The sequence below is a fragment of the Nuphar pumila genome, chromosome 5 (assembly GCF_984573655.1).
Source record: "Nuphar pumila chromosome 5, dmNupPumi1.hap1.1, whole genome shotgun sequence".
NCBI classification, from domain to species: Eukaryota; Viridiplantae; Streptophyta; class Magnoliopsida; order Nymphaeales; family Nymphaeaceae; genus Nuphar; species Nuphar pumila.
The window spans coordinates 22,305,363-22,377,451 of record NC_143253.1 but is presented as its reverse complement, the minus strand read 5'-3'; the positions used below and the strand labels follow the sequence as shown (position 1 = coordinate 22,377,451).

The following is a 72,089-nucleotide window of genomic DNA, read 5'->3' as shown; positions in this document are numbered from 1 at the left end:
AATTTCAGTTTTGTTCATAGTTTAGTCGATTTGTAGGGCTTTGTTAGAAGTCATTTTCTGTTTTGATTTAAGTTTCAGCATGTTAAGTAGATTAGTTATAGTTATTCATAGTTATAAAAATTCCAGTTTAGTCGTGTATTAGGTAGTGTAAATATACTTTATTATTGATGTTTCATTAGTTTACATTTTCGTTTTAGTCTTGTATGTAAGTGTAGTCGTCTTCTCCGAATGTAGGGTGTCATCCATTAGAGGTCCAGCAAGGTTTAGTTTTAATAGTTTGTTAATTTAGGATAATTTAGATTTCGATTATAGTTATTTGTTTCATATATTTTAGTTGATGTGTTAGTGTAGATTTAAGGTAATGTGTGTTTCATTTCATGTAGTTAAAGTTATGTAGGAAATAGTATATTAGTTAATGTTTGGTGTTTTGATAATATATTTAATCATAGGTTAATTAGCATTTTTATTTCCTTGAATTTCATTTTGGTTAAATTAGTCTTAACTTAATATTTTTAATTTTTGTATAGAGGTAAAATAGATAGTTATGCATTTTCGTGCTTCATTAGTCTTTATTACCCTTTGAATTATGTTGATATATCCTAACTTAGCTAGGTTAATATTCGAATAGATTAGGTACTTTTATTTTAGTCAAAGGGCATTGAGGTCATTGAATTGGAATGCGTTTTTGGTAGAAGATCAATCCCTCTAAAATCTTGAATTGCAATTAAGAGCAAAGCTTCATTTCCCAATCCAGCTATAAATGAGTTACCTTTTCAAGGTTGAAAACCCTTTGGAATTCCAAAGGCCCTTTAAAGAGAGTTACACGATTTTATGGAAACCCTTTGGAATTCCAAAGGCCCTTTCAAAAGCATTTACACGAATTTTGGGAAGTTTTGAACTTATAAAGACTCATTTAAAGCCAACCCCAAAAATCGTGTGGGATGCTTTGGGAATGTTTTCAAAAAGAAGATTTAATCCTTGGAATTTCAAAAGGTTTTCTAAAATAGTTCACACGAATTGGGAAGGTTAATTAAGAATGCTATTTATTGTATTCAACCCCAAAAATTCATGGAATGTGATTTTGGAAAGGATTTCAAAATAAATGACTTGCTTTTAATGCCAATATGGAAAAACGTGTGAAGCAATAGGCTGGACGGTTTTTGAAGATTATCCTTTTTCAAAGAGTAATTAAGGCAAGAAGAGGAGGAGTTGGTTTCATACCAAATTCGTGGTTTCCTATTTAAAGCCCTATTTAGTATTGCTTAGATTGACTTAGTCTTAATTAGGTGTTACTTAAAGTAGTAATATAGCATTAGCATTAGATTTTAGGAAATCGTGTGTATTTAATTAGGGTAAGTTATTGAATTAAATTAGGTTTGTAAATTCGTGTAGGTCTAATTAGGTAGATTCTAATTATAGTGTATATTTAATGTAGTAATTAATTTAGATTAACCCTACCTTAGTTGGATTAGTTAATGACTCTAGGTTGGTGTGTAGTCAATGCCTTATTCAAAACCGCCACCTAGACTAACCCTAGTTAAGTAAACCTAACCGACCCTAGTCTAACCGACCTTATCTAACCCTAGTTAGTTAATAACCATAGTTAGATATTTAACCCTAACCTTAGTTTAGTTAACTAGTTCGCCCTAGTTTAACCAATGTAACTAACCTAGTTAGTTAGTTGAGCCGAGCCCTAGTCAACCCTAGTTAACCTCATTTGACATTAGTTAACCCTACCTAATCCCAATAGCCGACCCCTAGTTACACTCTCTTAACCCTAACCGACCTACTTATCTCAATCGACCCCCTATTCTAAACCTTAACCGACCCCTACTTTATCCCATCCGACCCTAGCAACCTTAGTTAATAAACCCTAATCATTAGATAATTAGGTAACCCTAGGAGACTAATCTTAGTTAACCTCTAACCCTAGTTAGATTAAACCTTAGTTAGTTAGACTAATTAACCCTAGTCGACCTTAGCTAACCATAGGTATTAACCCTACCCTATCCATAACTGATCCCTAGTTAGACTAACCTTAGATTTAGTTAACCTTAGTTAGTAAAATAATCCTAGTTATTAGGTTAACAATAGTTAGTGCTTAACCGTAGTTAATTAATTAACCCTAGATAGTTAGTTAACATAGTTAGTGTGTAATTTAGTTAGTTCCTAACCCTAGGTAGTTAGTTAACATAACCGTAGGTGAGTAGTTGTTTTAGTAAGTTAGAATTAATATTAGAATAGATAGTTAATTTAGTTAGTGATATTAGATGGTATATATTAGGTTTAATTAGAGTTTAGATTAATTTAGATATCTTATTTAGAGTATTAGTGAGTTTAGGTTAGGTTAGTTCTTAAACTTTATAATGTAATGTAATTGTTATTGTTTTCTGTATTTTAACAGTAGGATAGGTTCAGTTAGGACTGTTTTTGTACGTAATTCAATGTCCAAATGTCAATTATGGATTCAAAGGGATGAATAGTACACTGAACCAAAACCCTAATTTTTACCTGATCGTGCACTAGTTATTTCATATGGATTTTTCGTGAATTTCCTGAAAATTATTTTTCTATTCTTTATATTGGTGTGTTAACAGTCTGTATACCAAATTTCAGCTCGATCCGAGTTGATGTGGTCTGCTTTTTAAGCGTATTATGAAAACAGCTTTTTCTGATTTTGAAATTTCGGGTCCAGCGATTTCCCAAATTATCCTGATTTTGAAACGCTTCGTTCTGGAGATCCAGAACGTATTTTTCACTTCTGTAAAATGTGTCAGTTCCTTGGATCTGTCTTTTATAGAATAGAAGTTATTTGACGAATTTTGGAATTCGTTTGACCCCTCAAACAGTCGTTTTGCGAAAAGCTGTCAGAATCCATTTTTGCCTTCTTTAGGGACAAAACAGTCTTTTAACTATTTGTCTGATTTCGTGTAGTTTTACTGTTTTCTAGCAGTATAGTTAGTGTATTAACAGTATTTAGAGTAATTAGAGTTATTTAGTTTAGTTAGTTTACTTAGTTAGTATAATTTTAGTTTTAGATATTTAAATTAACTGTAGTTTAATTTAGAAATAGTATAGAATTAGTGGTAGATGTAATGTAGATTAATTCTTGATTTAGTTACTGATTTTGTGTTTTTATTGTGTAGGTTGTTAAGTTAGAACAGGTTCACAGGTGTAATCCAATTATACTGTGCGACTGCACTTGATGTGAAAAGACAGAAATGCCCCTGGAGACCTGCAGAAGACTTAGCCTCCGATTTTATTTTATTTTCATAGTTTAGAATGTTATTTAATGTAACTTTTAATCATTGACATAGTTGTAAACTTTGTTTTTATTAATAAAGTTTTATTTTGGAATTAATTCAGAAATATCCCGTTCCCTGTGGATTCGACCCGTACTCGCCACTTCGGTGGAAAGTCGGTTTTTATATCTTTGGTTGACGATTTTCCCAAAGCTTTATTGAAAATAATTGTTTTAAAAAGAGCATTCCAAAATATCAACCAAATTTTGGCGCCGTTGCCGGGGAACGGCGATTTATTCTGAATATTTCTGAGATATCATTTTATTAATATATGTGTTTAGTTTAGTTTAGTTTGTTTTAATTGTTTTAGTTAGTATAGCATTAACATAATTAGAAAAATATAGGGTTCATTTGCTGTTTTTGATAAGATTCACTGAATTCCATGCTTCAATGATATATTAAACAGTTGAGTCTTAGATAAAATAGTTGTGAATTCCTGTATTTGCTGATTTTCTGATTTAGAATAACTTATCTCTTATTTCATAGAGTAATTAACTTAGTTTAACATTGTTAACATAGATTGCATAGATTAATTAAATAATTTTAACATAGTTTAACATAGTTTAGTGGTTTAACTCTCTGATTTAGAGTAGATGCTTTTATTTCATAGATTAATTAGTTTAGTTTAACATAGTTTAAAATAGCATAGTTGCTAATTTACTGATTTAGACCTAGATTTAGGTTTACTAATTGCATTGATATATTATTCTGACATAGTCTAGTCGTTTTATGTATTAGTGTTCTTATGTTAGTAACTATAGTGTATGATGTATCATATGTACATTATAATAAAGTAGTTAGTATTCATGTATTTTATTCTGAATTTTATTTTGATTTCATCTGAATTTCATTGTTTACATGTATGAACACTTGATCCATCAATGTATGAGTCCAAGTAATCGGATATAAAGAAGCCTTCAAGAGTAGAACATTGACCAAATGAGCAGAAAACTATGCATTTATACATGCATAGTGGTAGTGCGGAGTCCAGTCAATCGACAACTCCAGAGGATCGAGCATACCAGGTTGTATCAATCCTTTCTCCTTATTCATTTTATTGTTCTATAGTGTGCATCTGTATTACATGTTTACATTATTCTGTATGCCACTAAGGACAGTGTCATTCAAGCATGGGGGGATGGTTTAGATGCACAAATTTTAAAATTTTTCTTCATGTCTGATAGCTTAAAACTCATAAAAGTAGGTCTTTTGAGAATAATTTGTAGCATTTATGATTGTATTTCTCCATGATCTGACAATTTAGAAATGTATAAGCCCCATGTAAATTTTTTTTTCTTATCTGATTTAAATAGAGTAGTTGTTTATGAAATAGTAAAGAAAAGATAGTATTTGATATGTTATAAAGTTTTGAATCACTTAAGTATAAGTATGCACAATGTGTTTTATGTTTGTGAAAAATGAGCTTAATAGTATAGAGCTACGTTTAGTTGTTGATTTCTTCGTGAATCCAAGTAGTAGAACTCAGACACGAGTTGAAATGTTTGAGTCTCTTACGAAATGGATAACGAAGGAGATCATTCTCTTATCCAGTCGATATCTGTGGCCTTTGTAGTTCGAGTAAGTAGAATCTGAAGGGTGTTTTACACCTGGTGCCCTAAAGCCAGCTGGTTTAGGAGTCATCGATTTGAAAACTTGTTACATGGACTGCATAGAAAGCCTAAGAGATAGAGACATTGCACGTGATGAGAGGAAAACTATACGTAACTATTAGAATTGAAGGTTTAGTGACTCGAGCAATTAAGTTCGAGGGATACTTTGTATCTAGTGCCCTAAGACCGGCCAGCTTGGGAGTCACTGACCTAAAGCTCGCTACACGGGTTACGAGACTGGATATTCGAAATAGTGCTCAATTTAGAAGAATGAAAAAGAGTGAAAAATAGAATATCAAAAAGAAAAAGAATAAGCTTAAAGAGAGAAATTCAATGCTTATGAATAATTAATGAATTACTGTGCAGAAAATATACAGGTGAGGATAAATGAGTAAAACATGATAATACTTGAGTTTCTGAGAAAATTCATAAATAATTACAAGTTTAGAAAAGTGAAAGAAAAATGATATTTACTGTGGTGGCATAGAAATTTCTGAATTTGTTTTGAAAATGTAGATTACATAAAATATTTGTTTACAATAAGTTCTTAATTGCCTATTATTTCTGAAAAATTATTCATGCATGATTTTGATGTTTGTGGGTAGCATCTCTGCAAACCCTCACGAGACCTTACTCGTCCACTGGGGTAACCCAGGGGTTTAAAGGGCTTATTGCATAAGCTAAATGCAACCGTGATTCCTACGAAAGTGAGTTAGTTTTTATTTCTTTAGTATTTTTTTTAATTTTATTTTCAATAAGAGCTTTCATGTTATTGGGTAGTCCATATTTTTATTGCATGTTAGAGTGTATTGCTAGGGACTAGCAATTATTCTAGCATGGGGGTATTTGATGATGCATAAATATCATGTTTTATTAATACATTTTCACTGCATAAATGCATCATCTATAGGTTTAAAGCATACACTTAGGTGCATAATGATGTTAGGGAGCTCTGGTTCGAAATTCATTGAAATCGGACTTAAAACGAAGGAATTATGGCATTTACAGTGTAACGGGTCAAGTACCGGATCCGATTTGAGAGATTTGGATCCAGACGCCCATTTGGACTTTGGATCTGGACCAAATTACATGGATTTAACCCAGCTCCAGCCCACTTAAGTTTTGTAAAAATATTTTCTAAAAACCCCCTGCAGAAAGAGGCGCCTAGGAATTATTTTTATTTTAATCCTGTTTTTGTAAAATAACCCAAACAAGCCAAATCGTCAAAAGAGGGGGAGACGCCCAGCCAGTCTTGGTCTTTGCCTTGGTTTTCGTGCCCTAGGGGCACGATTCTAGCTCCAGCCCCTTCTCAACCCTCACCTCTTTCCATCTCCATTGAAGACATGGCGAAAAGCTTGAGATCCAAGCCTTCTACCTTGTCTCCCTTTCAAATCTTTTCATTTCTTTAGCTTCCATGTTGGTTAATATCCATTGTTGCTGTGTTTTGCAGGTGCAGCAGAGGTGGGAAACACTTTTCTCGGGTGGAAGTGCGAAACACTCCAACGAGAAGGGCCGACTCTACCTCCATCCGGTCTTCTACGCCCCCCGATCGAGAATCGGTTCACATTTCATCTTCGGTGGATTTCCAACGTGTTGCAGCTGTAGGACATGGTACCATGGCGTATTTCCAGCATCAACGAGGTCCCGAACGGTGCGAAGCCAAGCAAAGTCCGCTCTTCTCTTCATCCTCCCATTCTTCGGATCGGCCAAAAGGTAGATCTTCTTACCCATTGCTTCTAGTTAAAACCTATCATGTGCGTGTGTAATGTGCTGCATTTTTCTGTATTTTTGTCAGCCTTAGTATAGCTTTTGTTCGTGCAAAAGCCAGCACGTAGGATGTTTAGGTGTTTGGGTCATTTACTTTTAGGTTTTTCAATCCAACGTTGGGAGTTCTTATGTCTTTTTGGGTATGTGTGTGTGATTGAAAGGAGGTTTCTGCATGTCTGTGTTTTTCAGTTGTTCTAAGTCTAATGATTCTTGTTTTGATCTAGTTTAGTACCTTAGGACAAGTTTCTAGATGATTTCATGTTTCGTGTATTTTTAGATTTTGCTAAAATTGTCTAGTCGAGTGTAGTTTTTCCGGTTTTTAGGTAGGACGTCCAACAGTTTGTCATTTGTTTTTGCTTGCTATTTTAATTTTAGTTTGTCAATCATTGTTAGGTTTTTATTAGATTTTTAATCATGTAGAAGTTTAGTTTATGAATTTCAGTTTTGTTCATAGTTTAGTCGATTTGTAGGGCTTTGTTAGAAGTCATTTTCTGTTTTGATTTAAGTTTCAGCATGTTAAGTAGATTAGTTATAGTTATTCATAGTTATAAAAATTCCAGTTTAGTCGTGTATTAGGTAGTGTAAATATACTTTATTATTGATGTTTCATTAGTTTACATTTTCGTTTTAGTCTTGTATGTAAGTGTAGTCGTCTTCTCCGAATGTAGGGTGTCAGCCATTAGAGGTCCAGCAAGGTTTAGTTTTAATAGTTTGTTAATTTAGGGTAATTTAGATTTCGATTATAGTTATTTGTTTCATATATTTTAGTTGATGTGTTAGTGTAGATTTAAGGTAATGTGTGTTTCATTTCATGTAGTTAAAGTTATGTAGGAAATAGTATATTAGTTAATGTTTGGTGTTTTGATAATATATTTAATCATAGGTTAATTAGCATTTTTATTTCCTTGAATTTCATTTTGGTTAAATTAGTCTTAACTTAATATTTTTAATTTTTGTATAGAGGTAAAATAGATAGTTATGCATTTTCGTGCTTCATTAGTCTTTATTACCCTTTGAATTATGTTGATATATCCTAACTTAGCTAGGTTAATATTCGAATAGATTAGGTACTTTTATTTTAGTCAAAGGGCATTGAGGTCATTGAATTGGAATGCGTTTTTGGTAGAAGATCAATCCCTCTAAAATCTTGAATTGCAATTAAGAGCAAAGCTTCATTTCCCAATCCAGCTATAAATGAGTTACCTTTTCAAGGTTGAAAACCCTTTGGAATTCCAAAGGCCCTTTAAAGAGAGTTACACGATTTTATGGAAACCCTTTGGAATTCCAAAGGCCCTTTCAAAAGCATTTACACGAATTTTGGGAAGTTTTGAACTTATAAAGACTCATTTAAAGCCAACCCCAAAAATCGTGTGGGATGCTTTGGGAATGTTTTCAAAAAGAAGATTTAATCCTTGGAATTTCAAAAGGTTTTCTAAAATAGTTCACACGAATTGGGAAGGTTAATTAAGAATGCTATTTATTGTATTCAACCCCAAAAATTCATGGAATGTGATTTTGGAAAGGATTTCAAAATAAATGACTTGCTTTTAATGCCAATATGGAAAAACGTGTGAAGCAATAGGCTGGACGGTTTTTGAAGATTATCCTTTTTCAAAGAGTAATTAAGGCAAGAAGAGGAGGAGTTGGTTTCATACCAAATTCGTGGTTTCCTATTTAAAGCCCTATTTAGTATTGCTTAGATTGACTTAGTCTTAATTAGGTGTTACTTAAAGTAGTAATATAGCATTAGCATTAGATTTTAGGAAATCGTGTGTATTTAATTAGGGTAAGTTATTGAATTAAATTAGGTTTGTAAATTCGTGTAGGTCTAATTAGGTAGATTCTAATTATAGTGTATATTTAATGTAGTAATTAATTTAGATTAACCCTACCTTAGTTGGATTAGTTAATGACTCTAGGTTGGTGTGTAGTCAATGCCTTATTCAAAACCGCCACCTAGACTAACCCTAGTTAAGTAAACCTAACCGACCCTAGTCTAACCGACCTTATCTAACCCTAGTTAGTTAATAACCATAGTTAGATATTTAACCCTAACCTTAGTTTAGTTAACTAGTTCGCCCTAGTTTAACCAATGTAACTAACCTAGTTAGTTAGTTGAGCCGAGCCCTAGTCAACCCTAGTTAACCTCATTTGACATTAGTTAACCCTACCTAATCCCAATAGCCGACCCCTAGTTACACTCTCTTAACCCTAACCGACCTACTTATCTCAATCGACCCCCTATTCTAAACCTTAACCGACCCCTACTTTATCCCATCCGACCCTAGCAACCTTAGTTAATAAACCCTAATCATTAGATAATTAGGTAACCCTAGGAGACTAATCTTAGTTAACCTCTAACCCTAGTTAGATTAAACCTTAGTTAGTTAGACTAATTAACCCTAGTCGACCTTAGCTAACCATAGGTATTAACCCTACCCTATCCATAACTGATCCCTAGTTAGACTAACCTTAGATTTAGTTAACCTTAGTTAGTAAAATAATCCTAGTTATTAGGTTAACAATAGTTAGTGCTTAACCGTAGTTAATTAATTAACCCTAGATAGTTAGTTAACATAGTTAGTGTGTAATTTAGTTAGTTCCTAACCCTAGGTAGTTAGTTAACATAACCGTAGGTGAGTAGTTGTTTTAGTAAGTTAGAATTAATATTAGAATAGATAGTTAATTTAGTTAGTGATATTAGATGGTATATATTAGGTTTAATTAGAGTTTAGATTAATTTAGATATCTTATTTAGAGTATTAGTGAGTTTAGGTTAGGTTAGTTCTTAAACTTTATAATGTAATGTAATTGTTATTGTTTTCTGTATTTTAACAGTAGGATAGGTTCAGTTAGGACTGTTTTTGTACGTAATTCAATGTCCAAATGTCAATTATGGATTCAAAGGGATGAATAGTACACTGAACCAAAACCCTAATTTTTACCTGATCGTGCACTAGTTATTTCATATGGATTTTTCGTGAATTTCCTGAAAATTATTTTTCTATTCTTTATATTGGTGTGTTAACAGTCTGTATACCAAATTTCAGCTCGATCCGAGTTGATGTGGTCTGCTTTTTAAGCGTATTATGAAAACAGCTTTTTCTGATTTTGAAATTTCGGGTCCAGCGATTTCCCAAATTATCCTGATTTTGAAACGCTTCGTTCTGGAGATCCAGAACGTATTTTTCACTTCTGTAAAATGTGTCAGTTCCTTGGATCTGTCTTTTATAGAATAGAAGTTATTTGACGAATTTTGGAATTCGTTTGACCCCTCAAACAGTCGTTTTGCGAAAAGCTGTCAGAATCCATTTTTGCCTTCTTTAGGGACAAAACAGTCTTTTAACTATTTGTCTGATTTCGTGTAGTTTTACTGTTTTCTAGCAGTATAGTTAGTGTATTAACAGTATTTAGAGTAATTAGAGTTATTTAGTTTACTTAGTTTACTTAGTTAGTATAATTTTAGTTTTAGATATTTAAATTAACTGTAGTTTAATTTAGAAATAGTATAGAATTAGTGGTAGATGTAATGTAGATTAATTCTTGATTTAGTTACTGATTTTGTGTTTTTATTGTGTAGGTTGTTAAGTTAGAACAGGTTCACAGGTGTAATCCAATTATACTGTGCGACTGCACTTGATGTGAAAAGACAGAAATGCCCCTGGAGACCTGCAGAAGACTTAGCCTCCGATTTTATTTTATTTCATAGTTTAGAATGTTATTTAATGTAACTTTTAATCATTGACATAGTTGTAAACTTTGTTTTTATTAATAAAGTTTTATTTTGGAATTAATTCAGAAATATCCCGTTCCCTGTGGATTCGACCCGTACTCGCCACTTCGGTGGAAAGTCGGTTTTTATATCTTTGGTTGACAATTTTCCCAAAGCTTTATTGAAAATAATTGTTTTAAAAAGAGCATTCCAAAATATCAACCAAAATCCTTTGAGAGAACTGGGTCCATCCAGAAAGAGAAGTGCTAACGACAATCCATGTGTCGTTAAAAAATTGTATATTTTGTTTATATCTTATGCATGTAAGGTAGTCAAGAGTATATTTTGTGGGACATTATTTTCGTGGATGACAATGATTTAGCAAGAAGTTGAAAACTTTTGCATTTGGATTCTTTGTTACTTCTGAAAAAAAAATAAAAGGGGCAGAGAAAGAAAATTTAGGAGTTCAAGTTCAAGAACAAAACCATGTTTTACATGACACCCAAACATAGAAACAGAAATATTGGTATCCACAAGCTTGGCATATGTCTCATGTGAATGGTAAAGGTACACATAATAAAAATTCCCATTTTCTGGGTTTCTTAGCAAGAAAATTTACTTTTTTAGTAGTAATATCTTTAAATCATGAGGAAATATATTAATTGGTTCAATGGTAAGGTCCTTGAACTGTGTATATGAAATTTTGCAGAAATAAAGTGCTTATATTGATTCAATAAAATTCTCCCACTTATTTACCTTTTAGGATGTCGAAGGAACACTACACTTCCAATTTGGACCATTCTTATTCAATGAAGAGGTAAAGTCAGGTAAAGTTGGTCTTTCTAGCTTTGGTATAGATTGGATGATGTTTTACACATAAAACTTAGTTTGTGGGCAAAACTGGGTTTTCAACCTAGTTTTTCGGGTGTTGTTCTCCAACCCTTTCTATCCTTTTTCTCTCAACCCCTCTCCCATCTTCATTTATGTTTGACCATTGGATGAAAATATGCAGAATTTGTTTTTGTTTTTTTCAATTTTCTTGTTTTCATGGCTGGTCGGCTAGTTTCTTGCCAGCCACCAGCCAGAAAATAACTGACCATCCAATTCCCGATAGTGGCTGGCTAAAAAATGGTTGGCCATGGTTTTTTTCTTAGCTTTTTTTGTTTTAAGTTTTTGGGCTAGTCGAGCATTTTCGGGCCAGCCATCAGCCAAAAAAATGACCCAACTGGTGTCGCCCTTACTGGATGTATTATTTTTTATCATAAGAAGCTTGAAAACCAAGTTTTTGTCACCCAAACTTTCTTTAGAAAGCTATTTTTTGACAAATCAGGTTTTTCCTATATCATCCAAATAGGGCCTCAGGATTTTTCTAAAAGATGATCTGGATGATGAACTCTAAAGTTCCCAAAAGGAAGACTTCTGAGATTCTCCAAGATCCTGAGCATGACTTCCATTAAATAGCTTATCAAAATAATCTTTTCATCTCTCCTTAATATCCTTATTTTTGACTAAAACCCTTCGTGTTTCATCTTTGATACATCTAACCATACCCAGATCCCTCGATTTCCTATCTCTCATCTTTGCAAGCCTATAAATATCCTTCTCGCCCTCTTTGGTATCCAACTTGTCATAAACCTCCTTATATACCTTATCCCTCGCGTTTCAAACTACTTTTTTAGCTTCCTTCTTTGTTATCATATACTTCTCCAAATTCTCATTATCACGACTTTTACTTAGATTTCTATAACACTCTCTTTTAACCTTAATAGCTAATTTGACATCCTCTTTCTACCATAATGTATCCTTACCTAGCAGTGCACTGCCTTTAGACTCACCCAATACCTCCTTAGCCACCTTTCTCATGCCACTCGCCATCTTATTCCACATTGATTGTAAATCCTCCTCGAGACACCAATCAGCTTCCTTAACTACCTGCTCTACAAACACTCCTTGTTTAGCTCATTTTGGTGCCCACCACTTAATTCTAGGATCTATCCTATGTCTATCCCTTTTGCAACATTGTCTAATTTTAAGATCTAAAATTAAAACTCTATATTGTGTAGCTACACTTTCTCTCGGTATAACCTTACAATCGATGCAACAACCCATATCTCTCTTTCTAAGTAGGAAAAAATCTATTTGACTTGTATTAAGCCCACTTTTAAATATTACTAGGTGAGACTCCCTTTTCCTAAACCAAGTGTTTGCTAAGATTATAACATAGGACAACCCAAAATCTAAAATCCTTTCTTCAGTTTCGTTTCTTTCTCCTATACCATAGCCTCCATGGATACTCTGAAATTCATCCCTACTAATGCATACATGTCCATTAAGGTTACCGCCGATGAAAAGCTTTTCTCCATAAGATATCCCTTGTACTACTCCATCTAAATCTTCCCAAAATTGACGCTTAATGGAATCATCTAAACCTACTTGAGGTGTATAAACACTAATAATATTAATAATATTCGTACCTAATACTAATTTAATAAGTAAAATTCTATCACCCTTCCTATGGACCTCAACTACATTATCTATAAACTCACGACTCATAACAATCCCTATTCCATTCCTATTTCTATTTATTCCCGTATACCAAATCTTATATCCCTAAGGTTCTATCACTTTTGCCTTCTCACCTACCCATTTGGTCTCTTGTAGACATAAAATATCAATCTTTCTCCTACACATAAGATCTACTAACTCTACCAACTTACCAATTAAGGACCTTATGTTCCAAGTAGCTAACCTAATTTTATTTTATCTTGAAAAAAAAATCAGGGGCGCTGGCCCCGAACCCCCGACTATCACACCATTTTTTTTGCAAATAGTGTGTAGCAAAAAAAAAAAATTTGGTGTGATAGTCAGGAATTTTTTTTTAAGATAAAATAAAAAATGGCTACAATTATTAATAAAAATCTATTTCATATGGACAAATCAAACTATTTGTTGCAGTCAGGACTGGGTTGGGCTAGGACTGGGCTAAAAAAATGGATAAAAATCTATTTCATATGGAATCAGGGTTGGGCTAGGACTGGGCTTTTAAAAAAAAATAATTGTTTCGGGAGGCTGGACTGGGCTACAACCCAGTCCTTCCCCCCCCCCCCCCCCCCAGCTCCGCCTCCTGGACGTGTCCCTGTGACATATAGGACATAAGTCTATACGGCAAATAGAGTTTGCCATCCAATATCTGACTTGAGTCTGAATGGCAAACTGAGTGCTTCATTCGACTTGTGGTCCAATTGGTAAACTGGGCTTGCCATCAGTATGGACTGTTTTCAGAAACCCCATGCAGTCATAATCTTTTTTATTTTATTTTATCTTGGCTTCCAAATTCAATGACTTATTGTTTATAGGAAAGCTAAGAATTTGACCTTTAAATTTTCAAAATAATGCTACTAGTACTAAAATCATAACTATTCAAACTAGATTTTGACTTGGATCCATCTGACCAGGTAACTTGCAAAAATAAAATAGATTTTGTACCCAATTCTGAATATTTTGGAATATTCAAAATTGGGGTATCATGCACAAGTAATACATTGCAATAAACATTTTTTGTAGGCAAGCTGGGGTTAGGCAGACCCCTACCAGTTATACAATCATTTCATTGGGATTAGAACTTGCAACGTCCCAACATAAGGTGACATTCACTCACTGCTCCTACCAGACAAGCCAACCATTGCTCAACCCAAACCTAACATAGAAGTGGGCTCATTAAGTGACTCGGTTCTCGACGAAGGTTCCTTGGTGATAAAAAAAATGAGGGCAATCATGTGAATGAGCCACCAACATTGTACGCATTCAATTCATGTAGTGGTTGCCATTTTTTTAGGTCAACATGGACAAATGCTATATTGGAATGGAAAAGGGGAGAATAGATAAGCAAACTAAATATAGAATATTATCATGGTAGCCTTGTGTTCGAGGTCGATACGAAGTAGTAGTAGTCACAAATTTGTATTTTTTTTAATGATATTAAGTATGGATCAGTTATATGGTCAATTCTTTGATAAGTGAGATTTTAAATAAGTGTTTACAAAATCTTCTTCTACCCAAAGAAGTGATTCATCGAAATAATGAATCACCCATTCCGTTGAAATAGACATATTTGAGATCACCAAATGCTCGGGTGTTCCTCTATTCAATCTTTTTCCTTCTTGTTGCTGGGTTTCTAGTTCCTAGGCATCTTCTCTTTATTTGTCGACTCTCTATTGAGTTACCAATAGAATTAGAAAAGATCAAATCTTTGATGGTTGGTAAATCAAGAAAAAGGCACACCTAAATGGTAGCCTTGTGTTATAGGTCGAATGAGAAGGCTGGGTGGTCACGTGGCACTATTATAATTGAGGGATCTTGGCTTCAAATCCCATGATAGTTATCCCCTAGCTTGCTTATAAAAAAAAAGGTGATAGAAATGCACTAAATATATTGAGCAAACAAAGTTTTGCCTACTTAACTTTAGATGGATATTTTCTCATTTTCCTCATGAAAACGACTTTCACTTTATTGTTAATAAGCACGGAGCAAACTATTTTCAATTTCTTCCTTTCTTCCCCGCTTTCAACCCAACACTTGATTTTTTGTGTTTGATTGATTCATAGGAAAAAAAATTCATACTTGTAGTTTCTATCACAGTTATAACTTTCGATATTCAAGGCAACATGCAGCTGTAAGAAATTAAATTAGGGTGCTCCTTAATTATATGTTTGAATATCATGCTTAACATAGTTAAGACATAGTTTATGTGCCATTATGGGCACGTTTGCTTGCATTTTCTTGTGCATGAATGATACAATTATGCAAATAAGTCATTTACGCATCTTAAAATGAGAATGTGATTCCAATTCACATGGTTCCCCCAAATGAATCACACCAGATATCTTTAAATGAATCAAATCAGATTCATTTACACACAAAAACTATTCCAAAGTGTAGTAAACCAATCTGAAATTGAATCATTTACTCGAAATTTCACATGTTTGCAAAATAATGTGAAAATGACCAAGCAAACATGCCTTATGAAGGCTTCTGTGTCAAGCCGAAGGCCAAGGATCCCACGTGGTAAGCGGAGTCCTGTGTCAAGTTGAAGGCCCAGGATCGAATCCCTCTGTCACATGGGGCGACTGTTGTTCTGGTAGGAGTTAACCTAACCCCAACTCGCCTTTTAAAAAAAATGACTTATGAAGGATTCTTGTAAAGCCGAAAAGATAGTGAGGGCAAAAAAAGAAAAGCAAAGCTTTGAAGTTTAAGAGCAAGATTATGTTTCACATGACACACAAACATAGAAACAAAATTGTTGGGGTTGACAAACTTGGTTCATGTTTCATGTGATTGCAAAGATACACATATATAGTCAACAATCTCATTCCATTTTTTTTGCTTGGAAAATATTGAGAATTTCTAGAAAAATATAGAAATAATTCTAAGACATGCAATAATTAAAAGGTTTAAGAAAATAATAAAAAACATGTAAACCATATTACAAACCACGGAAAAAACACAATAATATATTAAAAATATACAAGATTTTGACAATCTTGTGATTGCAAGATCTTTGAAATGACAATCCTAGTAAACAACCATGTCTGTGGGGTATATGATCTAAACTGATTCATTTACATCTCTAGTGAAAATTCAGGCCGTATTATCTTTGAAACATGAAAAGGTTTATTGTTTGGTTCAATAGTAAAGCGATCAGGCCATCAATAAGAAAAATTAGGTTCAAGTATTGAAATATATATATATATGTTAGTGCAAACAAGTGACAAAAAAAGATTTAAGGAAATGGAGAGCTCAAGCCTAGAGGCATGTTCTTAAGATCGCTATCTTTAGAACTTCAATCGGCCCACTCCGAGAATTTCGAAGATGCGAAAAAGGGGTATGTTGCGACTGAGTTCCCAGGATACAACTAGGCTTGAACCTCAGAGAGTCACTGCTTCGCAAGAACAGATGACCTCTCCCCACACTTGAACTTTGCAAGCCAAATCAGGAAGAAAGAAAAGAGAAAACTGGAGAGTCAGAAATTTGTATCTCAAAAGTTGAGAAAACGAAGAGATTTATAGACTTCTAGTAATGAAAAAATGTTTTGCGATAAATGAAATTAAATGCCATAAATCTGACGATTTGAAAAGGTCTCTGAATGGTCACCCACCTTTAACTATAGATTAAAGGTCTTCAAAACTGTCCAACAATCACAATGCACAATAAACTCAATATAAATGGAATTAAAACCTTTCAAACTGTCAGACATCTCAAAACCGAAAAGACAAAATGGACATTTGCGTCTCATATGCACCTCGCACCGCTGCGAGCGTGCAAAGTGCATAGTGTGCCATCAAAATGCCACATTGCGCCTCAAGCACCCTTGCGCACACACGCACACGCGCGTGTGCGCGAACAACGCGTTCGTTGTTGCACAATGCACAACAACGTCCGCAAGCCACCTAAAGACTCAAGGCTTACCAAAGTAAAGAATAGATAACAAACCCTCTATTTAAACCACTTGAAAAACTTTTCTCTCTTAGATATGGGACTAAACATTTTTAAAGCACTTTTGGTGGGAAACAAAACTTAAAAGGATTTTATATTTTAAAACTTTTCTAACAATCCCCCACTAGTTTTAAAATGTACTTGGCTTGCATAGAAACTTATGCATAAGTGAGAGTGTCTGTAAGACTTGAACCCCCACTTATTGAAAGAAAACCTAAATTAACTAAGGTGCTAAGTGGACTTACCTTGAACTTAGCTCCTTATATTGTTAACGAGTTTTCAATCATACATAGGTTTTCAAAAAGTTCAATTATGTGAATTTCATGTTGGCACATTTTGATCCTTGCGCTTCCTTAGATTCATGAGTGCTCTAGAGAATTGCCAAATCTCATAAGAAGCGACTCACACTTCTACACTCACATAGGTGAGTTTGTCTAGGTGTACTGTAACACACACCCTAGCCTTAAGGCCTACAAACTCATTAAGAGCTATTGACTCAACCCTCACATTAGTTACAGCTCATGAGCAAACATCAGTAATGGGTTCACATAAATATGCTCAATATCTGTCATTCACCAATTTGTTTCCTATTGAACCTAGGCATGTGGGTTCTCCAATGCTCTAGGTTGGGTATCCTTAGGTGATGACTTAATTGACTTAATTCTCATTCCTCTAGATGTTTTATTGATGACATTTCTCGAAAGGCCTTTCGTAAATGGGTCTGCCAAATTTTGACATGACTTCACATATTTTAATGATATAATATTGGCAGCAATCATTTGTCGTATAAAACTGTGTCTTGGACTAATATGTCTAGACTTCCCATTATATTTCGTATTACCTGCTTTACATATAGCTGATTGGCTATCATAAAACATTGAAATAGCATGTATAGGCTTCTCACCTAGTGGAATATCCACTAGCATATTCTTAAGCCATTCAGCTTCTCTACAAGCAGATGCCAAAGCAATAAACTCAGATTCCATTGTAGAATGAGTTATAAGGTTTGTTTCTTAGACTCCCATGCAAGTGCTCCTTCACCAAGGGTAAAAACTCAACCACTCGTAGACTTGGAATCTTCAAAGTCGGTATTCCAACTTGCATCACTATACCCTTTAATAATAACAGAAAACTCGGTATAGTGGATTCTGTAGTCTAAAGTATGGTTAAGATATCTAAGAATCCTGTTCACTGCATTCCAATGTTGATGACCAGAATTATTAGTATATCTATACACTTTACTCATTGCATAGGCAATATCAGGCCTTGTGCAATTCATTGCATACATAAGACAACCCACAACACTGACATATTTTAATTGTTGAACACTTGCACCAACATTTGATGTCAATTTCATATTTGGATCATATGGTGTGCATGCCGGTGAACTATTAATATATCCATATTTTGTAAGAATTTTTTCAATATAATGTGATTGACATAATGCAAAGCCATTATCATTTCTTATAATTTTGATTCCTAAAATAACATCTGCAACACCCAAATCTTTCATACAAAATATGAAAGATAAAAATCTTTTTGTTTGATTTATGCATTCACTATCAGAACCCAAATTAAGCATATCATCAACATATAAACAAATAATAATAATTGAGTTACAATCTACTTTACTGCAGACACACTTATCAGCATCATGTATTTTAAAACCATTATGTACTAGAGAACTATCAAATTTTTTATGCCATTGCTTAGGGGCTTGCTTTAATCCATATAAGGATTTCTCAAGTTTACAAACTTTGCGCTCTTGCCCTAGCACTACAAAACCTTCAGGTTGCTCCATATATATCTCTTTATCTAATTCTTCATTCAAAAAGGTTGTTTTCATGTCCATTTGATGGATTTGAAGCTTATATATGACAGTCATTGCAATTAAAATTTTAATAGTAGATATTATAGTTACAGGAGCAAAAGTATCAAAATAATCAATACCTTCTTTTTGTTTAAAACCTTTTGCAACCAAACGAGCTTTAAATTTATCGATTGTACCATCAACTTTTAATTTCTTTTTGAAAATTCATTTGCAGCCAATAGTTTTGCAACCAACAGGTAAATCGACTAATTTCCAAACATTATTAGACATAATTGATTCAATTTCATCATTTACAACTTCTCTCCAAAAGGCAGCATCTTGAGAAGACATTGCCTCTCGAAATGACACAAGATCATTCTCAATTAGAAATGTATAAAAGTCAGAACCAAAATTAGTTGGTTTTCTAATTCATTTACTGTGTCTAACTTCAGTTTTTGGTTCAGCAGTACAATTATCAGAATATTCAATCATGTCATTAACAGGATGTTCATCTACTATAATATGACTGCCATCAAGAAGAGAATTAAATGCATTTTTATGTTCTATGAAAGATGCATCTCTAGATTCTACAATAACATCATTAACAATGTCCAAAAATTTATATGCTTTACTATGTTCAACATACCCAACAAATGCACATTTAAATGCTTTAGATCCAACCTTCTTTCTTTTATTTTCTGAAATTTTAACATATGCTAAACAATCTCAAACACGAAAATAACTAAGATTAGGTTTCTTACCAAAACACAATTCATAAGGTGATTTTTTAGATTTGGAATAAGGAACTCGGTTAAGAATATAATAAGCAGAAAGTATAGCCTCTCCCCCATAAGTTGGAATGCAAACCTGTATTAAGAAACATAACATTCATCATTTTTACAAGTGTTCTGTTTTTCCTTTCTATTACTCCATTCTGTTCAGGAGTTCTAGGAGATGATGTTTGATGGATAATACAATTATCTCCACAGAATTTATCAAATTCTCCACCTAAGTATTCACCTCCCCTATCTGTTCTTAAATGTACAATCTTTGTTTTAAATCTATTTTGTACTTCAGCAAAATAAAAGAGAAATTTTGAAAATGCTTCAAATTTATGTTTCATCAAAGAATTTTGAATAGTCATCTATAAAGGTAATAAAGTACCTATTGTCGCTACGACTCAAAATATTATCCATCGTACACACATCAGAATGCACTAATTCAAGTAATTTATATTTCTTTTCTACACTAGAAAATGAGAGTCTAGTTAGCTTGGTTTGAATGCATGTCTCACACTTATGATTATGTTCTATTCTAACATGACAATGAAGAAGACCAAAGTTATTCATATTATGAATGCAACGAGAATTTATATGTCCTAATCGTGAATGCCAAAGAAAATAGGAGTCAATCATATAAACAGAAGTAATAGCTTCATTATGCTCATCTTGAACATAACACCAATGGAAAACCCTTTTCCTACAAAGTTTTTTTCTTTGGTCACAGTTACATTCTCAGACTCAATAACAATCTTAAAACCATTTCGTGACAGTAGATCTGCAGAGATTAACTTTTTTTGAACTTCTGGAACATAGTGGATATTCTCAAGTGTTAGGATTTTCCCAAAGGTGAAATTAATTTTCATACTCCCTTTTCTTTTTCATAAAGAGATTACATCCCTCCCCCACTACTTCATATGACTTGAACAAGTTCTTGTCGTTTGCCACATGAACAATGCTTCCAGTATCCAGGTACCCGTCCTTATTTGTTGCCACCATGAAGGTTTCAGAGATTACAATGACAAGCCTCTCCTCTGACTCATTTGGCTTAGGACCAATCATCTTTCTTTCTCTGCACTCTCTAGCAAAATGGTCAAACTTACCACAAACATAGTAACTTATTTTCTTTTTATCAGTTGGCTTTTTCCCTTTCACGAAATTCTTTTTGATTTTCTGGGTTTTCATGATTTTGCCACCCTTGTTACTAACAAAATTCACTTTAGGACAACCCTCTTTAGGACTTGAATTCTTTTTGTCATGAAGACGAGTTTTCTCCTCAATTCGGATGTCCTTAAGAGGACCATCTAAAGTGATTTTCTCATTTTTATGTTTTAGGTGATTCCTATATTCTTTTTAGGAATCCGGTAGTTTTCCAATGATGGCAGCAACTTGAAAGTCATCATCAAGATGCATACCTTCTCCTTTGATTTTATAGACCAATATTTGCATCTCATGAGTTTGAGCAAGTATAAGCTTATCATCAACAATAGAAAAATTAACATACTGATCTACAATAAACCTTTTGTTACCAGCATCTTCTGCATTGTACTTGATCTCGAAAACATTCCACAACTCTCTAGCTGACTCCAATGGTGAATACAAGTCAAATAGAGAATCAGCTAAAGTGTTCAGGATATGCTTTTTGCATCGGTAGTTGTCAGTATGCCACTTCTCTCGCTCTTTCATCTGTTCTTCTGTCTCAATTTCTCCAGCAACAACAGTGGGACAAGCCTTTTTGAGGACATAGTCGATATGCAGCTTAGACAACAGGAAAGAAACCTTTGATTGCCATCACTTGAAGTATGACCCATCAAATCGATCGAGTTTTTCAAGGTCACGGCTAAGCAAATTGATGGAGTTGGATGCGAACCAGAGACCATATTGAAGTTCTAAAATTGTTAATACAAATAGGTGACAAAAAATGATTTAAGAAAATGGAGAGCTCAAGCCTAGATGCACGTTCTTAAGATCGCTATTTTTAGAACTTCAATCGTCTCATTCCGGGAATTCCGAAGATGCGAAAAATGGGTTTGTTGCGACTGAGTTCCCAGGATACAACTAGGCTTGAACCTCAGAGAGTCACTGCTTCGCAAGAATAGATGACCTCTCCCCACACTTGAACTCTGCAAGCCAAATCAGGAAGAAAGAAAGGAGAAAACTGAAGAGTCAAAAATTCGTATATCAAAAGATGAGAAAACGAAGAGATTTATAGACTTCTAGTAAGGCTAAAACGTTTTGCGATAAATGAGATTAAATGACATAAATCTGACGATTTGAAAAGGTCCCTGAACGGTCACCCACCTTTAACTGTAGATTAAAGGTCTTCAAAACCGTCCAACAGCCACAATGCACCATAAACTCAATATAAATGCAATTAAAACCTTTCAAACTGTCAGACATCTCAAAACCGAAAAGACAAAATGGACATTTGTGCCTCATATGCACCTCGCACCGCTGCGAGTGTGTGCCATCAAAACGCCACATTGCGCCCTTGCGCACACACACGTGTGTGCACGAACGGTGCGTCTGTTGCTGCACGATGCGCAACAACGTCCGTAAGCCACCTAAAGACTCAAGGCTTACCAAAGTAAAGAATAGATAACAAACCCTCTATTTAAACCACTTGAAAAACTTTTCTCTTAGATATGAGACTAAACATTTTTAAAGCACTTTTGGTGGGAAACAAAACTTAAAAGGATTTTATATTTTAAAACTTGATATATATATATATATATATATATATATATATATATATATATATATATATATATATATATATATATATATATATAGAGTAATGTGCTCGTTCTGCCTGGTTAGGCTCTTCAAAAAGCATAGTTTTTGGTATTTTTCTCACATCTAACACTGTTGATGTGATCTATGGGTTTTGTTTAGTGAAACCCGCTTTTGGATCATCGAAACCTGACCCTGTATATATAGAGGTTTTGCTGGTGACTAAAAAACAATGGCTATAAAGACATCAATTTTTCTTGGCTCATAAAAATACATTTTTCATAAAAAAACATGATCCAAGTGTCAATTCTCACTAAATCTAGCATGCACATCTTACAGTTCAGATCTCTTATAAAGCAATTCAAACCATGGGGCCTAATGGGACAGAACGATAAAAAAAGGCCTAATATGTTCAGTTCTCACACACACACACATATATATATATATATATATATATATATATATATATATATATATATATATATATATATATATATATATATATATATATATATATATATATATATAACCATTAACCCAGTAATGTGGAGCTTCCATGCTATCCCAAAACTTTTTAGAAAGTATAGTTGCATGTATTTTTTGCTCAGTATAAACTCACAAATGTGATCTCTGCTTTATTTTGTAGAAAAAATACATTATTTTAAACATTTTTCATGTTTAGATGTGTTTTAACTCAATAAAAAAATCAATGGTTCATATTACACCAAAAACCTCTTTAACTAAAAATAAGATTTCTTGTTAAATTGATTCGGTGTAAAAAATGGTTTTCAGTGAACAAAGTTGAGAAACTACACATTACTCACTATTAACTTATCTCACTTGGAACCCTATCCTTCAAATAACCCAGCTTCAGCTGTCATAATGTTCCATCAACTAAGATTTAGTAGATTGAGGATTTAATTAATATACTAATTCTGTGAATTCATTGAAATCGTACTCTATATGGTTTTTATATAGCAACTTGTCTGGGATTTGCTTCAGTTTTTTGTCCCACAACACCATGTGACCAACAACGACCACATATCCAATGTTGTCATTATCGGTGAGTCGGCCGATAAGTATCTTATCATTTGAAAATTGATACGATACTGACCTGAATCAGCTATTTTTTAATAAATATAAAAATGTTTAAATTTAATTTTTTAATATTATTTTAATAGTTTTAACATGTGTCACGATTGATACATTTTTTTTTTTTTTACTATTTTTCAGCAGAATGATATACTTGAGAATCGGAATCAGCCGATTCAGCTGAATCATTGGCCAAGAGATTGCCCGGTACGGATACTGACAACATTGCACCTAAATGTCATTCAACAATGCCATCTCATACTCCAAGGTGCTAACCAGGGGTAACATGAAAACAATCTTAGCTAAGCTGGGGTTAGGTTAGGTAGATCCCTACCAAATATCCAACCATACCATTTGGGGTTCGAACTTGCAACGTCCCAACGCAAGGTGCCATGTCCCTCACCATGCATGGTCGTCTAGCTGAGGTTAGGCAGACCCCTACCAGATATCTCTTAAGCTCCATGTGGCAGAGATTCAAACCTAGGCCTTCAACTTGGCACGGGACCCCGCTTACCACACCTCGGTGGTACAATCACAATCACAAACTCTAGTGTGCCTCTGCATCTGGTATACCCTCCATGTTCTATTGGGCCCCAAAGCTGACAGGCTGTATTCTAAAGATGGCTGCAGCGGCACACTCATAACCCTTATCTATGCTCTCGTGCATGCCTAACACCGACTTATTGAGATCACTCGCCAAGGACTCGGCCATTGATTTTCACATGCACCGCAATCAGGTGAGATGTGCGGTGGTGATGGCATATGAACACTAATTTGGTTATATACAACATGGCCTTTTAAGGCAGTCCATAAAATATGTGAAAAGATAAGGTGCAATATGATTGCACAAATGTGTGCATTAAGCACCCTGATCACCCTTCATCTTGGCAACAGGCCTGTTAGTTGTCGGGGAAGGCAGTCAGGTGCTTAATGCACAAATTTTGTGCCATGTGATTGCACCCGATCCTGTGCCGAGAGGATGCCCAACTGGCACAAATGGTTCGGGCCAATGTGGGTCCGTGTCGGATCCGAACACGAGGAGGAGAGTTGGGGAGAACAGCTGGCCCTGAACAAACTCCAGCGAATAGTACGACTCATGTCCGCGACGATTCCGCCAGAGCGATCAGTCGGAAAAAATTTAATGAAATAAACCACAAACGACTTTAAAAAATTACTTTTTCCATTTCAAAGCAATTAAATAATAAATTTTATTAGTTTTTTAATTTACACGTACGGGATGCTCCTCGCTATCAACACTTTCGCCTGCCCACCCTCCTTCCCCTCGCTCAGAAACCCTAATCTCCTTAATTTCTTTTTTTTTTCTTCTGAATTTCTCCTCCTCATCGTCCTTTGCCCTAGAAGCTCGATGATCTCTAGTGGCGGAAATCTGGATCTTATTTTCGTGAACTTTTTCGTCCAGTCCAAACAGGTACTATCTCTCCTTCTCTCTGTATCTCTGATGGAAAACACGAATTTTGTTTAATTTTCTCTCCGAAAACCCGTAGAGTTTTTTGTGAGATTTCGTTCTGCTTTTTGTTTTGTACATTATCTATTTCCTTTTTTGATTTTCTGACGGCTGTTCTCTTAATGCAGCTTAAATAAGGGTAACTTCTGCTTGATCTGTTATTACTTGAAATTATTGTTGGTTTTATGGAGGAAATCGTGATTTTGTTTTAATTTCAAGTGTGACTACTTACTTCTCAAAGCGGAAGTGCCATCATTTTCGGGTAGAAGATCGTTTTTAAATGTGATTAGTTTTTTTTTTTTTATAAGAGTTTCCTTCTGTATTTCGTGTGCTTGAAACGTCCCGCTGTTCCTTTCTCTGGTGTTAGTTTTCTTCGATTTCTAGTGTTTTTTTTCCTCATTAGGAATTTTTTGATAGGCAAGCTGGGGTTAGGCAGACCCCTACCAGATATCTCTTAAGCCCCATGTAAACCTGGGCCTTCAGCTTGGCACAGGACCCCGCTTACCACATAGGATCCCACCTCGATGGTCTCATTAGGATTGTTGTTAATTTATTTTTCCTGCATTTTCTCATATATTTTCTATTTTTAAATGAAGAAATCGTTGCCTTTTTTCCTTCAATCTCTCTGGCGGCGTCAAGAGTAAGCTAGATTTCGAATATTTTGTTTATTATTTTTCACCCAAATGAAAAATAAAGCTGTAATTTTATGTCAATGTCATAAATGAGAAATTTTCCTCAAAATGACGAAAAGACCCTCGTGACGTTATTGAAGTTACTGAAATAGAGATGCGGGATACTTTCGTCATTTCAGTGGGTCAGCCTAAATCCCCTGTCGTCGTGTTCGAGAGAGCTAGGCAGCCATTCAAATTTCATATCGCTTAACTACCCCTGCTATAACCAAAATTTCTGAAACATCCGCCATCTCCTGAAGTTTTTCAAGGGCATTTATGTCACTCTGCTTTACACTACCGTGTCCAGTTCAGTGATCCCGTGAATCGCGCGTCTTTTTAATCCCGTGACGCCGACCACTGTCAATTTTTGTAATCCGTGGGGCTTGTTTTTACCCCATTGTTGACAGATACCCTTCAAATAGCAAGCATGGGTATTTTGGGTATCCGAAAATAAGCTGGTTTGCCTACTTCCGTGGCTCCAAATATTGACGAATCAAAACAAACACCGGTTCTGTTTTGGCGGGTAATTTCCTGTTGGTAAATAACCAAAATGGGGAATTTTTCTTAGTTAAAATTTGGAGGGAAGCTCAACAATGATTGTGAGGTGGTTTTTCCTTAATTACCACCGGTGATTGAGATGTGTGGTGTTTCTGTAATTCAAGTAAAGGTACGGGAGTAGTTTAGTTAATTAAGGGGTTGTCTTAGCCGTTGCATCTTGGGATTTGCAGCTCTGATGCTTGGCTGCATTGATTGCACTAATGGCAGTAGTCCTGCTTTGACAAAAGCCCTCCCTCTCTCGCTCGCTCTCTCTCTCTCTCTCGGTGGACACCGTCTTCTCTAAATATGGTTTCTTTCCTTTCATAGAGCTGGTAGTTCGTCCTGTTGTATGCTTTCTAGTGCTTGTTTTTGATGTTTTAACCCAGAATTTCCACATTGCTGCAACTTAATCAAGTGGGTGTTTTTGTGCTCTCTGATTCGTTTTCTTTGTCTCAATTTACAGCCTTGAAAGGGGGAGATTGGAAAGTGTGGTTGGTTTTTAACCGTTTCTGCCAGCCATGGTGAGGATGTGGGAGATGTGTTTCTGGGCTTTGGTGGTGATGGGGTTTCTTTGTTTTGTCAATGGGGAGGTATACATTGTGATTGTTGAAGGCGACCCTGTCGTCACATACAGAGGCGGTCTCGACGGGTATGCTGCAACTGCCGTTGAGTCCAAAGAGGAGTTCGACATTACAAGGTACGTATAACATCCACCGTCATCTTCGTCTCTGTTCGCTTTGAGAAAAAAATGCCCGTAAAATCAAAAGCAATGCAAATTTCTAGCTTTCTTTTGCGAAACTGCTCAAATAAATTGAAGCGCAGAAAAAAAAGGCAAATGTTGTCTTTTTATTTATCAGGAAAGAGTGGCTTCTTGACATTGTTAATGCGAGAATAAACCGAAAATAACGTTTCTACAATTATTGAAAAATCTTTTAGAATGTTCTTTTCTCGATCAGAAGTTAAAATCTCAAATTTGAGGCAGAACGTAAGTTTAAATCACATCATTTTTGAGTTCTCGAAACATGGACCTTATTTAGTTTCCTCTCCATATAAAATGTTTTTTCATGTTTTTTTTCCGGACGCCTCAGTGGTAATTTTATGCATCTTTGTTTCATTTTTCGTTCCTAATTTTTTAAATTTCTCCTTACCTTTCCTTTTTTCTAAATTCACCTATTAAAATGAATATTTCTCGTCTTAGACATATGAAGTTTTAGATCTTGCTATAACAGGATTAAAAGCTAAATCACACGGATGCTCCATTTTTGCTCCATGAGGGTGGTCTACATTTTATAGCTTAACTGTGTAATAAATACTTATGGCACAAATTAGAAGCCGCATATTTCTGATGTTTGCTCACTATTAGTTCCGCTCTCTTGGCAGTGAACATGTAAGATCCTACGCCTTCCTCCTCGAGAAAAACCACAATGCACTTCTTGCATCGGTCTTTGAGCCTGGAACGTATAAGAAGCTATATAGCTACCACCATCTTATTAATGGGTTTGCAATTCGTATGTCCCCTGAACAGGTAAAGCTACTTCTTTTGTAAAACTGTCCTTAGTAATGAACATATTTAAACTGTGACCATAATCTCCTTTTTCTTCCTTCCTGACCAAACCATAAGAGTTTGTGTATTCCATGAGCAAGAAACATCATTTTTTTTCTCTTTTTTCCTCTTTTCATGCTCTTCTTGGTGTATCTAAATTCCATTGAATAGGCAAATCTTCTTAGAAAAGCTCCTGGAGTCCTGTATGTGGAGGAAGATTCAAAGGTCGTGAGGTTGACAACCCACACACCACAGTTCTTGGGTCTTACTACTGGAGTATGGCCAACTGGAGGAGGCACAGTGAGGGCTGGAGAAAACATTGTAATTGGATTCATCGACTCTGGAATCTATCCACAACACCCCAGTTTTGCAGTTTATCCTTCTGAGCCATATGAACCACTTCCTACCTACAGAGGAAAATGTGAAGTTGATCCAGACACCAAGAGGAGATTTTGCAATGGAAAAATTGTTGGTGCTCAACACTTTTCGTTGGCAGCTATTGCTTCAGGATCATTTAACCCAGCTGTTGATTTTGCTTCTCCTTTGGATGGTGATGGACATGGCAGGTGAGGACTTTGATGATCTGAAATTCTTGGGCATTATGAGAAAATTCCATGGGAATTTTTTAAAAATTCTGAAGTGCAAACTTATTGTTCAAAGAAATTTAAGACTTTATTATGAGTTTTTCAAATAGAATAATAGTAAGGAACTTACTGATTGATTGTAAGTTTCTCTAGCATTTCCAGAAAATAAGTATTAGTTGCATTTAACTATTTCTAATCACTAACTTATTTGTCAATCACCTAATTTGTTTTGTCTGCCATTGTTAAACCATCCTGTCATTTCTTGGTGATGTCAATATTGAATTCATGTACATAAAGATGACAAATATTTGTTAATACTGTGCCCATTTTCTCCTGCAAAATTGGCCATTGATATTCCACATCAATGCTAATAGTAAAAGAAAATTAATACCTCTACCTAAGCTTCTCATTACTCTCCAGTAATGGATTGTGGCGAATACTGATTTCTGTGGTCATTTGTGTTAGCACAGCAGCAATAAATGAAAGGATCACCCTTATAGGATCTGATGGATTGTTATAAGTATTGGATTTCATTCATCAATTCATAAATTTGCACAACCATAATGGGTAGAGAACTGGTCTTTTGTGCAATTCAAAGGATATAGAAATATTGCAAAACCTTTGACGAAGAAAACTGAGGAACATAGGGACTACCCACAAGACCATGAGACTTTGCAAATTTTCTGTGATTAATGAATCTGATATTGTGTCCTTAGTGTGCTTTGTGTCTTTGTTTGTTTATCTGCCTTTAATTTGTTTACTTTGTGGCTTGGATTGTTGATTTCAAGTCACATAACAGCAATTGCAGCTGGAAATAATGGAATACCTGTGAGAATGCATGGATATGAGTTTGGTAAAGCAAGCGGGATGGCTCCCCGTGCTAGGTATGCAATTTGATATTCAAATATGGGCTCTCTTCTAGTTATCTTTATTAGCATGGAGATTTCTTAAATTATCATTACTTAACCTTACAATCATTGTGTTGTCTATCATCCAGAATTGCTGTATACAAGGCTATATATAAGGGTTTTGGAGGATTTGTTGCTGATGTAGTGGCAGCCATTGAACAGGTACAGAAATAAAATTAAACTGGGAAATAGAATTGATTATATCATGCAGAAATCTCCTTTTCATTCTTTTACTTAGACTGGTGAAGATGGACATGCTCATTTAGAAAACAATTTGCTATCATAAATACTTAATGCATACTTTAACATGTTCTCTACTCTGGCATTCAACCCACTGCCCATGACCCTGGAATCCAGGTGTACTTGGGCCCTCTGCTCAGTTAAATATATATGTGTGTACATACATATTATGTATATATACCTTCGCAGTATATATATGTATATTTTTTATGTATTTTATTTTTCTTTCTCATGTATTTTCTTGTTTTTTATTTTCTTTATTTTTATCCCCTTTATAGGGGCATTTTTGGTCTTTGTTAGCTAGCTGTTAGGCTGGGTCTAACGGCTAGATACTTAGCCGTTAGGCTAGGCGATTGGCTAACTGGCTAGCTGTTAGACTAGGCTAACGACTAACTAGCTAGCCATTAGACTAGGCTTAGGCTAACTAACTAGCCGTTAGACTATGCTAACAACTAACTAACTAGCCTTTAGACTAGGCTAATGGCTAACTAGCTAGCCTTTGGGACCAGCTCAACGGCTAGTCCTCTTTCTCTTTGTTGTATATATATGGGGTAAAACCCCCTTGTGTTGAACATGCTTCTCTTAAGCATTTTGGGTTAATAAAATTATTTATTTATTTATGTGTTGTAGCCCTTTAGTGGCCTGTGCTTGTGTTATCTTTGGTAATATTGTATTTTACCCATAAGTGTCTTCTTGTATTTGTGCACACTTTTGAAATTGTGTAGCCCTTAGTGCCATCTATTTGTGCACTCTTATTTAATTACATGGTATCAGAGCTAATAGACTCTTGATCCTAATGGTGGACCATCATGGTGCTCGCACCTCTTCTTGGAGAATATGCCAAAGCTTCAAGTAACCATCCTTCTTCATCAACCCTCTCTTATTTGTGATGGAGAAAAAATCCATGTTCGTTATGTCCATCAAGTTGAATGGCTCCAACTACTGCACTTGGGCTTCTACTATGGAGAACAATATCTTGTCCACAGGCCTCATTAAATGCATTAGGGATGATTGTCCAAAACCTCAAGTCTCATTTACAAAAATTATGGATGGGAACAATAAGTTCCTCGATAAAGATGAAAAGATCGCCGCCACCCTTGAGTTCTAGAAAAGACACATGGAATGGTGGATGGACAATGCTAAAATCTTAGCATGGATCATGAGTAGTGTGGACGCCTCCATACTTGATAAGTCTGGACCAATTCAAAATTGCCAAGGAGGCATGAAAGTTCTTAAGAAATATGTATATTATGAAGGCCATGGCTCATTAGTGGAATCTTCACAAGAAAATGACGTCATTGAAGCAAGGTGACAAAACCATCCATGACTATTACAATGAGATGACACTCTTATGAAGAGAGCTTGCCGTCTTGGAACCTAAGCGGGAGACTCTCAGAGATCTTCGCCTTAGACAAGAACAACTAAAAGGAGGGTGAGGATGAATAATTCTTCATGTTCCTTAATGGTCTAAGGCCAGAGTTCGAGGGGGTGTAGATGATGTTACTTCATAAACCCAAAATTTCTTCTCTCCATGAGACTCTTACCGAGTTGAGTATAGAGGAAGAAAGATTGAAGGAGAATAAAAAAGACAACAAATGACAACATTCTTGCCACCTCCAAATCCGATGCCACCACCAAAATATATACACATTCACACTTTGGAAAACAAAATAATGGAGGTTCAAGGAAGATTATTTGTCATTTTTGTAATGAACCGGGGCACATCAAGCCGGCTTGCCCAAAATTGAAGACAAAGGTGGCTTCAATTGGAGACACCTCCTCCAAAACAAGCAGTAATGCTAAATACCTATCTATTGAAAATTTGGTGGAGGTTCTACAACAATTTTTGAAGACATCTACTTCTACTTTTGGTGTCACAGTCTCATCCAGAGTTACCACAAGCTTCTTAGATAGGTGGAAATCTTGCTTCTCGAAAACTCGCTTCAGAAGCGAGATACTCCTTACTTTCGAAACCTGATGAGAACCTCGATTCCCCCATGCTTCTCCTATCTTTTCCACATGCTTCATCTATTCTTCTTATATGTTCTCTTACTCAATTTTTCTTATTTTTTATGTGTTTTATCTCACTCTTCTCACTCACTTCCATGTGCTTTCTCTAAATTGGTAGTCATCATTTTTAGATTTTGGTAAAAATTTAATTCTTATACTAAAAAACATAAAATTTAATATTTGTTACTTTTATTTTAATTTTTATTTGTGTTTTATTTTGATTCCCATCTAATTATTATATTTCTTTTTTTATTCCTTGCTTCCTGCTTCCTATATATTTTAAAATGCATCACTTCTCGCTTCCGCTTCCCATATCGTTTCCCGCATCTGCTTCCTAGTCTGACAACCTTGGTCTCATCCTCTTCTCCTTCAGATGTCACCTTGGATCCTTGACTCAAGGGCCTCTTTTCACATGACTCCTAATGAGTCCCTATTAACCAATTGTCGCCCAATAAAATTTTTTCTAGTATTTCAGCCGCCAATATCACTTCTTTAAAAATCACTAGCAATGTGAACTTAGAACATGATTCTAATTTTTTTTTTGTTCCAAAAGTTAGAGTTATACCTACGTTAAACTTCAATTTACTTTTGGTTTCTCAAATATCCGATTATACGTATAAAATCTCCTTCTCATCTAAGAGTTGCATTACTAATGATCTTAGCAATGATAATGATGATGATTGCATTAATAATGATCCTAGCAATGATAATGTTAATAATGATCTCCAAATCTTTCTAGAAATGAAGACATTAAAAAACCCAATGATGCTTTAAGGTCTAGTTTTGGTGTAATAATGAGAAAATTCCATGTGCACTTGATAAGTTCATGCAAAACCAACCCATAGATGAGGCCAAACTTAGGAGATCATAACATATATCTAAAGCTCCTATTAGATTTGTGTCATGAGTTTTTTTCCCAAAATATAAAGCTTGTCTATTAGTTATTCATGCCTTTCATGAACCTTCTCTATGCAAAGGAGCCTTTCATGAACCTTCTACATACAAAGAAGCCAAAGACTATCCTCATTAAGAAAAAATAGTGAAGGTTGAGTTGGATGTAAGCGAGTATTTAAAGTTAAAACCAAGAGTGATTAAATTTTAGAAAGTTATAAGGCTAGGTTAGTAGCCAAAAGGTATGCTCAAGAATATGAGATTGATTATGAAGAAACCTTTGCACCTGTAGCTAAAATGACAAAGTGTTAGGACTCTTGTTACTGTAGCTTCTATTAAAAAATGACCTATTTACTAATTAGACATGAAGAATGCCTTCTTAATGGGGATGTTAGTGTTAAGATTACTCTATCCTTTTTGTATGTATATAATATATTATATATACGTATATATACATATATTGTGAAAATCTCTATAAAAAGAGATTTTGTGTAGCACCACAATACAAGAAAAAACAAAGAGTGCACAAAGGCACAAAGGCACAAAGGCACAAAGGAGAACACTCACAAGTGCACAAGGGCATGGATACACATGCACAAAGGCATGAAAAATTATGAGCTTCAATATATGAGATCCCAAGAGGGGCTTTACAAAAGCTTAACAAACCTAAAGGGGATTCACCCTTATTTATAAGAAAAAGGAGCTATGGGGGGGGGGGGGGGGTTTCTCTAATACACATGTTGGAGCCCCTCCAACGGTTAGAAATGTAACCGTTGGAGAGGGCTCCAATGTGTGTGTTGCCCCCCCCCCCCCCCCCCCCCATGTTACATCAAATCAAAGGTACAAAAAGCAAAAAAGCAAAAAAGAGAAAATAAGTTACAATCATATTCTCAAATGAGAATATGCGCAAGACATGAAATTACATAAATACCCTTACGGGTTTGAGATAAATATATATATTTCTATATATATAGATAGATACATATATGTATCTTTCTATATATATATATAAATATATATGTAAGATACATCATATTTTAACACCCCCCCTCAAACTTAGGGTGTCACAACCGAAAGTTTGTCAAGAAGGAAGTTAAATCTTGGAGAGCACATCGCCTTGGTGAAGAAGTCTGCCAGTTGATATTCTGATGAAACATAAGGTCGATGGTTCTTCTTAAATATATTTCACGAACATAGTGGCAGTCCATCTCGATGTGTTTCGTGCGCTCATTAAATGTGTGATTCTTAGCAATGTAGATTGCACTCTTGTTATCACAACATAATTTTGTGGGTCCTTGAACTTGAACATTCATATCCTTCAACAAGATGCGAATCTAAACTATTTCCATAGTGGTAGATGTCATGGCTCTATACTTAGCTTCGGTGGATGAAAGTGATACCTTTTGCTGCTTCTTGCATCTCCAAGAAATTAAAGACTCACCTAGAAAAATACAAAAACCAGTGGTGGAGTGACGGTTATTTGGGTCACCTCCCCCATTAGAGTCAGTATAATCAATTAAACTTAATTCAGAAGAGGAAGATAGAAATAATCCCTTGTTTACCGTTCCTTTTACATATCTGATGATGCGAAGGATGGCACTCATATGAATGGTGGTAGGTGCATGTTGAAATTGACTGGCAACATGTACGGCATGAGAAATATCATGCCTAGTAATGTTGAGATACGTAAGGGATCCAACTAATTGCCGGTAAGGTGTGGGATCTTGTAGAAGAATACCATCATCAATCTTCATCTTCGAACCTACTATTTCAGGAGTTTCACAGACCTTATCTTCTGTGATTCCTGATCTGTCAGGAATCTCACAAGCAAGTTTAGTTTGAGAGAAAAAATAACCTCTGTGAGAATAAGCAACCTCAATACCCAAAAAATATGTCAAAAAACCTAAGTCCAACATTTCAAATTTTAAAGTCAAAATTGATTTAATACTTTTGATGCCTTTAGCATCATCTCCTGTTATCAACATGTCATCAACATATAACAATAAAATAACAATTCCTGTATCAGATTTCTTAACAAATAATGCAGTATTAGTGTAACATGAAGTGAAACAATTTTCAGTCATTACATTATTAAACCTATCATGCCAAGCTTTGGAAGCTTGTTTCAAGCCATAAAGGGCTTTACGAAGACGAAGAACTTTATTTTTAGGGATTTCCATACCAGGTGGAGCATCCATCTAAACTTCTTCATTAAGGTCTTCATTTAAAAAGACATTTTTGACATCCATTTGGTAAATATTCTATTTTCTAATTGAAGCAATGGTGATAAGACATCTGACAGTAACCATACGAGCTACTGGAGCAAATGTCTCTTCATAGTCAATCCCATATTCTTAACTATGCTCTTTAGCCACAAGACGAGCCTTATACCTTTCAAGAGAACCATCACTCTTGGTCTTGACTTTAAACACCCATCGACATCCTATTAGTTTTCTTTCCACTGAGAAAAGTTTGAAATTCCCACGTGTTAGCTTTCCTAAGAGCTTTGAGTTCACTCTCCATGGCTTCTCTCCATTCAATACATCGTTTGGCTTCTCCAAAATTTTTTTGGTTAAAAATATGAGTGAATGGCATTCAAACAAACTCGATATTTAGGAGAGAAAGAATCAAAGGACACAAATCTGGAGGGACTCCTTCTAGTTCTTTCAGTTCTTTTAGGATGTGAATCATGAGTGAAAATAGACTCGCTAGGTTCACTATATTAGCTCAATAGCACTCCTAAAGGTGCTTCTATCTCTATGAGAATAGGTGATAGGTTCTCTAGATACATTTTCTTCTTGAGAGGTAGAAGGGTTAGAGTTATTGTTGATCACAACCATTTCATTGTCAGTGTTATATGTTGATTCATCATCAGTAGAGATATCATCATCCTTAGATAATAGGTCAAAAAGGAAGGAGTAATCGACATTTTTTAAATGAGATTCATTTTTTTCAAAACCACTATCATTTAAAAAAAAAGTTACATTCCTTGAGACATATAATTTATCATTCTTAGTGTCAGAACATCGAAATCCTTTTTGGGTTTCGGAATAGCCAAGGAAAGCACAAGGGATGACTTTTGGTGAGAGTTTATCATTTTTATCGGTAAGAACAAAGCACTTACAACCAAAAACTCTCAATCATTTGTAATCGGGTTCTTTTTCATATATAATATCAAAATGAGAAATTTTATCTAAATTTTTCGATGGAAGACGGTTAATAAGATAGACGGAAGCAAGAGCCACCTCAGCTCAAATTTTTTTTGGAATACTTTGGGAAATGAGAAGGGTTCTAGTGGTTTCAATGATATGCCTATGCTTTCTTTTGGTCAAACCATTTTGTTGTGGGGTCTTAGGACACAATCTTTGATGGACAATGCCACAATTTTCAAGATATTTTCTTAAACTCATTAGAGAGAGATTCACCTCGGAATTGGTTCTAAATATCTTTAAATTACTATTAAATTGATTTTTGATCATCATATGATATGTTTTAAAATATAAAAAGACTTCATACTTATGTTTGAGAAAATATATCCAACAATAATGTGAGAAATCATCCACAAAAATCACATAGTAGGCAAAACCACCTTTGGATATGACGGGTGCCGGTCCCCAAACATCCGAATAAATAATTTCAAAAGGTTTAGTACTAAACATAGTTTTTTGTTCAAAGGTATACTTCTCATTTTTCCAAGAATGCAATCATTATAAGATAAAGTATTTTTACAAAGATCTTTAACAAAATGCAAATAGGACAACTTGGTAATGTTGGGATGACCAAGTCTCTTGTGCCAAACATTTATGTCTTTATGTTGGGCCACATTACAAAAAGTGTTTTTTAGGAATTTGATGAAAGTCTACATAGTACAAGTCTCCTTTCCTAGAGCCTTCCCCAATCAATCTCCCAGACCAGTGATCCTGTATTAAACATTTATTAGATAAGAATTAAATGTCACACCCAAGGTCCGTGAGTTGAGAAACGGAAAACAAGTTTAAATTCAATTTTGGTATAAGTCTAATTTTTGGAATAAAGAAGTTTTGGGTTTCAAAATTTTCAATTCCCTTAATTTCAAGAGAAGTACCATCTGCGGTTGAAACAAAAGAAGGTGACACATTTTTAGAATACTCGGAAAGAGAGGAAATGTTTGGGGTCATATGAAATGATGCACCCGAATCTAAGAGCCTAGAAGTTTTACCTGGAGGAGAAGGAGTGGATATGGCGGTGCCGGAAATAGCTCCTTTTAGAAGTGGTTGAAGAGCCTCCACAATTTGATTGAGAGATAGAGCTCCATTTGAAGATTCCTCTTTAGATGGTTGAGATGTAGTTGCCATTGCTAGAAGTTTCTTCCATTTTGTGCAAACCGGTTTGATATGATCCGTTTTTTTGCAAAATTAGCACGAAATTTTGCTATAATCTCTTTTTCCTCCTTGATTACCTTGATTTTGGTTCTTAAAATGAGGAGGTCTATATGTCCTTAGGTTGTTACCGGGCCTAGAAACGACATTAACACCATCATACTCTTCTTGATTTGTGGGCATTGCAAGCACACTAGGATTTTGCTTGCTAATGCCCATACGAGTTTTCTCTCCACTTAATTTAGTTATAACATCTTCAATAGAGGGAGAGGTGAAAAAAGATAGGAGAGAGGATCTTATTTGCTCAAACTCGGGCCTTAGCCCATTCAAAAGTTGAAGAATCGATCTTCTTCTAATTGCTTATGACAAAGCTCTATGGCTTCTCCACTTCACTTGGGTTCAAACATGGCAAGCTCATCCCAAATGGAAGAGAGTTCCGCAAAATACTCTCTTATAGACATTTCTTCTTAAAGAAGGGTTAACACCCTCTTTTGAAGATAATACTTATGGGACAAGTCCCTAGAAGTATACATCTTCTCAAGGTATTTCCATGCTTGAGAAGCCTTTTTAAACTTTATAATGTTGGCATTGATTCTTGTCTCAACAGAAGAAAAGATCCAAGACAAGATCTTGAAGTTCTTCATTTCCCACTTCTCATGTTTCCTACTATACTCCTCAAGAGCCTTAGTTCTTTCATCTCCCTCAAGAATTTTGATTTTTTTTTAATCAAAGTAATTTTAGGCTCCGGTTCCGGAATCGAGCCTTGAATGTAACCTCAAAGCCCTTTCCCTTTGATGTGAGCTTCCATATTTCCGGCCCACACGTGATAATTTGAGCCATTTAGTTTGAAACCGAGAGAGAAATGAGAGTCTTTTTCGCCCATTAGAGGTAAGATGAGAGAAAAAAATACGTACCACAATAAGATTATAAATCTTACTTGTTGTAGTAATCTTCTAAAATATTGAATGAAGAAGTGTCACCACTCAAATCACAAAAAAGTTGAAGGCATGCTTTTTGAGACACTTGATATTATGAAGAACCACACCAATTTCTTTCTCCAAACAACCTTGCTTTGATACCATGTGAAAATCTCTATAAAAAGAGATTTTGTGTAGCACCACAATATAAGAAAAAACAAAGAGTTCACAAAGGCACAAAGGAGAACACTCACAAGTGCACAAAGGCACGGATACACATGCACAAAGGCATGAAAAATTATGAACTTCAATATATGAGATCCCAAGAGGGGCTTTACAAAAGCTTAACAAACCTAAAGGGGATTCACCCTTATTTATAAGAGAAAGGAGCCATGGAGGGGGGGGGGCTCCAATACACATGTTGGAGCCCCTCCAACGGTTAGAAATGTAACCGTTGGAGAGTGCTCCAATGTTTGTGTTGCCCCCCCCCCCATGTTGCATCAAATCAAAGGTACAAAAAGCAAAAAAGAGAAAATAAAAAAGGAAAATAAGTTACAATCATATTCTCAAAAGAGAATATGCGCAAGACATGTGAAATTACATAAATACCCTTACGGGTTTGAGATAAATATATATATTTATATATCTATAGATAGATACATGTACATATATATATATGAAATACATATATACATGTATCTTTCTATATATATAAATATATATATAAGATACATCATATTTTAACATATATATGTATATATATACATATTTATAAATATAATATTTGTATTATATATTATATATAATATATTCATTGTAAAGTCAACTTTAGTTGACTTTACACTAGTTGGAGACTTAGCCCAACAGTCTAGTTGTTGGGAACTCCGCCCAACAACTAGATTTGTGTTGGGAACTAAGCCCAACAACTAGATTTCTAGTCCAATAGCTAGCGAAGACTTTCTCTTTCCTCTTTCTCCTCTGTCTCTTATTTTCTCTCTCTATATGTGCGTGTGCCTATTGTGGGTAAGAAAGTGATAGGTAGTTTTAGGTTCTTTTGTCTGTTTTTTAGTGTATTTTAGTGAAGCCCTTATGTATTTAATTTTTTTATGTATTTTTGTTTATTATTAATGAAATCATTTATTCATACAACTTGTATCAAGTTTTGCATATTGTTAGTATTCAAACACATTTTCATTGGCATTTGGAGTACAATTTGGAATGTCTTGGGTTCCGTGCTATTTCGTGACATGGTATCCAAGCAAGGGATCTTGGTCTTGGCATCTTGTTCGTGTTTGTGCTTCAAAAGAAAGATTTGAATTGATGTACGACTTGGACTCAAGACTCTCGTATTACGGTATGCATTTTTCTTTGGATTCTTTACTTTAAACTTTTATGGTATATATTTAAAAATGTATTTGAAATATTGTGGCTATTTATTTAAAATGAATATATTTTCAAAAGAATTAAAATTAAAATTTATGGAAATTATTGTCTTTTGACATGTTTTTGCGTAAACATGTTTACTTGAAGTATATATTTCGATTATGAATATAGTTTTTGAAAAATATCATAATGAAAATTATATTTTGCAAGAATATGTGGATTCTTAAAATCTTAAATACTATGCTTATATGTTTTTTTCATGTTTACAAAAATGCTAATTTTTGTTATATGTATTGTGTTTATTGCAATTGGTGACTTTATGCACATGTCAAAGCATGTTCTTTAAACTTTATGTGGTGCTTTTATTGAGATGCGCTACTTAAGAGATTTTAAATTCTTGTATGTATGCTCTCATTAGTCATTCCATGGATGGTTTGTATGCTCTCGTGAGTTTGCTCTATCGGTATATTATCTACATATTCACGTGTCATACACACATGTCTATGCATGCTTTTATGAGTCATTAATGATTATGTGTCATTTCAAAATTGTTTGGTATTTTGTTGAAAAATTAGACGTGTTCTCAAATTAATTGAAATTAGTATTTTCTCTTAAAAATAAGGTATCGTTTTATTGGTTCTTGCATAAGCATGATAATTAAAAAAAATATTTTGGGTATGTTAGTATTTTTATGGCTATTTGTATATGTGCCTATGCATATCTTATGTGATCCTTCATAAGCTTTTGTATATGTTATGTGGCTTTAAAGTCATTAGATCATTGCATATATATGATTTTTTATCTCTTTGAGAGTATTTATGATTTGTTGTACATGTGTATGCTCTTGGTTTTTCTCTATGGTTCTTTGAAAAATCTCTATATATGTTTTGGCCCATTTAATGTTAAAAATCACTATTGTCTCATAGGTAGACTTATAATCTAGATTGAGCTACCTCTCTATATAGCATGCTTATATTGGCCATGCTAATCCTTCATTGTTATTGATGTAATCTTTTTTTATGAAAAATTATCAATTGACATCTTATTTTTTGCTAAGAGGTTCTTAGGGATAATGATATTTTTTTCACACTTGCAAAAGGGATAGACATAGGATAAATCCTAGAATTAAGTGGTGGGCACTGAAAGGAGCTAAACAAGGAATGTTTGTAGAGCAGGTAGTTAAGGAAGTTGATTGGTGTCTCGAGGAGGATTCAGAATCAATGTGGAATAAGATAGTGGGTGGTATGAGAAAAGTAGCTAAGGAGGTATTGGGTGAGTCTAAAGGCGGTGCACCACTAGGTAAGGATACATCATGGTGGAACGAGGATGTCAAATTAGCTATTAAGGTTAAAAGAGAGTGTTATAGAAATTTAAGTAAGAGTCGTGATAATGAGAATTTGGAGAAGTATATGATAGCAAAGAAGGAAGCTAAAAAAGTTGTTCGAAACGCGAGGGCTAAGGTATATAAGGAGGTTTATGACAAGTTGGATACCAAAGAAGGCGAGAAGGATATTTATAGGCTTGCAAAGATGAGAGATAGGAAATCGAAGGATTTGGGTATGGTTAGATGTATCAAAGATGAAACGCAAAGGGTTTTAGTCAAAGATGAGGAGATTAAGGAGAGATGGAAAGATTATTTTGATAAGCTATTTAATGATAGTCATGCTCAAGATCTTGGAGACTTCTCCATTCCTTTTCATGAGATAAATCGTGACTTCATGCGCAAGATTCAAAAGAAAGAAATTGCAGAGGCTTTGAAGAAAATGAAATCAAGAAGGGCAGTTGGCCCAGATGGTATACCTATCGAGGCTTGGAAATGCTTGGGAGAGAAAGGTTTAGAATGGTTGACAAATCTTTTTAACTTGATTTGGCGAACAAATAAGATGCCTAATGAGTGGAGGAAGAGTACTTTGGTGCCTTTATATAAGAATAAGGGTGATATACAAGATTGCACAAACTATCGTGGTATAAAACTCATGAGTCATACTATGAAACTTTGGGAGAGGGTGATTGAGTCTAGGTTGAGGAAGGTTGTCATGATATCGGAGAATCAATTTGGTTTTATGCCTGGAAGATCAACTATGGAAGCTATACATCTTCTTAGACAACTTATTGAAAGATATAGAGAGAGGAACAAAGATTTGCATATGGTTTTTATTGATTTAGAGAAGGCATACGATAGAGTACCTAGGGACGTTCTCTGGTGGACAATGATGAAGAAAGGTGTTTCTCTCAAGTACATTAGTATAATTAAAGATATGTATGAAGGAGTAGTAACCAATGTCCGCACTTGTGGAGGGGTGACAACCAATTTTCCGATAACGGTTGGGTTACATCAAGGATCTGCTTTAAGCCCTTTCCTATTTGCGATAGTGATGGATGAGCTTACGAGATCAATTCAAGAAAATGTACCGTGGTGTATGTTGTTTGCTGATGATATTGTTTTGATTGATGAGTCTAGAGCTGGGGTTAATGCTAAGTTAGAATTATGGAGACGGACATTGGAAGCTAGAGGTTTTAAGTTGAGTAAGAGTAAGACTGAATATATGGAATGTCGGTTTAGTAAGCAACGAAGTAATGATGGGAGTGTAGTGAAGCTTGGTGAGCAAGATATACCGGTGAATGATTATTTCAAATATTTGGGATCCATCATTCAAAAGTATGGAGAAATTGATGGAGATGTAAATCATAGGATAAAGGTTGGGTGGATGAAATGGAAAAGTGCTACTGGAGTGCTGTGCGATCGTAGAATGCCATTGCGGTTGAAGGGAAAGTTTTATAGGATGACTATTAGACCCGCTTTACTATATGGTACGGAATGTTGGGCTGCCAAGAGACATCATATTCAAAAAATGAGTGTAGCTGAGATGCGGATGCTTAGATGGATGTGTGGAAATACAATAAAAGATAAGATTCGGAACGAAGAGATACGTAAGAAGGTAGGTGTTGCACCCATTGAAAATAAGATGCGAGAGAATCGTTTACGGTGGTTTGGACATATTCGGCGAAGGCCTAATGATGCTCCAGTTAGAAGGTTGGAGAAATGGGAAAATATATTAGTTAAAAGAGGTCGGGGTAGGCCTAGGAAGACTTGGATGGAGATGATAGGAAAGGATATGAATGCTTTGAACCTCACCGAGGACATGGCGTTGGATAGAAATGATTGGAGGAAAAGGATTCATGTGGAAGACCCAAAATGAATTTCTTTTTTGGTTCATATCGCTGACCCCAATTGTTTTGGGATGAAGGCGTAGTTGTTGTTGTTGTTGTTGGAAATGTTAGCCTCTTAATGCATTTGAGTGTGCTGTAAATATCTTAACAACCAGTTTAATTTCATCGTGGTTATGGTGCTTTGAACCTTTGGTTCTTCAATCAAAATGACTCATTACAGTGTTCATATTTTCCAATGTGGAACTTGAGATTTTTACTTCATCTTGGAGAATTTCAACAGGCATCCATCACCTTTCGCATGAATTGAGCTTTTAATAATATTGCCTAGGGTGTCTTGTTTCTCTGATTTTGATTTCTTTCTGGATTAGTTGGAACCTTTGGTGCAACTGTGAGTTGCTTTCACTTGTTTTTAGTTTGTATGTGGTGCCTAATGGCAACCACTTAATCAGTAAATTCACTTGAATCATCACACTGGAACCTGACTGCTAAACTTGAGTTGTATGCCATGGTTAATAATTTATATGTATTGGGTGTCGCTTTGTAGGAATAATCAAATTGTTGCTCATTTAATTTGCATTTTCTTTAAAAATTTATTACTCTATTTGACCTCATGGATCCAGATCTTATAAATATTTTATTTAAGTTAGACTGCATCCACTGTTACCTCATTAATAAGAAATGTAACTATACCACCTGCAGCCTGGTCACTTGGCGCTTGTAGACTGATAGAATCTGGAAAGATAAGCTTCCTGATTGGTTTCCAGATTCTATATAATTGTACTAATTTGCTTCCACATCTTGTAATCTGGTTGGGTGTGCCCAATCCCTTCTTGTTAATCCCAAACGGAATCCCTGCAAACCCCTGCCATGTCTTTTGCATTTTTAGTTGAAATTTTGATATTTATCCATGTTGCTTATGCCTTGGGCTGCCTTACATGGTTACACCTCATCTCATAGTATCCAATTTCCTCATTACACCTCGCCTGTAACTTTTGAAAATCTTGCAGTACTTTCTCCACTTGTTTTTCCACTGGCAATATTACCTGTTTAGATTTGTAGACACCTCTGTACCTTTTCTGTTATTCTTTTGTACTGTAAATTTTGAGTTAGAGCAGTCCCAGGAATATCTAGGTTCACAATTTTATATAGATTTATGTAAATGGGAGAATTATGCTGTTGCTAAGTTCTCCAGGGCTACAATTTTATTCTTTCTTTCATTCTTGTACTACATCAAACTTTGTAAAACAAATTCTGGGATTAGAAGCCTTATTATTCCTTCTCGAAATTTAGTAATTTACTGAAGGATCTGATCAGGCTTCATGTCTTTTTATGAACAGGCTGTTAAAGATGGTGTGGATATTATAAATCTGTCAGTTGGCCCTAACAGTCCATCAACAGCTACCAGAACAACATTTTTGAACCCTTTTGATGCCACACTTCTTTCAGCTGTAAAAGCAGGAGTATTTGTTGCTCAGGCAGCTGGAAATGGAGGGCCATATTCTAAAACTATGGTGTCATTCAGTCCGTGGATAACATCTGTGGCTGCTGCAGTTGATGATAGGAGATATCAAAGCCATATGACTCTTGGCAATGGGAAAATCCTGCCTGCAATTGGTTTATCACGTAAGGTTTCAGCTTCAGAACTATACTTGGTATCTTGTCTTTGGTGTGAGCTTTACATGAACATCGACAATTTTTTTTTTTGTAATTGATGTATTCTACTAGTTCAAAGATTCGTTAGATATGATTAATCACTAGCAAAAAGTGGATTGACTGCACAAATGAATCCTTTTAGCATATTCTCGTGATGGCATGAGCATTTTGTCTTTCTATATTTTTGTTTTGCCCTGAAGGCTTCAGTCTTTTCTTTCTTTCATTTATTTGCTGTTGGAGCCAAAAGATGTTTTATAGAGGCAGGGAGAGCTTGGGTACTGTTACTCCCATTTGATTCATTAATGAAACTATCTTAGTTCCATTAATTCTACATAGTCACTGATATCACCAATATTTTGAAAATATTGCAATATTATCGGTTTTCAAGGTAAGTCAAAATTATCTGCAAAATATCGCCATATTGCCAAAATGTCACCAAAAAATACATGTCACGATAAATATCGTGACATTTTTGCAAGATTTTTTACATTTTTTTATATATTTTAAGCCTATTTTTTCTTTTCCTTTTGGTTTCTTTTGTACTTTAAGAATTTCTCTATCTGTTTCTTTATATTTTAGCAAGAAAAATTAATAGAAAACCTTTGTTTCTTATTTTTATTATCGTTTATACTTTTTTAGTTTTTCAAAATTCTGAGATTTTTCCCAATAAAGACCACTTTTGAGAGAAAACTCTAAGAAAAAACTGCAGTGAGATATTGCCGAGAATAATACTGCTAACTATGATATAGATGCATATAGCATAAATGTGTGTAGGCATGCCCATACATGTGTATCTGTGCAAATTGTACTTGCAGCAATAACAGTTTGTTTCATACATAAAACATATGAACTTGCTCTTACACGGGCATGGAACATAAAGGGTATCTGCTCATCCTTAAAATGGTTTTAGCAACTGCAGTATTTTAGAGAGACCAATGTTCTATGCCTTTGACATATGTACATATTAATTATCCTTTGTCTCAGAAAAGACAAAAATATTTGGGGATACTTTTGCGGTTGAAGGTCCTGCTTTTTACAGTTGGGATGCTAACAAGTTCTGTCTTTGGGTTTACATTTTAATGCAGCGGGTACACATTGGAATCAGACTATCAGCTTGGTTGCAGCAAATGATGCAATGCTGAATTCTTCTGATGCCTTATACTCTTCAGACTGTCAGAAGGCAGAAGTTCTAAACCGGAAGATGGTGGAGGGAAGGATACTTCTTTGTGGATACTCATTTAATTTCGTGATGGGTAGCTCATCCACCAGGAAAGTCTCACAAACAGCAAAAAGTCTCGGTGCAGCTGGGTTTGTTCTTGCAGTTGAGAGCTTTTCTCCAGAAGCAAGGTTTGATCCTGTACCAGTTGGTATCCCTGGAATAGTCATTACAGATGTCAGCAAATCAACGGTACTCACTGAAATATGGCTATGCATCTACTTTTCCATGGTCATACTGGGTTTTATCAAAATATGTCCTTAAATTCGAAAAGATGGGCAGTTCTTGTTTTGGATTTCAATGTATGTGACATCGATATCAATGTCATGGATCAAGCATCCTTATTGATGTTGTCATGGATAAAGCATCCTCTCTTCATGCAAAATGATAAAATGTGATATGGTTTCTTTGTTGATCATGCTTGTTTCATGTTCTGGGACCAAAAGTGAAAATTGCTTATGCATTTCTGAAGCTGCTATCGACCTTGTTGTAGAGCATCTCCTGTTTTCATATATTGTGTTTTTCTTTAATTTATTGTTGTTTTAGTTTCTTTCTGAAAAACTATGCTTTCAGAAAGATTTTTTGTCAGTCAGAATTATTCATTTTGGTGAATTTGTGTTCATGGTATTCTTTTTGTTTCCACAACTAAATTTAAACCTAAGTATCTCAAGTCATAAGCCATTATACTGCTGTATTTTATTGTGGCATTGCTTAAAAAAGTGGGTCTGTGTGCCATGCTTCATATTGTTGTCATGGTGGCTACATCTCTTTTTTCGTTTGCTTTTACCTTTTTATACTGCAGACGTCTTCCTCTCAACACTATACCTTTTTCTTATGACTTCTTTTCTTTCAGGATCTTATACAATATTACAATAGCTCAACATTAAGAGATCGAACTGGGCATGTCACAAGTTTTCAAGCAACGGCTAGCATTGCAGATAGCTTGATGCCTAGCCTCCATAAATCAGCACCTCAGGTTGCTTTGTTCTCCTCACGAGGACCTGATATAAAGGATTTTAGTTTTCAAGATGCAGATGTCCTCAAACCAGATATTCTTGCCCCTGGTTCTCTTATTTGGTCAGCATGGACACCTAATGGGACTGATGAAGCCAACTACATAGGTATTGTGATATTCTAGCTCATAGCCATTTATTTGTTATTGTTACTGCAACTTTATTAGACCTTGATCTCAGAAAGCAATTCTCATGAAATGATTCTAAAAGTAGCCCTCATGTTCTATTTTTCTTTCCATTTGCTCGTCTATGGGTACCATGATCCTTTCTTTGTGAATTTTGGTGGCAAGAAAAAAGAAAGAAGGCATTTGTTTCATTGATTGCTGATTCTGATTGTTTAAGTATCATTTTATTTGTATCCAGACTTTCAAGAAAGAACAATTTATCTTTTAAAACAACCCTGTTCTAAGAAATGATGGTTTATTTTGCAATATAATGGTATTGAGTTCGGAATATCAGCATGGTTTGTCCAGATTATCATGCTTCTGAAGAGCACCTATCTATTTCATTTTAATGATTTTGGCATCAAATGGTGTCTTTTGGAAGATCAAATGTAGTTCATGTTTGATGTTTGTGGCACTGATTTTAGTCAATGTTTGTCTTGCCAAGCAGGAGAAGGCTTCGCAATGATCTCTGGAACCAGCATGGCAGCTCCTCATATTGCTGGTATTGCAGCACTTATAAAGCAGAAACATCATGACTGGAGCCCTGCTGCTATCAAGTCAGCCTTGATGACGACAGCAATTACTGTGGACAGAGCTGGGCGCCCTCTGCAAGCCCAGCAATATTCTGGATTGGAAACTATGATTTTGGCACCAGCTACTCCATTTGACTGTGGAAGTGGGTCAGTTCATCCAAGGGCTGCTCTTGATCCTGGTCTGGTCTTTGATACAGGTAATTTTAGGCATTATGAACTATGAAAGTCTCTATCAGACCGGTGTGCAGTCACAAGGAACCACTGCATTAAGTAATTGCAAATATGAGATAGCATAACCATATTTAGCTATACACCAGAAGATAGTCAAACAATGAACAATAAAGTCTTCCTTTATATCAGTGTTTGCATTCGGACTTTCAATTTTGTTTTTTCTCTTTATTTTTGTTTTATGATTACATGTGTGCATGCATGTGTGTGCGTGTGTGTTTTCTGAGGTCCCTATTTTGGTCTCATTCTTTGGACACATCAATTTCTCATTTTAACGTTTTACTACTGACTCGTAAATTTTTACAGGGTATGAGGACTATCTCAAGTTTCTGTGCTCTGTCCCTGGCATTGATCCACATCAGATACGCAACATCACGAAGAGGACCTGTATCTCCAGCTTCGGACATCCTGCTGATCTAAACTCTCCCTCAATTGTGATTTCTAATCTCAAAGGAACCCAAACTGTACTGAGAAGGGTCAAGAACGTTGCAGAGGTAGAAACATACACAATCACAGGTAGAATATCACCGGAAATTGCCATGGAAGTCCGCCCATCTGCCATAACTTTGGAGTCTGGTGCAAATAGAACTCTTTCGGTCACCCTTACTGTTAGATCAATTACTGGTAAGTACAGCTTTGGGGAGATCTTGATGAAGGGAGACAGGGGGCATAAGGTGAGGATTCCTGTTGCAGTCATGACCGTTGGTAACTAGCTGCTGCTTCAACTGCTTATAGTAACTTGTTTTATCCAAGTTGCTGTTCTTATTCTTTGTAGCCCTGTAGAATAAAAAAGAAAATTATATGCAGAAAGATGTAGTAAGCTAGATCCAGTAAGAGCTAGTTTTTCAGGGTGTTATCTCCATAGAAGCTTTAGTTTTCTGTCCTTTCTTTTCTCACTCTCTTTCCCGTGCTTGTCTTTCCTGGGTTCGCCCAGTTTTCTGTTTAATGAAATATCATTCTGTAATTTTGTCTTGCTTTTGCATTGTGGGGGGCCGTGATTATTGCCTGAGTGAGTGTTTGCTAAGTTACCAATTTAAGGGACTGCATCTTAGGTTACAACAGTAGATCTCACCACCTCTGGTTATTCTCCACTTGGGTTGGGAGCTAGCATGAGCAAGTTAGGGGTTAATTTCTACATAGCTAATTATGAGAAAATGAACAGATTTCTGCCAAGACTCTTGCATGACAATTTCTTTGCATTTATCTTTCACTTTGTTATATATAAATACATTGGCTACTAATGAATGTACATAGGTGCAAGTTGTACTGAATCTAACCACATAGATGCGTTCAACATGGTTATGGTTTGTTTGCTAAGGATCAAGCCTTGAATCGTGCTTTTCTGATGTAAAAATGTGATCCTTTGAGTTACGAAATTTTGGCACATTGTGGGGCTGTTGATTTTTGCACCCCTTTAAAAACTTAATTACTTGTCATAATCACATGATTCAAAACAAGTTTTTCACTAAACAAACCATGTAGCCAATACTAACCCTATATATATATATATATATATATGAAAAATGAGAACCTAGCTAATAGAAAACCTCCTAAACCTACCCAATAAGAAATATTTATCAGATTTTTGGTGTGTTTTTGAAATTCTGACCTTACCGATGTGTTATTTAGTAGAAATGATACTTGGATTTTGGATGAAATTGTAGGCCGTTGATTTTTGAAACCTTATAAAAACATATCCATAAACAAGAATTTCGAAAAAACATCAAAAATCTGATAAATGTTTTTTATTGGGTAGGTTTGGGAGGTTCTCATTTCCCTGTATATATATATATATATAGAGAGAGAGAGAGAGAGAATATAATATGACAACCACCGTGTGAACTGGTCATTTCCAGCACTTTTGCAAATCCAAATATGCAGATATGTTAGGCATGGTGAATTTTTTAGGAATTGACTGTTAGATTGTGCATTTTCGAGAAAAGATGATCTTTGGATGCTTGAATATTTATGAAAGTTTTGAGTCATTGATTTTCAAGCATTAAAATGTCTTGCTTATGCATCATAATCAGATGATTCACGAGTTGGTATTTATAAAACCAAACATGTAGATCACATCTCTAAGGTTAGATTCAAGAGAACAAAATTTCCATGAAAATTTTGACTCACAGTACTTCTCATATTCTAGTGGTTATATATAAAACTTTGACTCACATGGTAGTTCTCATATTCTAGTGAAAATATGAGAACTAATGTGTGAACCACTATTTCCATGGATATTTTGTTCTTTTCTCTTAATCTAACCGTCCAAATGCAATGTATATGCTTGGTTTTATAATAACTCACTCTTGAATCTTCCTATTTTGATGTATAAACAAGAATTTTTTAAGGCTTTAAAATCAATGGCTCATAATCTTCGTAAAATATTCAAGCATTCCAAAATCACATTTTTTCATCAAAAATAGATGCTCCAATGGTTGATTCCTAGCAAATTCTCCATGCCAAGCACATCCACATGGTTAGATTTGCAAAAAAAGATGCCCATATTTTTAGTTCTCATATTCTAGTGACTATATATATATATATATATATATATATATATATATATATATATATATATATATATATACACACACAAAGTAGTAGCAGCCTATCATTTTTTTTTGCTTATCGGGAGCATATTTGGATCATTTTTCTCAAATCTGACCCTGCATATGTGTTTGGCATGGTCTACTTGCTAGGTAATGACACTTTGATCATGCTTTTTCGATAAAAAAACATGATTATTTGAGCCTTGAATATTTACAAAAATTTTAAACCATTGATTTTTAAATTTTATAAAATCTTACCAGTGTTGCAGATGATCTAAGAGTCAATTCCATATAAAATCGAGCATGCAAAACACACTTGTATAGTCAGATTTAGCAGAAACATGGAAAAACCCTTCAAAAGCTTGGTAGGTTGTTAGCAGTTGCCACTTTTCATATATATATATATATATATATATATATATATATATATATATATATATATATATATATATATATAGGGTTAAGATTTGCTACAGTCATTTGTAGCAAATGGGGTGGAACCAAAAAATGTCATTTGCTACAGTCATTTGTAACAATGCTATATATATTTAGTTTTTTTCTTACATCTAACACTAGAGATGTGATTTATAGTTTTTGTAGTGGGAACTCCCTTTTGGATATACAGGTTTTTCTGGTGATCCAAAAAATCAACTGTTACGAAGGCATTATTTTTTTTGACTCATAAAAATATGTTATTTTGTCAGAAAAAACATGATCCAAAAGGCAATTCTTACTAAATCGAGCATGCTGAACACATCTATGAATTCTGATTGTGTCAAAACAACTAGCATCATGAGACTCAAACTAGATTGCCAATATTTACCACACATATATATATATATATATATATATATATCTTAGCTAAATAAACCAAGCTAAATGAGATTTTTAAGATTTTTCATTTTATTTTTAAATTTTGACTGTACAAATGTGATCTATGTACTTGATTTTATTGAGTTTATAGGGATCAGCTCTTGAAGCTTTGTAAAATTTTGAGGCTCCAAATATCATTTTCATTGAAAACACATGATGGAGGTGTGGATTCATAGAAAATTGACCATGCATGCCAAACACATTTATGAGGCCAGAATCGTGCAAAAAACACTGAAAAAGCAAAAAAAAAAGCCATTTAGCATATTTTATTTAGCAGGATGTATATATTACCCTATATATATATACATACATGTGGATGGAGAGAGAGACCAAGCTACAGTTGTAAGAAGCATAAAGCAAACCAAAAATAGCTGTTAGACGTGACTTCTTGTATCCATATCATACTGCCACTAAAAGTTGTTCCTTGGTGGTTTTTGTACGATCCAACGCTTTGTGTTGGTCCGTACAAGTTGTTGTGTAAACAAGTTCTCACGGTCAAATTTTTCATTAAAATATCGGGACTCTCCGTAGTGACTCCATCCATCAAAACCTAGCAGCAATTCTTTTTTCTTTTTCGATAAAGCAATGCAGGGGGATAGGCCCCCTCCGTATATTACAATTACAAGAGTTTAATCAATCTAAAAAGAAGGCTTCTCCTTCCATACAATGTTTGTATCATCTTCAAAAATTTTGGAGAGGAGAAGACAAACTAACATACTAGGATTACAATTAGAAACAAAACAACATGATAGAAAAGTTTGAAGATCTGAAAACCTGGAATGCAAAGTTCTACTGTCTTTAGAAAGGTGTCGAAGCCAAGAGGTCCACAAACTATTATTAGAAATGAAAATTGCAGATGTGCTCTTATGCAAAAGCTAAGAACATAGTCAAACAACGATGTTTCTGAAAATAGGTCTGAGAAAGATGATTGAAATCCAGCCAACAGAACCCCTCAAGAGCTATGTCAAATAGGTGTAGATGTGGGTGTGGTGATGTGACACTTTAAAAAAACTTGGGGGTGGTGGTGGTGCGGGGAGGGTATATATATATACAATTTTTAACATTTTTAAGTTTAACATTGTGTGCATATATATATATATATATATATATATATATATATATATATATATATATATATATATATATATATATATATATATATATATATATATATATATATAGAGAGAGAGAGAGAGAGAGAGAGAGAGAGAGAGAGACTTGATTAGGGTTAACTAAATCTACTTTTGGATAGAAATGGACTTCGGTGTGGTTGACTTCACCTAACACAAAGGAAGCTGCGTCCAAGTGTTGCACCCGCCTGGGTGCGACGCGGGTGTAGTGCCCTGTTAGAAGAGTCCGTGTTACATAGCTCCAGAGTGATCACGTAAGGCATAGGCTAAGCGTACCTTGCTGAAACTTGTAAAAGAAGCAACCTGAAAAACAACAGCCTTTAAAATGGGTGGTGGCCATGGCCCAGGAACGCTACCAAATCTCAACCGATTTTAGATGGCCTCCTTAATAGTAGGATCCCAGTTAAGTTCAATTATATTCTTAGAGCAAGTCTGCCAAATCTCGTTTTTAAGCCTTGGATCCGGGGGCAGGGCGGCACGACGACAGTAGGTATGGCAGGCTGAGCTAGCGCGACCAGGTCTTTGTGCCTGGTGCGGTTTCTTAGGGTTATAAATAAAACAAAAAAACATTTGAACTGAAATAGTGGCTCTGTCATGTTAAATTTTTTTCTGAGTCATCCAGAGATGCCACACTACAATATGAAATACCTGACGTCAACATTTAGTTAACTCCAAGGCCAATAAAAAGAATAGCGAAACCACGAACTGAATTCATCCATAAGGCGTTTGCGAAGTGTTGTGCAACGTTCAAAATACTGCATAATATGTTGCCAAACAACTGAACTTAAAGGGCGAGAGACGAAAAGATGCTGAACATATTCTTCATGCAGAGGCAACATCGATTTTCCCATGGTATACCTAGCTACTGAATACGGTCTTGTGAGAGAAGCCGCTCCTCACAAGCCAAATACAGAATCCAAGATGCTCATGGAAATTGTTTTGAACCACACAGATGTGCTCTCCATGATTGAATAGGCAACCTAGGACAAATTTCATTCCAAATAATGCACAGAGAAATGGTAGATATAATGCAGATTTTTCATAACCGATCAGGGAAAAGTGAAAGAGTAATGGAGCAGATGGCTGGCCAATCGGATGGAAGATAGATAGAGGGAGGTTTTGGACATAGGCAGTCAAAAGCCTGTCGAACTGTGTAGTGTAGCTGATTGCATATTAGACTATAACCGAGTGTATCCAAATCAGCAAGAAGCGGTCGGTTGAGCCATGGATCCATCCAAAACTTGACTGAACTTCCTTCTTGAACACTCTTCCCTGACAAGTATTTAGCATGCATGAAGGACACAAGGTTTCGTAAGCACCATCAATGACATAGGCAAGACTGGCCTTATTGACATCTTGTATGCGACTTAAGCCAACACCTCCCTCTAGAATAGGTCTGCACAAGGTGGCCCATCTGATTAGATGAAAGTGTGATTGTGTGTTAGAGATGTTCCACAAAAAGTTGTGAAATGATCGTTCAATGGCCTCAATGACAGAGTGAGGGTGTTGAAAATCTAGGAACCAATGTATAGGGATACTCGAGAGTATATGTTGATCAAACAAAGTCGGCCTGCATAGGAGAGAAGCTTTGACTCCCAGTATGCCAATCATCTTAAGCACAATATCCTGATAAATCTGACTATTGAGTCGACTTGTGAAAAGAGGAAGACCCAAATATTTGAATGGAAGAGATCCAAGGGTCCATCCCAACATACTGCAAAGATGTGATGCTTGATCCCGATTGATATGCACATGAATAAAAAGGGATTTAGAATGGTTAACCTGCATTCCTTTCGTAGACTCAAATTCTTGCAAAATACGTTTTAAGCAAGTAATGGATGAGATTGTGGCCTTTGTGAAAAGCAGAAAAAACAAAGAAGAAATGGACTGGCGCCAATGCAGAATTTTGGGTGATAATAGTTCCCTTTGTTGTTCAGCAGCCACTAATCTTAGTGCCAATCATTCCATAACAATGAGAAATAAGTAAAGGTCACCTTGTAGGCGAGGTGAACTTTGAAACCAGTCACCTGGTGAGCCATTTATCAACACTGCAAAAGAAGCTATTGATACACAAAGCATGATACTTGGAATCCATGTATGATTAAAGCCAAGAAGTTGAAGGGCTTGCTCTAAAAACCTCCAATCAACACGGTCATAAGCTTTGGAAAGATTAAGTTTTAAACAAACAACTGGAACGCCATAGTGGATAAGAGAATCCAGTAATTCATGTGCCAAAGGGATACTCTCGTGTATATGTCATCCTCACAAGATGACTCCTTGATTAAAAGATATAATGCGTGAGTATTCCTCACATGTGATTAACCATGACTTTAGTAATAATCTTATATAGAACGTTGCAAAGTGCAATAGGACCCCTACAATTTTTGGGATAAGGCAATATTGTTGGACCGTAGGATTCAGATAAAATAAAATTCTTGGATAATACATCATAGGTGAAACCCAGAAAACTTAAGCAACGATACATGCATTCTGTAACAAAACCATAAATACAGAATTAGGAAAAATAGCATGTACCTGATGTCCCTGTCATTGCTCGATGATGAAGCCTGGGCGTCAGAATGTGTGGAACGAGAGAGCCTTCTCCTCTAGATACTTCTCTACCTTAGGTGAGTCACAACACAAAAATGAGAAGAATAGAGCAGGGACCCTAACCGTATATGAAAAACCTCTCTGATTACCAATTCTTGAAAGCCTTTAGAAAATTGGATGAACTTTCCTCTGTAACTGATTAACAGTTACAGATAAGCCTATGTTCAAATGAGGGCTTATCTTTAATTTAAAACGTCACATATTTGAAAGTCCATAACTGTTAGTTATGGAAAATAGATCTGGATCCAAACTACTAACAATCTCCCACTTGGAAAAAAATATGCTATTACCAAATGATTTGAATTACAACTTGAATAGATTGGCCTTAATTCTATTGGGGTCCAATTTATATTGCTCAACAAAATTCTATACACAGAGAGAAACTTTATGCAATATAAATAAAAGAATCAACCTTTACAATATATGATCACATATACAAAATGTGTATCTGATTACAACAAAATGGGGAAACCCATCCTCTTTACATGTTCAACATATAATCCCGGGGCCAAACCCTTAGTAAGAGGATCTGCAACAAATTTTTTGGTACCAATGTTATCAATACACACATGTTGATTCTCAGTCCTTTCCTTGACAACAAAATACTTCAATTCCATATGCTTGCATGATGTAGTACTTTTGTTGTTGTTAGAAAAGAATATAGCGGCTTCATTATCACAAAATACCCTAAGTGGTCTCCCAATGGATTCAACCACTTTGAGTCCATATATGAAGTTTCACAACCTGATAGTCTGTGACGTAGTCTCAAATAGTGCAATGAATTCAGCTTCCATGGTGTAGGCAGCAGTAGTGGACTGCTTCCCACTCCTTCAATAAATAGCACCACCAGCAAGAAGGAAGATATATCTTGTTATAGACTTTCTACTATCAGGACATTCTCCTAGATCAACATCCGTATAGCCAATCACTTCAAGGTGCTTCGATCTCCTGTAGGTCAACATATAATCTTTTGTCCCTTGCAAATACCGCATGACCTTCTTTGCAGCTATCCAGTGGGCATACCCTAGATTCGATTGAAATCTGCCAAGAACCCCAACTGCATAGGATATGTCAGGTCGGGTGCAGGTCTGCGCATATTGCAAGCTACCAACAACTGAAGCATATGGTATTTGGTTTATGAGTGCCTTGTCTTTTTCAGTTTGAGAACAATCTTTGAGGCTCATTTTATCCCTTTTAAGTATGTGTGCCGTAGTAGAAGAACAATTCTCCATCCCATACTTTTTGAGAACTTTATTTATATAGGTTCTTTGAGAGAGGCCTAAAACACTTTTTTCTCTATCTTGACGGATCTCTATGCCGAGAACAAAAGCAACCTCTCCCATATCCTTCATCTCAAAATAAAGGGAAAGAAACTCCTTGGTTTCTATGAGCATGACCTTATCGTTTGTTGCAAGTAATATGCATCTACATATAAAACCATGATTATGAACTTACTCCCACTTGTTTTAAGGTACACACATCGATCAATGATATTTTCTGTAAATCCAAAAGTGAGGACGACTTCGGTAAATTTGATGTACCATTGGCAGGAGGCCTGTTTAAGTCCATATAATGACTTATTTAACTTGCAAACCAAACATTCAGACTCACCTTTAGAGAAACCTTAAGGTTGATCCATATAAACTTTCTCATCAAGTTCACCATTTAGGAAAGTTGTTTTTACATCCATTTGGTGTAGCTCTAAATCTAAATAAGCTACTAGGGCAAGTACAATCCGTATTGACTCTTTAGTTGAGACAGGCGAAAATGTCTCACTATAGTCAATGCCCTCAATTTGGGTAAATCCTTTTGCAACAAGCCTTGCTTTATACTTATCAACATTACCTTTGGAGTCTATTTTGGTCTTAAAGACCCATTTAGACCCAACGAGTTTGACTCCCTTAGGTAATGTAACAAGGTCCCACACTTTGTTTTTGGCCATAGAGCCTAGCTCTTCTTTCATGGCCTCAATCCAAGGTGAGGATTGCTTACTTTCAACAACTTCCATAAATGTCGTGGAATTATCATCTATGAGATTTATGGGATCCTGTAAATACACCACGTAATTCAGATGAATAGCAAATCTTCTAACTCTAGTGGATCTCCATACAGGTGGAGGTTCCTGATCCTCCTGTATGTGCTCTTCAGTATTATCCACTAATGGTTCTTCTGTAGTGGGTGCATCACATGTGGGTTCAACACTTGGTTAAAAAATGACAAACAATCTATCATCTATCTCAGGGGTATTATCCTTATTCTGAGATTCTTCAAAATTGAGGTTTTGTAATGCATCTTTCCCAACAGAACCATTTTCTAGAAATCTTGCCTTATTCGTTTCAACTATATGTGGTGTATGGGACGGACAATAAAACTTGTAACCCTTTGACCTTTCTGGATAACCAATAATGAAACCACTAATTGTTCTAGGGTCAAAAACCTTTTTGTGGGGGTTATAAAGTTTAGCCTCTGCAGGACAACCCCATATGTGCATGTAAGTAAGGGAAGACTTCCTACTTGTCCATAACTCAAAAGGATTTTTTGGAACGGTTTTTGTAGGAACCTTGTTCAAAATATGCATGGTTGTTCTTAGGACTTCATCCTACAAGGTTGCAGGTAATGTTGAATAATTCAACATTGCTTGGACCATTTTCTTAAGTGTTCGATTTCGCCTTTCGGCTGCACCATTCTGATACGCAGTACCAGGCATGGTGTATTGAGGGACAATGCCCTCTTCCTTTAGAAATTGAGCTAATGGTCCTTCTTGTTGTCCTATATCAGTAAATCACCCATATTATTCTCCACCTCTATTGGATTTAACAATTTTGATCATTCTCTCTGTTTGTTTTTCTACCTCTTTCTTGAAGTCTTTGAAAACTTGGTAGAACTCAGATTTTTTAAATAGGAGGTACAAATACATAAACCGGGAATAATCATCAATAAAGGTGACAAAAACATGGGGTAAACGGTCCACATACATCGATATGAATGATTTCTAATAATTTATCACTTCTTTTGGCATTTTTCTTATATGTGTTTGTCTGCTTAGATTTGATGCAGTCCAAGTACGATTCATTATTTGTGAAATCTAAGGATCGCAATATCCCTTCTTTCACAAGCCGTTGGACTCTCTCTTTCGAGATGCGTCCTAAATGACGATGCCAAAGAAGATAGGATTGATTATTTATCAGGTTACGCTTATTGCCAATTACTTGATTAGTATTAAGAGTTTCCTGGATATGGATTTGGGTTTCCAGACGATACAATCCAGCACACAATAATGCAGAACCAATCAAGACATTATCTTTATTGATATATAATTTGGACTGTTCAAACTTTATACAATATCCAAATTTATCAAGTCTTGATGTAGAAATAAGGTTCCTACTATAGAATGAAACATAAAAAGTATTTACCAAATCCAAAATGAAACCACTATCTAATACTATTATGTAGGTCTCAACAACCTTCACATGAGACTGCATCTTATTTTCGAAGAAGATGCTGCTTTCATGACTTGTTGGTTTCCTCTTATTCAGAAATGCCTGCAGAGAATTGGCAATGTGCACAATGGCACCTGAGTCAATCCATCAATTATTAATTGGAACATCAATCAAGTTATATTCATGAGAAACAAATGACAAGTTATCTTTCTTGCTCAACCAGAACTGGTACTTTACGCACTCTGCCTTCTTATGTCCCTTCTTTTTGCAGAAGAAACACTTTACTGCAGGAACATCAAACTTAGCAGGTGCTTGGTTGGGCTGGGAGGCTGACTTTTTCTTGGGTTTCTTCTTAAAAGATTTATTTTTTGGTCCACTCTTCTGCTGAACCTTATGAGAAGCCATATGTGTACTATGCACCTTCTCACCCTTCAACCTCTCCTCTTCCTCAACACACTTGGACAAAAGATCATTAAAACTCCATTCGTCATTATGTGTGTTGTAGGAGATTTTAAAGGAACCGTACTCAACTGGCAATGATGCCATAATGAGGTGGACAAGGAAGAAGTCCGAGATAGTCAGCTTCATGTAATTAAGATGCGTGGCTATATGTTCCTCATCTCTAGTATGTGTTGCCGGATGTTACTCCCATTCATATATCTCATAGGTGTTAACTTAGACATAAGGGTACTGGCCCTAGCATTGTTGAAACTCATGAACTGTGCCTCTATAGCAGCCAGAAAATCCTTTACAGTCTTACATGTGGGAATGGCATTCCTTATGTTCTTAGCCACCCTAGACTGCAACAAAAGCAGACTGAGGTGGTTAGAATGCTCCTACTTCTCAAAATCAGATTTCTGTTCTAGAGTGCTAGTAGGTGTTAGTTGAACAAGTTCTTCCTTCCTGAGGGATAGGTCTAAATCCATATACCCTAAAGTAAATAAAACTGTTTCTTTCCATTCTGAAAAGTTAAAGCCATCTAGAAAAGGGATACTAAATGAGCTAAAAACTGTATTAGGCACTGTATTGATAAAAGACAATATTATTGAACACAATGAGACAAGTAAATAGAAAGATAAATACATGAATAAGGCCCTTAATTATTTACTCTTTCCTAGGCAAGTGCCAGAGGTCATTATGTTACCACTTTGGTGGGTACCCATAATACGCGAATGCACTTCGCCTCCCACTACTCGATAAAACTGAGGGAACATATACCTAGAGAGAATCGACATGGTATCTTTGGGTACTTCACATCTCATGTGCTGGGAGACACTTTTTTTATTTTATCCTACTAGCCTCTGAACATAATAATACCTTCTTTGGATGACACATTATTTTTATGAGGCTAATACAATTTCAATGTTAAAAAATTTTTAACTAGACATTTGCAAAAAATATATATCAGTTCACTTTGGTGAAAGCAGATACATACAAATGCAAATTCCATGTTAATCCCTATATCAACATTGATGTGAATGCTTAAACAATCATGCATACTAAATGACAACACTACACATATCTTTATGCATTCATAAATGTGTATACATATGCATGAACATGCATAACATCAATAGAAGCATGCACATAAGCATTAAAAAATGACTCCAAAACATAATGAATCAGTAATATAACTAAATATGCTTAAAATGCCTCATAAACATGTTATGCATGCTCTAAAAAATATATGTCGGACCTAGAACCCATGAACCAGTCCAAAAACATGATGAACAATCCCAGAAATAAATGTATTAGTTCAAAACTTGATGAACCATAAAAGGAACACCCTCAGAACAGTCTCAAAATGAAAAACCAGTTATGCCAAGTGAGAGAATCGACTCAAAAACCCCAGGAACCAATTTAAATTCACTCAGAACCAGTCCCGAAATGCCCCGTATCAGTCTCAAAAGCCATATATGAACTGATACAGTTCATTCTAGGTCATTCTGTCTGTTCTTAATAGACCGTTCTATTCAGACAAAATGGATTTGTTCTGGGACAGTTGCACTGGCTGTCCGGGATAGATGTTCTCGATGTTCAGAACATACTGTCTGTTCCAGAACACTATGTTCGAGACAGACGTACTTGGTGTTCTTGGACTTCGGGTCTATGGATCCCAAAACAAGTCGACCCAGGTCCATACCCGATCCAGTTTCTTGAGTATTTAAACATCGCTATGATGTTTTCTGAAACCCTAGCTGCTTCAAATCTCTCTCTCTCTCTCTCTCTCTCTCTCTGTGTGTGTTCATTCCGAAGCATCCGACGAGGCAGTCAGTGGCTCCGGCGAACTAGATGACGACGCCTCCGGTGGGACAGATGGCAGCGCTTCCTGCGGAATCTGGGGCGGAGCTTGCCGACATCTTCCACACCAGATGCTTTAGGAGAAAATGGAAAGAGAGAGAAGGGTTTCCTTCCAGAAGTTTCATCGGGGCTCCAACGGATTTTTTTTTCTGGCTAGCACCGACCCCAACCAGACAACTTCTGTCACTTGACGGCGACCGAGACCCTCTCAGGCATCAGTAAATGATGTATCCGGTTCCTGGGAGGGTTTGGGTTTCACCCAAAACATGTCCCCTATCCTTTCTGGCAAAACCCCCCTTGAACAGAAATGGGGGTTTTGTCGGCGACCGGCAGGAAAAGAAACAACGACCCAACACGAGTCGTGTCAGTCACAAGGGACTAGCCTAGACTCGATACAGGTCTGGGTCCAAGACTTGAACTAGGCGGTTCAGAACCTTGACCCGATTCGGTTTACAATCGGATCCAAATCGGGTTGGAATGTGTATCAGACCGGTTCAGTTTTTAGAAACCGATTCAGTTTGTCAGAACAAAAAACCGATTCTGTTAAAAATAAAATAAAATCGATCTTTCTGGGCTTGCACATTTTTCTGTTTCTGTTATAACAGAATACTGAAACAGAGGACATGCTATGCGTAGGGACTGAGTCTCAAAAAATTCGAGACTCGTCTCTGCCCCTATCTCTGTTCTTCCTTATACAGAGATGGGTGAACAGGTCTAGAGGATGATAACCTGGCTCTGATACCAATTGTTGGACCTTAGGGTTCTGATAAAATAAAATTCTTGGATAATACATCATAGGTGAAACCCATAAAACTTAAGCAACGATACATGCATTTTGTAACAAAACCAAAAATACAGAATTAGGGAAAATAGCATGTACATGATGTCTTTGCCATTGCTCGATGATGAAGCCCGAGCGTCTAAATGTGTGGAATGAGAGAGCCTTCTCCTCTAGATATTTATCCGCCTTAGGTGAGTCACAACACAAAAATGAGAAGAATAGAGCAGGGACCCTAACCGTATATGAAAAACCTCTTTGATTACCGATTCTTGAAAACCTTTAGAAAATCGGATGAACTGCCCTCAACCATGCATGTTCATTTATGAGATTTTCCCCCAGTAACTGATAAACAATTACAGATAGACCCACGTTCAAATGAGAGCTTATCTTTAATTCAAAACATCGCATATTTGAAAGTCCATAATTGTTAGTTATGGAAAATGGATCTGGGTCCAATCCGGATCCAAACTACTAACAAATATAGGTACGATTGAGGTTGTGCACAAATTTTCCTTTGATAAGGAAATCATGAACAACTCGAGTAACATCTTTTTGTACCACATCTTAATAGGATTGATAGAAAGATACAGGAAAACCATTTCTGGAGCATTATCACTTTGGGCTTGAAAAACTGCAACACAAACCTCGTTATCTGACACTAATGCAAGGAGAAGCTCATTTTCTTCATCAGTGACTATTGGACCTGCAACAAATGATGAAAACATATGTGAAGTCCGTAAAACAGTTGAGAGTAGTTAAAGGAAATAACGATGACTTGCTTGTTGAACATGAGTAAACTCAGTTAAAAGTTGGCCCTCAAACTCAATAGCAGAAATGGTGTTCTTTTGTCGACGACAATTGACAGAAGCATAAAAGTAAGCAGTGCTAGAGTCACCCTCATTGAGCCATGTGACTCAAATTTTTGACTCCAAAATAGCTCTTCTTCTTTTAAGGCCAAAAAGAGATCGTTATGGATAATGGACACTCATAATAGCATTATAGTTAGCAGAATCAACAACTAATCGTAACATAGCTAGCTCAGTTTGGAGATCGAACCTTCATTTAGTTTTTGTAGCACACGTAACAACGGGCAGCCATTAACACGGATGCGCCAAGCAAACTCAATAATAGCCTTGCAGTCGTGTCGAAGCATCCACATTTTGAAAAGCTTGAAAGGTTTCCAGGCAGATGAATATCCCTGATGGGTATTGAGCAAGATAGGATTGCAGTTCTAGGAGGAACCTACAATTGATTGTTAGTGCCAAAAATAGACGTCCAATGTGGAACCTACATCAGTCAAGTTTGCACTAGATATTAGCAGCAACATGATGATTATTCATCCAAGTGAAACTGAAGGCAGGGTCAATGATCTCCAAAAGGCCAACAGTAGAAATGAAAGCATTGAAATAAATAATGGACGCTTTGGAAGGAGATCTATTGGTTTTGTTTTGAGGGCGGCAATATTGCATTAAAGTCACCAAGAAGAGCACTACCTTATTTCCTCTATGAAAGAGAAGGGCAATTAAGGAACCCGCAGATATGGGCACCAATAAAAATCACTCATAGTAAAGACAAAATGCACTTAGATTTTACCAGAAAAACCTATGCTTGAATTTTTGCGAGTACGTGTTTTTATCGGTAAAGAGAAATCAAAAGGATTCAAGTAGTGTTCAATCAATTACATATTAATCAAAGGAAAAGGAGAAGTGCTAATTTGATGTGCAAGAAGCCCAAGGAGATCCTGATGAGTACTTATTTTACAAGGAAGATAAACAACAAAAGTGGTGAATGCAATTTGTCCAGAAAACTCCGAGAAATCCATCTGCAACCAAAAAAGGTTGACAACATAATTGAGAACTGAAATAGAACCTGGGTCCCACAAACAAAGAACCACTGCCTACAATAAAAGTTGATGCCACTGGTAGGTACTGGAAATAAAGTAAAGTCAGTCAATGTAGTATGTTTACAAAGATAAGCATGAAGATAGACAAAGAGGAAGATGATGAAAATGTCATAAATCCATTTAAATGGAATGGAGGACTGCTTGGCCTAACCATGTAATGGCCACTTATAAGATCCATGGCATCCTGAAAGCCTCATTAATGGGTGAATTTACTTGTAAGCAAGAGAACATCGTGTGAACATGGCAATGAAAATGAAATGTTTGAAAAATGACATTGACTAGCACCAGTTGGAAAAGGGAAACCGACCAGTTTCCATGAGTTATCTGGATCACAAGAAAAATTCACAACAATGTCACTACAGACATCCCCACTTCTTGAGGGTTTATTGCCACCAAGAAATAAAGAGATTGTGACCGAATATAAAGGAGGCTTCCTTGCCAGAGATGCACAATAAAAACCTTAGAAACAATGAACACCATATTAAATTGATGCATCAAGTTGTTTTCATGAATCTAGAAACTGCTTGCAGGACACGATGACCTTTTGGAAAATGGATAATTGAAGATATACCTTGTGCTCATTTTTCAGCACCACTAGAAAGGTTACCTGTATAGAACATTGTGCTTCCACCATTTGGCTACTCACTACTTCTCTATACACATAACATATGCATTCAAAGACAATGTGTAAATATGAAGGACAATCTGACTCTTGATATGTGGAAAACAATTTAAAAAAGCATTAGATCCATGACCAGTATCAATTGAAAAGGACAGTATTAGAGGAGTACCTAACAATGTTTCCAGGGAAAGTGAATGGCAGGCCTCTTAAATTATCACGATTGAAATGAAAAATTGTTTCACAGGGCTTTGGTATACTGCCCTGCATAGAATGTTTCCAGCCTCACTTCAGTAGCCCCTGTATCAAAGCAAGAACAATGTTCATTTTCTCAACATGCATACATATTTCAAGGTACCGAAGAGATGACCGTCAAGAGCCTTGTTGGTTGACGAAGTTTGAATTATTAAGATACCATATGGATTATTCTGCTGCAAGGGTGACACATTAGTATCAAATAAAGAAAAGAAAATTTGTGGAGGGAAAAAACTTATATCTACTTAGCAATGTGCCATTGTCATAGCTTGTTATATATACAATTCAATCTTCATTTCAAGCACATTTTAAACTTTAATTCAACAAAGTGCCATATGTTATATATATAATTCAATATTCAACAACAACCATTTTAAACTTCAATTCAACAAAGTGCCATCTGTTATATACACAATTCAATCTTCATTTTAAACTTTATTTCAACACAGTCACCTGTTATATATACACTTCAATCTTTATTTCAAATATGTTTCAAACTTCAATTCAACCTATTATATACACAATTCAATCTTCATTTCAAACACACATTAAAAACACAAGCATATACAATTCAAACTAGTTAAATTGTTAAATGATAATTAAATTCTAATTTAATTTATAATAATATACATAACAAAGTTTTATGTTGTTTCTATTATACAAAACAATAAAAAAATATGCAATCAGTGCTCATATTGTTTAAGGCATGACAATAACTCCTTATTGACCTTATTCATGTTTTTGATAATGTCAACTTGACTTTATAGCATGATGTCTTTTGCTTTAAGCAACTTCCTTAGCCTGCCAACTTCTTCACTTAAAAGGGCTATCTCTACATCCGTTCTGCTAGCACTTTCTGTTACATGCTCCGAACTCCTTGCCCCAACTTCCTTCTTCATAGATGAACTATCAATGTCTTCTCCATTGTTGTACTAGTTTTCAAGTTTAAATTCAAACAACATCATATAATTCTTTTCTCGATCCTTGAATGTGCCATAGATGATTTTGCTTACTACATCAGGGCGACATGGTGGTTGCTGAACAAAACCAAATTGCCAAACCACTGGGCTGGTTAGTTGGCGCTCAACTCCATTCTTGTTGTGCAATCAAATATCCCTCATTGTGAAGCCCTTTATTGCCACAACCATATTCTGTGAATCCTTATCCATCTCGTCTACATAGGGGAACCACATTACTTATGATAACATTTCATTCATGCTTGGTCCTATATCGCATCATTGCAAAAAATATAAAAAATTGTTTTAAGAATACTTACATGTGTTTTGATCATTTTGAGCAATTTTGTAATACAAGCTTTCTTGCTGATATGTGGACCCAACCCTTTTTTATCTTTCCTACCCTTATCATTATGTGGCTGTCTCCACATTACAATACGGGGAAATTCAGGGGACATGTCATGCCTTAGGGGCTTTCCAATTAATATGTGCTCCCATATCAATACATCAAGACTTGCAAGGATCAATACATAATATACTACATCAACAATTTCTACAAAATATATAAGTATAAATCAAAAGTTAAAAAAAATTGAAAGAGTGAATACCTCTTACAACACCAACATTCTGGCAATGTTTTTTTTTGCCATTCTTACGCTCATTCAAACTTGCATATAGATGCGCAAGTGTGACAACTTTCCATGTGTACTCATTGATGCGATCTAATGAGAACACATTCTAAGTACAATCCATAGATCATCTTTCTACCAATGTCAATGAATAAACATCTGTCAAAAAAGTAGAACAAAAATGATCTTACATCCATGTTCAGATTATATATGCCCTTCCTTCCAAAATTGGACAGCTTCGCACTCGAACTCTATGAAATAGTAAGGTCATAATGGCTCATCAACCATCCTAACTTGATCTTATCACCTTCGAACACATCATCCCCTTCTTCTAGGAGCAGTCGACCCAAATGTTTGAAGTTTTCTCATAGACGTCCAGTCAGTAGCTCCCCATAATACTTAAATACGATGATTTGTACTATGTTCTCTAATGTAATGGTCATCTCAATGCTTTAAAATTTGAATGTGTTTATTGACAGATTCCAAAACTGGACAATGGACTATAGGAGACTGTGACTGATGTTTCACAGTATGATCAAGAATTTTCAGAAATGCATCTGATCTGATCAATCTTTCGTGTTCTTCGTCAATGCTCGAAACCACAAGTTTGATCAGAACCAATAGAATCGATGCATATAAAATGTTGAACCCTCTGCATCTTCTCTATATAGATCCAACATACACAAACCAATATAACATTTTAAAGATTGAAATTGAAGATTCAATCTACTTGCCTATAACCTAAAATCATGCTTACACATACAAAATACCTCTAGATGAGCATCATACCTTGTTGGCCGCTTTGACCTCTTCATCGGAGTATGCACTATCTCCGATCCTTGGGGAGGAGGAACTTCATGTGCACTCTCCAGCCCAATCTCACTTCTGCAAACCCTCTGTAATTGTCTCAACTTTCAAGCCCTCACTCTCCTCCACTTTCAGGCTCCTACTTTTCTCCATCTCGCCTCTACCACTACAAGTGACCCATCTCCAACTTGATCTAGTCGGAGATTGAGGTTAGCAACAAACTCTGGGTGAGTCAATGACTTAAACTTATTCACCAATGGATCCCCTTCCCCTTCATTCAATGCTTACAGGATGAGAGACAATAATTTGGTCGCAATCTCATCAACCTTTTTTGCAGTTTCATCTGCATCTTTGGGTTATTTTGAAATTTCTAGTTATTTTTTTGGAAGTTTTAGCAACTACTAGATTGAGTGAAAATTTCTATGGTTCAACTTGGTGAGGGTATCTTTTTTATGCATTACATATGACACCCAATTTTTTGACCACGGAGCAAACTCCCTCTCTACCTAGAGAGTAAGATTATTGTATATTTTTTTTTATATAGAAACTATGACCCTGTATATTTTTTTTTATAGAAACTATGACCCACTGCAAGGATCATCAATTATTTTAAGTTGTGTGTTTGAAGTACTTTTACTTTTTTTTGGCAAGCTTGGCAGTTGTGTGTTTTTCTTCTTCTTGGGTGCCATATTGCAATATTCAAAAAAAAAAAAATTACAATAACAAAAACATGAAATAGTGTACTGAAAATGCATGACAAATAATATTCAAACTTTTTACAATCCAGTAAAAAAAACTCAAAAAATATTTTTTTAGTGACAAACGGATGATGTTTTCAAGTATAACCAAATCGAGGATATAGGCATACCAATGCTTAAGGAAACAAAGTGACAAACAGATAGTCACATGCAAATATGAGAAACAAACGAAAAAAATAGATTACAATGGATAATATATATGCAAAGATAACTTGAAACCATGCAACGTAATTGACTCATGCCAATGTTTAAAAAAAAAAACTGATTCACTTGTGGAAAACGACCTTACTGAAAGTTTCAAAAAAAAAAAACGAATCCACCAGTCGAAAATGACCTTACCAAAATAACTTAAAGGATTGGTTGAAATAGTCACCGATGATGTGCCGCTGATGTGTGTTTCTTCAGAAATAGTCGCTGAAGATTTTGCTAGGGAAGAAAAGGTTTGAGAACCACAAGAACCTTAGGTTATACAAAAATTGCCCTGGGTTGCACATAAAAGGTTTTAAGAAACAAAACACCACATTTAATGAATGCAGAATTCTCATATTGAAAAGGATATTTGCATCACCTAATGCAAAACATCACGATTTTGGCAAACCTTTCAAGAATTTTGAAAATATTTCAAGAATTTTGCAACCACCAACGTAAAACTCTTGATAAAATTCGCATTCTAATTGCATATATATATATATATAGGTAAATTCACACGCTAAAACAGAATCCTGCATCGCTTAAAGTCGACAACATGCAAAAGTCCATGAATTCTGTAAACTTTTCATGAATTTTGTATCAAAAATAGACTTTCGCAACAACCAATGCAAAACCCTTGACAGAATTCACACTCTAATCGCTTATATATATATACACTTAAATTCACATGCTAAAACAAAATTTTACATGAGAAAGTCTATAAACTCTGCAAAAGATGAATTTTGCATCGAAAGCAGACTTTCACAACTACCAACATGAAACTCTTTGTGAAATTTGCAAGGGATTTTCACAAGAAGTGTCACAATTTTCATACTATTTGTGCAAAATATGTGATTTCTATGAAAATATGGTGCAAATTCTATTTTTAGTGAGATTTAGCAAGATTGGGAGAGCACACAAAAATCAAGGAGTTTCACGAGTGTTAAGGGTAAAAAAGTTTTGAACCTACAAAATTGGACCACACAGATTTCAAAATTCATGGGGCATTTGGGAAAATATGTCAAATGTGTCATACAACAATCATTTTTCGTTAAATTAATACAAACAAATTTACCCAATGTCCAAGGGCATCATGTCTTGTATTCTTCTTAACCCACTATTTTGAGTTTTCATTTCTTTTTCCTTTTGTTTTGTATAAACACACATACACCTATAACCAGCTTGCAACGATGGAATATGGATGATACTAAATACTAAAAGCCTGACTTTCTTGGTAATGCATTGACTAATTTCATGTTACATTCATGCCACACCTTAGATCATGATCAAACATTCAAGCAAATACTAAACAACAATTTTGGGACAACAAATGCACATACACATGCATACACACTTGAACGATAGGTAGAAAACAAATCGAAACATTTGTATTCAGAATTTTTTAGAAAACGATTTTTCAAAAAAAGAAAGCATCTTCAAAGTAGTAGGAAGACGATTAAGCAACCAAACCACCACATTAAAAGCCTCAACCCAATTTTTTTTTGACGCAACCATGTAACTTCATATCTAATCCAAGATCTACAACTACAATGTTTTCTATCCGCTCTTTCATTTTGTTCATGTGTTCGTGGGCAAGACATTCTATGGTTGATCCCATGTTGCTTCAAATATTTTTGAAAACCGAGATTAATAAACTCACCTCGACCATCAGATTAGAAAGTATTAATATTTTTTTGAAAATGATTGGTAATCATTATACGAAACTTACAAAATCGATCAAAAAATTCAGATCTGAAATTTAGAGGGCACAACCACATAAAACCAATGCAATCATCAACTAATACAACATAATATTTATAGCCTTCCCCAAACAATTAAGGTGCAAGACCCACAAATTATAATGTATCTTATCAAATAGTTCAAGACAAATAGAATCAAAAGCATGAAAAGGTAAACGAGTCGACTTAGCCATAGCACAGCTTGGACATATGTCCTTATTCCTACTTTAACTTGAAAATGAAATAAAAAATTTTCTTTGCAAAAAATCAACCAAATCCATGTTTAGATGCCCCAACCATTAGTGCCATGTGTCCTTGCTCATCCAATGCCGCCTATTTGAGAAGAAGGCACTCTTATTCTTCGGCCGAGTCACTAGTGGATCCGATAATAAGGACCTGATCTATTTTTTGTAATTTTCCCATATACTTCTTTCTTTTAATAGAAACCACCTTTTTTCTTGAGATAAAGTTTCAAGCGTATTGAGAATTAAGGCTTTAAGAGTTCTCTATCATGTCATTGTATTTCACACATTTTGCTAGTGGGTTACTAATGTCGAACCACATATATCCAATGTCCTCTTTCATTTTCTTCTCTTACATTTGCATAACAAAACTTTTATTGTTCACATCAAACTTTGTAAGTGAATTCTAGATTAGAAGCCTTATATCCCTTTTGGAGATTTACTAAAGGATCATATAAGGCTTCATACCATTTTATGAACAGACTATTAATGTCACGAGTCTATTTCTTCAATAGGCCAATGTGGCGCAATGGTCCTTCCTTACCGCCACAAGCCTTTTGGTCGTTCGCTTGCGACCTATTTTGTTCTATTGTGTCTAGAGTTTGTTTTGCTTTGGTTGAGTCTTGATGTAAAGTGTCAAGTTACTTGCAACTTACTTCGGGCCACTCATGTACTTTGGTTCAAGTTAAAAAATATCCTAAAGGTTTAACCCGTAAATATGAACTATAACGAGCCTTCGGGCAAAAATGTGAATGAATGCAAATGTGAAGAGCTTTCTTTTGTTCACCCTCATTGTGATTGCTTTCGAGTGATTGTGATTTCTCTCTCTCTCTATTCTTTTGCTTTTTTGTACTTTCAGTTATCAAAGTTTTCGTTGTTGCAAGCGAGTGACCGGAAAGCTTGCGGCAGTAAGGAAAGACCATCACGCTGCACTGGCTTATTGAAGAATTAGGCCTTTGACAATTAAGATGGCGTGTACAATATAAAGTAAAAATTCGATTTGCCAACTTTTTGCTCCTAATCCCAAAATTGAACTCACTTTTCTAAAATTCCTAAATGAGCCATAGTTTTCTTGGAAATTGTCAAATGGGGACTTGATCAACATCAATCGTCCTGAAAAACATGGTTCTTTTTTGGTTCCTCTATTGTCCTTTGAAATTGAAAACTACTCATTCATCCTCAAAAAGGTAAATATTTTGAGCTGCTGAATATGAAGGTTATTGTAATAATTTGACATGATTTCACCTAAGTTAACATGCAATAATAAAGGAAATTCAGAAATGTGAAACCCAATTTTTTGAATTATGGTAAAAAAGTTGGCCCTAAATGTAATTTTCCCTACTACGCCACACTTTGTTTTAGCTATAAAAGCAAGAGCGTTTGTTGCTCACACACCTGGAATTGGAGGGCCATTTTCTAAAAGTATAGTCTTTCATTCCATGTATAATACCTGTGGCTTATGTCACAATGATTCGTGAAGACACGGGATTCAGGTTTGACACGAAAGTTAGTAAATTTTTTCCTAAACGGGACATGAGGACATGGATTTTTTTTTATTTTTTAATCAATACAATATTATTTTTTGAATATTTTTAACATTAAAAATAGTTTTTTATTGAAATAAAATAAAAAATTAACAAAATGTATTAAAAATATTAAAATAAAGGCTGTACCTGTCAATGTTAGAATCCGTGTGTCCACGTGTCACCAGGGACACACAGCCAAAATGGCGTGTCCCTGTGACAGCCTGTGGCTGCTGCAGTTGACGATAGGAGGTATATAAATCATATGACGCTTGGCAATGAAAAATTCCTGCCTAGAATTGCTTTATCACATATAACGTTTCTACTTGGTACAAAGTATAATGCTACTAGATAGAACAGCCATACTTGATATATAACTTATCTTTAATAAGAGCTTCAAAGAGTATTACTATATTTTGTTTTATTCTTGCCTAAAATGATTGGGCCTGCCTAGCATGCTTCATGTTTGTTGTACAAAATCTCTTGCTTGCCTTTTTGTTCTTTGTACACATTTTCCTCTAAGCACTTAATTCAACCTTTGTCTTTTTTTCATGACTTCTTTTCTTGCATGATCTTATACAATATTACAGTAACTCAACATGAAGAGATCAAGCATGCATGTCACAAGTTTTCAAACAACAGTTAGCATTGCAGATGGTTTGATGCCTAGTTTCCATAGATAAGAACCACAGGTTGCCTTCGTCTCCTCACAAGGACATGATATAAAGGATTTTAGTTTTCAAGATATAGTTGGCTGCTAGGCGGGTAGTCCGTTCCATTTTCACGGGCGTCAGATCTTTGCATATAAGAATGGCAACAGCATTGTGCCCCTTGCTTGTGCCGAAGCAAGGCGACTCCCTCAGAGCAAGGGGTGCACCACGGGTTTACACTGCTGAGAAAGCGACTGTAAGGCAGACATAACCAGCATGACTAAGTCTCTGATCCCGAGGGTTGTTTTCCTGTTCTGTATGAAAAAAGAAAAAAAAATGTAGATGTCTTAGAGGCAGATGTTTTTTCCCCTGGTTCTCTTATTTGGACAGCATGGACATCCAATGAGAGACTGATGAGGCCAATTACATGGGTAATGTTAATTACAGATATTCTAGCCAAGGAGGAGAAGGTTTTGTAATGATCCTTCATCTATAACTGCATTAAAAAAAAATCTGCTTTGTCATTGATTAGTAGCATGCACTTTGAAAATTTATTTGAATTTGAAGGCATTGCCAAGGTCTGATGCATAAAGAAAATTGATGAGCTAGCTGTTCAAACTGAAGACAATAATAAAATACATGATCACGAAGTTGATAAGGTTAGGACTCATGAGGGGAATTTGAGGCAAAGCTAAAAAGGGGTATGAATGCAAATGGCTATACTTCTATGATGACAAGGAGGAGGGCACAGTTGAAGTTAAACCTGATTTGGTAAAGGCACCATACTCAAAACCATTTAGAGGCCGCATAAAACTCTGCGGCTAGGATCCCTGCCCCAAGGCCTATGCTAAGCATTGGCTTGCGCATAGGGGCGACACCCATGAGAATCGAACCTTGACTGCCAGTCTAGCAGTTAAGGCTCTACCCCCACTACCCCAACTCTATGCTCACTTTTGAACTAGTTCTGGTCTATTTACTTGGGTTGGGCATATATGCTTGTACTCATGGGTAAGATTGGATTCTATATAGTCCATAAAGCCCATAGGTAGAGGCTCATTGTATCATCTTTTGCCATAAACAGTACTCTCAAGTTTGGCCTCTACAGATCACTAGGGTAAGAATTGGCTCCAGTTACAAAATCCTAATTAGAGATGTGGCTCGATCAAATTAGGACTTTTCTTAATTTTGTTTGAGATTCTCTTCCCCCCAAAAAAAAACTCACAACATCTAGCCACCCTTTGCAATTAGGGGTGTCAACGGGTCGGGTTTGGTTGATCAGATTCAGGTGGAACCATACTTGGACCAGATTTTCGGGTATGGTATCGGGTCCAGATTCTAGTCTAATCGGGTCTA

General features: G+C 35.5%; 1 protein-coding gene across 3 annotated transcripts; it reads left to right on the top strand.

The window, feature by feature from the left end:
• The first annotated feature begins 26,149 nt into the window (after positions 1-26,149).
• On the top strand, positions 26,150-47,746 carry LOC149837091 (subtilisin-like protease SBT2.5). 3 transcript variants are annotated; one of them, XM_090005809.1, is made up of 11 exons: positions 26,150-26,302; positions 26,434-26,667; positions 27,351-27,495; positions 27,685-28,079; positions 28,886-28,981; positions 29,095-29,167; positions 43,313-43,598; positions 44,714-45,036; positions 45,698-45,965; positions 46,470-46,751; positions 47,089-47,746. In XM_090005809.1, exons 2-11 carry the CDS (start codon positions 26,489-26,491, stop codon positions 47,493-47,495), a joined length of 2,454 nt encoding a protein of 817 aa, XP_089861935.1. In that variant the 5' UTR covers positions 26,150-26,302; positions 26,434-26,488; the 3' UTR covers positions 47,496-47,746. The 3 variants fall into 3 exon arrangements, with proteins under 3 accessions (XP_089861935.1, XP_089861934.1, XP_089861936.1); XM_090005808.1 differs by having other exon boundaries at positions 26,150-26,317; XM_090005810.1 differs by having other exon boundaries at positions 26,182-26,254.
• Positions 47,747-72,089: the final 24,343 nt, after the last annotated feature.

Excerpts from the sequence above, each read along its gene's own strand:
- LOC149837091 (XM_090005809.1), top strand. The coding sequence starts at position 26,489 with ATGGTGAGGATGTGGGAGATGTGTTTCTGGGCTTTGGTGGTGATGGGG. Across the intron at positions 27,496-27,684 it reads TTCGTATGTCCCCTGAACAG|GCAAATCTTCTTAGAAAAGC; the intron begins GTAAAGCTACTT and ends TCCATTGAATAG. Across the intron at positions 46,752-47,088 it reads TGGTCTGGTCTTTGATACAG|GGTATGAGGACTATCTCAAG; the intron begins GTAATTTTAGGC and ends AAATTTTTACAG.